Source organism: Monodon monoceros, unplaced genomic scaffold (genome assembly GCF_005190385.1).
Source record: "Monodon monoceros isolate NGI ecotype Baffin Bay Population unplaced genomic scaffold, NGI_Narwhal_1 Super_Scaffold_7, whole genome shotgun sequence".
NCBI classification, from domain to species: Eukaryota; Metazoa; Chordata; class Mammalia; order Artiodactyla; family Monodontidae; genus Monodon; species Monodon monoceros.
In genome coordinates, this window is record NW_021703784.1 from 52705249 (window position 1) to 52777059 (window position 71811).

Here is a 71811-nt window from a genome sequence, read left to right on the forward strand (position 1 = left end):
CTCAGGGGGAAAGAGCTCTTTCCCCTTTTCTTGGGTTTCCATTAGTGCCATTTGTAGGCTTAAAGCATGCTCCGGTGGGACCCTCATGTCAAGCTGTTCTGGCAAAAAAGTTACTTGAGCATTTAATTTACAAAGGATATCTTGTCCCAAAAGGGGGCTTGGACACACTGGTACATATAAGAAGCTATGTTTAAGGGTGGGGTCCCCTAATTAGCATTCTAGAGGTTGTATTTCTCCAGAAACTCCCATGACCAGGATAGACAGGTATTTTCTGTGCCACCTTGGTATTTACCACAGAATATGTGGCACCCATATCTATTAGAAAGTCAATCAGGGCTTCCCTGGTGGCGCAGTGGTTGAGAATCTGCCTGCCAATGCAGGGGACACAGGTTCGAGCCCTGGTCTGGGAAAATCCCACATGCCGCAGAGCAACTAACCCCGCGCACCACAGCTACTGAGCCTGCACGTCTGGAGCCAGTGCTCCGCAGCCAGTGCTCCGCAACAAGAGAAGGCCGCGACAGTGAGAGGCCCACGCACCGCGATGAAGAGTGGCCCCCGCTCACCGCAACTAGAGAAAGCCCTCGCACAGAAACGAAGACCCAAGACAGCCAAAAATAAATAAATAAATCCATTAAAATATATATATATCTTTAAAAAAAAAAGAAAAAAGAAAGTCAATCAATTTGTTCCCCACTGTCATAGTTACCTGGGGCTCCTGTGGGGAAATTAGAATCGGACGCCTCAAGCTCAAGGGAGTCTCCTGGCCTCTTCATTCATTAGCAGAGTGTTCCTCTCTTTCTTATATGAGAGGCTCCTGTGTTCCTTCTATTATTCTCCTTCTTATTCTTTAGTCTAGGGCAATCTTTTTCCCAAAGCCCTTCCTCCTTTCAACCCCAGTAAGCATTATATTCATAAGAGTGTGAATGTCCGCCCAAGTGGGATGGTGAGTGGCAAATATAGAGGTGAAAAGTTCAGTCAAACGGAATGGGTCCTCTCAGTAAGCAGGGTTATGGTTTTTCCAGTTAAGCAAATCCAAAGTCAAGAATGAATTGTGTATCCATAGAAACCCAGCTGGTTGGCCATCTGCATTAAGGCCTCCTACAGGATATTGGCACAAGGGAAATTGCCCTGCTGTGGAAGTGGCTCCCAGTCCAAATTGGATGCCCTGTCAGGTCTTAGATGGTGATACTAAACCAGGTCCCTGTGCCCTGGGGGTTAACATAGAAACTTCTATTCGACTCCACGGGTAGGGGAAACAGGAGGCGGTAAAAGGAATGAATATGTTGGCGACATGGGGGGATAGTTGGAACAACTGTTGGTGCAGCGTGTTCGGCCAGTTGGGGAGCTGGATAGGCCGGAGGGGGGTTTAAGTTTTGAAGTAACATGTCCACACTCTCATTTTCTCCCTCTTCCCCTTGTAGAGCAGGTTCCCCCTTGGGTTTTCTTTCAGACTGCTGCACCATAAGATGGCAGCCCTCTGACTTCTTTTCCTCCTGATGCAATAGCATAAATGCTTCTACGTATGGAATCTCACCTCTTCCTTAGTCATAGGCTCACGGCTATGTTTTGCCCATTTATCTAATATACACCCCAAAGGGCTTTCCTTCGAGATAGATGAAGTATTTCCCATTTTTATAAGTTTGATAACACCAAAACACAATAGACGCAAACAAATTCCAACACAAAAAGCGCAAACAAATTCCAACATCGATGCACACAAAACAGAAGCCAACGAACTGGTTTCCAAATCAGGCAGAGTCCAACAATTCCCCTCTCCAACAGGGTACCCCAACCGAACGCAAAAGAAATTGAAGGGGGAATTTGTTCCTGGTTGTGCACACAGGAGCAACTTACCCTACAAAGATGGAGTCTGTCGACTTGCAGAAGTTTTTCGATTCCTTGCTCCAAATGCCGAGCTCTGGGGTAGCCAGTGCCACTTCAAGGAAATTTTTGAAGGGAAGATCCTTAAAACAAATGGTCCCAGCAGCTGCTAGGGCCTTGCCCCAAAATTGCCTGATCAGGGCCGGCTAGCCATGAACAGCAAGACTCCTGGCTGGCTAAACCAAATTTGTTACTGAGTCCAAGCTCTCTCTGCTCGCCACATGACAGGCTAATAAATGGGGAGATGAGGTGTTGAAGCAAGGAATAGGGACTTTATTCAGAAAGCCGAGCATCTGAGAAGATGGCGGACTAATGTCCTAGAGTACCATTTATCAGGGTCTGGATGCTAGTTTCTTTCATAGAACAGAGAAGGGGAGGAGGTGAGGAAGTAAAATAAAAAGGCCATAAGTCTTGCAAAATATCTCCTGGTTTGGCCAGCCTCAGGGAGGGGATGTATTAATTTCTTCTTTCTTGCAGCTGTTCACAGGTGGGCAGGGTCAGAATGTTTCCCTGTGAGCTGAACAAAAGCACTTTAGTTCAACATTCAGGCAGAGGGGCAGGGTTCCCCAAGGGAGACCATTATGTATGTTGTCTAATAGCTATAGACAACATCCTTTTAGTGATTATAGTTTAAAAAAAACAACAGAAAGCAAAGGTTAAAGTAAAAGAAACATATCCAACATGGAGTCAGATTTTGTTCTTCCCTGTTACAGCACCACTAACAAAATAGACCATATGAAAGGTAATATTTGATATTCTTTGACACTAAAATTAAAATATTAGTTGCTGGCACAGTGGCTTAGTGATATAAATGAGCTAGGAATGAATGAAAACTGGTCAGTTCTCACAGACACTTGCCTCTGAGGACTCATCTTGAGTTGCTCAAGTTATAAGGCCCCAGTGAAAAAGCAGCTAAAACCACAACCTTGACAAAAATACCATATGGGGTCTCTACTTCCTTCATAAATCCTATAGAAAGTTTCAGGAAATTCCAGAGACAATAAACCAGGTTAAGGAAGGGCATACACATAGCCCTTGTGCTTGAGGGCTGGGCTTAGGAAAAGGCTGATGGGATTTAATACATAAAGTTGGGGAGGGATGAAAGGGAGTTCATTCAACATCCAGCTTAACTAAGGCATTAGAGGAGGATGACGAAAGTGTAGGTGGTAAAATCAGGTATTGTTGAATAAGAAGCATGGGCTAAAACAATTCCAGGTGGGCCCTCTGCTTTGAAAGCACTTCTTAGCCAGGCAGGTGGGTTTTAATAATAAGCTACCCAGCAGGCCAACTAGGTCCCCACGGTGAAGCTTCAGGTTATCACGTGGGGATAAGAATGAGATGTGGTTGACAGAACAGAAAGGAATAACTAGGAGCCACCTCTCATTTTACAGCCAAAGTACAGGAAGGAAATGTGAGAGCCTGTGGATACACAGCAAGTTAGAGGCAGAACTGGGACTAGAATTAGGGCTAGACCCTTAGTCAGCCCCTTTCTTTTGCATAGCAAAGATCCCTGGGAACCATCAGATCAAATTAACATCAACCTATTCATTCTTTGATTCAGTTTTTTCAATCAATCATTCTCTCAATCATCAATTCACTGATTCTACAAATGTTATTGAGGGCTCAGTGCAGGAAGCTGGGGTAAACAAAACAAACCATGTAAGACCTGATTCAGACCCATGGGTGAAACACTCATAAACATATAATTAGGCACAGGAATGGGAAATGATTATCTCAAATGCTGGCCCCAGAATCCCTCTTTGAAAAGGAGTTGACTTCGTTTGGGAAAAAACCTTGATAAGCTCTTGGGTAGAAGAAGAGGCCAAGAGCAGAAAGTGCCCTGAGATTGCTCTGCATGTGGAAGAGGTTTCTTGCTTCAGAGAGTAAGGGAAGACCAGAGAAATGGGAAGACTGGTACTACACAAGGAAAGAACAAAGGAGGGACACCATGTGGCCAAGGAGCCAAAGAGGACTGCAGAGGGCCAGACTGATTCCTAAGGACTTTAAAGGATTTCCTGTGTGACCTGCAGCTTTTCAAGAAAGTCTTCTGTATTCATAAATACTGTGTCTGAGCAGATTTGCCTGGAAACCAGGGAATAAGCAGAATTTCCCATCTGGATTACAAGGTAAGAATATAAGTCACAACTGAGGAAGTACAGGCATACTTCAAAAATATTCAGGTTCAGTTCCAGACCACCACAATAAAATGAATATTGGAATAAAGCAATCCCATGAATTATTGGTTTTCCAGTGCATATAAAAGTTATCTTGGGACCTCCCTGGTTGTCCAATAGTAAAGAATCCTCATTCCAATGCAGGGGACGTTGGGTTCGATCCCTGATTTGGGGAACTAAGATCCCACATGCCGCGGGGCAACTAAGCCCGTGTGCCACAACTACTGAGCTCATGTGCCTCAACAAGAAAGCCCACGTGCCACAAACTACAGAGCCCATGCACTCTGGAACCCGTGCACTACAACTAGAGAGAGAAAAAAAACCTGCACGCCACAACTAGAGAGAAGCCCACACTGAAGAGCCCGCGTGCCCCAACTAAGACCTGATGCAGCCAAAAAAAAAAAAAAGTTATCTTTACCCTACACTGTAGTCTATTAATTATGCAACAGTAATATGTCTAAATAAATGATGTACATGCCTTAATTTTAAAATACCTTATTGCTAAAAAATGCTAACCATCACCTGAGCCTTTAGCAGGTCATAATCTTCTTGCTGATGGAGGGTTTTACCTTGATGTTGATGGCTGCTGACTGGTCAGGGTGGTAGATGCTGAAGGTTGGGGTAGCCGTGGCAATTTTTTAAAATAAAACAATAAAATTTGTTGCATCGATTGACTCTTCCTTTCACAAACAATTTCTCTGAGGTGTGCAATGCATTTGACCCACAGTAGAACTTCTTTCAAAATGGAAGTTAATCCTCTGAAACCCTGCTGCTGCTTTATCAACTAAGTTTATGTACTACTGTATTCTAAATCCTTTGTTGTCACTTCAACAATCTTCACAGCATCATCACCAGTAGACTCCAGCTCAAGAAACCACTTTCTTTGCTCATCCATAAGAAGCAACTCCTCATCCAAGAGTCTTATGATGAGATTGCAGCAATTCAGTCATATCTTCAGGCTCCACTTTTAATTCTAGTTCTCTTGCTATTTCCACCACATCTGCAGTTACTTTCTCCCCTGAAGTCTTGAACCCCTCAAAGTCATCCATAAGGGTTGGAATCAACTTCTTCCAAACTCCTGTTAATGTTGATATTTTGACTTCTTCCCATGAATTAAGAATGTTCTTGGGACTTCCTTCGTGGTCCAGTGGCTAAGACTCCACACTCCCAGTGTGGGGGGGCCCAGGTTCCATCACTGGTCAGGGAACTGGATCCCACAAGCCACAACTAAAAGATCCTGCATGCCACAATTAAAGATCTCGCATGCCATAACTAAAAAAAAAAGATCCCGCATGCCACAATGAAGATCTTGCGTGCCGCAACCAAGACCCAGTGTAGCCAAATAAATAAATAAATAATAAAATAATCTTTAAAAAAGAATGTTATTAATGGCATCTACAATGGTGAATAGTTTCCAGGTTTTCAATTGAATTGGCCCAGATCCATCAGAGGAATCACTGTCTGTGGCAGTTATAGCCTTACAAAATGTATTTCTTAAATAAAAAGATTTGAAAGTCAAAGTTACTCCCTGATCCATGGGCTACAGAATGGATGTTGTGTTAGCAGGCATGAAAAATATTAATCTCGTTGTAGATCTCCATCAGACCTCACAGGTGACCAGGTGTGTTGTCAATGAGCAGTCATATTTTGAAAGGAATCTTTTTTTCTGAGCAGTATGACTCCACAGTGTGCTTAAAATAGTCAGTAAACCATGTTGTAAACAGATGTGCTGTCATCCAGGCTTTATTTTTCCATTTATAGAGCATGGGCAGAGTAGATTTAGCATAATTCTTAAGGGACCTAGGATTTTTGGAATGGTAAATGAGCACTGACTTCAACTTAAAGTAACCAGCTGCATTAACCCTTAGCAAGAGAGTCAGCTTGTCCTTTGAAGTTTTGAAGCCAGGCATTGACTTCTCCTCTCTAGCTATGGAACTCCTATATGGCACCTTCTTCCAATATAAGGCTGTTTTGTCTACTTTGAAAATCTGTTGTTTAGTATAGCCACCTTTATTAATTATCTCAGCTAGATCTTCTGGATAACTTGCTGCAGCTCCTACATCAGCACACGCTGTTTCACCTTGCTCTTTTATGCTATAGGGATGGCTTCTTTCCTTAAATCCCATGGACCAACCTCTGCTAACTTCACATGCTTCTTCTGCAGCTTCCTTGCCTCTCTCAGTCTTCATGGAATTGAAGAGAGTTAGGACCTTGCTCTGGATTATGCTTTGGCTTAAGGGAATGTTGTGGCTGGTTTAATTTTCTATCCAGACCACTAAAACTTTCTCCATATCAGCAATAAGGCTGTTTTGCTTTCTTATCATTCGTGTGTTCACTGGAGTAGCACTTTTAATTTCCTTCAAGAACTTTTCCTTTGCATTCACAATGTGGCTAACTGTTTGGTGCAAGAGGCCTACCTCGACATGCCCACCTCACTAAGTTTCATCATTTTTAACTTCTGATTTCAAGCGAGAGTTGTGTGACTCGTCCTTTCACTTGCACACTCAGAGACCATTGTAGTGTAATTAATTGGCCTAATTTCAATACTGTTGTGTCTCAGGGAATAGGAGAGAGACAGGGCAACGACCAGTTGGTGATGCAGTCAGAACACACAAAACATTTATCCATTAAGTTCGCCATCTTCTATGGGCGTGGCTCGTGTCACCCCAAAACAATTACAATAGTAATGTTGGAGCCCAAGGTAGGCCACCCCAAAATGTGCCTCGATGGCATATTGATTATTTTGAATTAAAGTTACTTAAGAAATAGCCAACGCAAGAGGGACACTGATTCTCCCTGCTGTCTCCCTGAAAGCAGGAAAGAAATCTCTCATGTGAAAGGTGCACCCCGGCATCTGGAGGTAGAAGGACACCCTTACTGCCAAAGATAGGAAATTTGGGACCCAGAAGCCTATATAAATAAACCTTGTTACTTCTTTAATTTACTAACCCAAGCCCAAGCTCTGTTTAGATTCTTCATTAATTGGGCACCCAAAACCTAAGTTCCCTAGTCCTGTCAATTCCTCACAAATTTATTCTTTGTCTAAAAAACATGAAAGCTTCCTGTATGGCCACTTCTTAGGTCCCATTTCTATGGGACTTCCATGTGCATGAGTCAAAATTTATTTTTCTTCTGTTATTCTGTCTTGTGTCAATTTTATTATTAGTCCAGCTGCAAAAACTCAAGAAGGGTAGAGGGGGAAATTTCCCTCTCCCCAACAGTAACATCAAAAACCATTGATCGAAGGCTGATTACTTGCCCTATGGCCTTTAGGATTGTTTGCTAGGTGTTATAAACATGAACAAATTTCTCAAATAGTTTAGAGGATTCTTACAAGGTGTGCAAGGAACAGGACCTTGTTTAAAAAAAAAATCGACAAAAAGTTTGTTTTCATATCCTAGTTCATACTGATTTGTTTAAATGATCGTATAGAATGAGGAATCGGGGCATATATTGGTTTGCGGGTATTTGGGCTGGTTGTTAACTGGAAAAGTATTAGATATGAACTAAGGAAATTTCTCAGGGGACAACTGACCTTATGGTTTCAAGAAAAGGAGAAATAGTCATGCCTGGTGATTTTTTGGTTGCTTGTTTTAAAATATGCACCCATCTCTTAAAATTTATATATTTTTGAGTTCAGGAATGTTGATTAAGTAGAACCTGAGCATAGCTCTATGTTTTACTGAGATAATGTGATTTTTTGGGGGTGGGGGGAAGGGGAGGCTTAAAACAACAGTCATTAATTTTGCTCCCAAATCTGCAATTTGGACAGATGTGGCAGGAACAGCTTATCTTTGCTCCACAAAGTGTCCATTAGAGTGGCTTGAGGGTTAGGAAAACAAACAAACAAACAAACAAAAAGAAAACCATTGATCACAGATCACCATAACAAACATAATGAAAAAGTTTGAGATATTGCAAGAATACCAAAATGCAACACAGAGACACAAAGTGAGCAAATGCAGTTGGAAAAATGGCACAATATCTCCCCAGGGTTGAAATCTACTCATTCTGGGTGGTGTACCGTGAGGGAAAAGAGCAGGGACTCAGGGGTAGGAAAGACATGGGTTGGAATCATGTTCCAGACATTCACGCCATTCAACAAATATTGAGTGCATATGTTGCACCAGCTGCTGTGCCAGTTCTGCTGCTACAATAGTGAGTAAAAACAGACAAGGTCCCTGCACTCATGGTATGAATCCCTAATGGAGAATTAGATAATCACACAAATAAATGTGTGATTGCATTCAGCTGACAGGTGCACAAAGGGAGGTCAGGGAAGGTTTCCTGGGAAAGTGGTGCTTGATCTGAGAGCTAAAGAATGGAGAGGTAACTAGCCTAGGGAGATGTTAAAAACAAGACAACAGGTCCAAAATAGAATCACTTATGCTAAGCTCCACACCACCAAACTGAGACTTGACTCAATTACAGTTTTGTCCTCCCAGAAATGGAATCTTAAACCAGAAAATCAGGAATCACCTTATCAGCATTAGCTGAGTAATGTGCCCGATAAACCCCTGGCATCCCCTATAGGGAAAGTAAACTTGCAATAACCAATCTGCTTTTTGCCTAGCATAACTTCTTTGTTCTTGCTCCCCTCTGCCTATAAAAGTCATCTTTTCCATACAGCTCTTCAGAGTTCCTCTCTGTCTGCTAGATTGGATGCTGCTTGATTCATAAAGCATTGAATAAAACCAAGAAGATCTTTAAGACTTATTCAGTTGAATTTTGTTTTTTAACAAGGAGAAGGAAGAACATTCCAAATAGAGGGAAAGAATGTATAAAGGTGCAGTGACAGGAGGGAACGTGGCATGTACCAGAAGCTGAAAACAAATCAGTTAGGCTAGAGAAGAGAATAGGGGGTGGAGAAGAGTGGATGAATGTGAGAGGATTAAGGAAGTCAGACAGACAGGACCTGGCAAAAGCAGTTAGAAATACTTGAGCTGCAAGGAGCAGACAATGACCAACAGTGGCTCAAATACGTAAGGATGATGATGATGTGTGTATGTGTTTCCTCAGATAATAAGGAGATAAGAATTCTGGAGGTGGGAGGGATTTGTTTAGCAGCGCAGTGATGTCAGGGCCAGTAGGGTGATGTACCTCCCACGCCTCATGACCAAGTCCAAGGCAGGAAGAATGAAAAAAGGGGCAAAATCCATAACAACTGCCTCTTTTACCAGGAAAGGAAACCCTTTTCTGGAACCCCCCCAGCAGACTTCTAAGTCCTACTAGACAGAGCTGTCATCAGGCCACACCTAGCTGCCAGGGAAGCTGGAAGATCAACTGTTTTAACTTTTCTAGACTCTTTAGAAGAAGTGAAAAAGGGGATTGGGAATGGGTATTGAGTTAGTAAGTTCACAGTGAGTTTGCAGGTGCGGGGCAGGGGAGGTGAACAACTGAATGGTTGGTTGGTGTCATTCTCTGAGTGGATAATACTGAAAGATCACGAGTTCAGTTTTAGATATATTGAGTTTGAGGTGTGTGGTAAACTGAATAATGGCCTCCAAAGATATTTGTGTCCTAAACACTGGAACCTGTGAATATTACCTTATATGGCAAAAGGGACATTGCAGATGTGATTAAGTTAAATACTTTGAGATGGGAGGGTCCTAGATGCATTCACAGGTGTCCTTATATGAGGGAAGCAAGGGAGATTTGATTCTAGAAAATAGATGTGGCAGTAGCAGCAAGAGGTTAGAGTGAGGCAAGGAAGGGGCCAAGGAATGCAGGCAACTTCTAAAGGCTGAAAAAGAAAATAGATTCTCCCCTCAGAGCCTCCAGAAGGCACCAACCCTTATGACATCTTGACTTTAGCCTAGTGAGACTGATTTTAGACTTCTGATACCCAGAACTGTAAGAGAATAAGTTTGTGTTGTTTTAAGTTTGGGATAATTTGTTACAGCAGCCTAGGAAACTAATGCAAGGTGCCTTTAAAACATCTAAGAGGGCTTCCCTGGTGGCGCAGTGGTTGACAGTCCGCCTGCCGGTGCAGGGGACATGGGTTCGTGCCCCGGTCCGGGAGGATCCCACATGCCGTGGAGCGGCTGGGCCTGTGAGCCATGGCCGCTGAAGCTGCGCGTCCGGAGCCTGTGCTCCGCAACAGGAGAGGCCACAACAGTGAGAGGCCCGCGTACCGCATAATAAAAAACATCTAAGAGATGGCAGGTAGGTAGTTAGATATAATGGTCTGGAGGTGAAATAAAAGGGCTGGGCTTGAGATATAAATTTTTTTAAATTAATTTATTTTTGGCTGCGTTGGGTCTTCGTTGCTGCGCGCGGGCTTTCTCTAGTTGCGGCGAGCAGGGGCAACTCTGGTTGTGGTGTGTGGGCTTCTCATTGCGGTGGCTTCTCTTGTTGCGGAGCACGGGCTCTAGTTGCACGGGCTTCAGTAGTTGTGGCACTTGGGCTGCGTAGTTGTGGCTTTCAGGCTCTAGAGCATAGACTCAGTAGTTGTGGCGCACGGGCTTAGTTGCTCTGCGGCATGTGGGATCTTCCTGGACCAGGGCTCGAACCTGTGTCCCCTGCATTGGCAGGTGGATTTTCAACCACTGCACCAGAAGGGAAGCCCCTGAGATATAAATTTGAATGTCATATTCATGTGGATGGCATTTGAAATTGCAGGAGGGCATAAACTCATCTGAGGAGAGTGACACTGTCACCTACCTGCTGTTTATCTTTCAGCAAGGTACTTAACTTCTCTGAAACATTTTTTATTGAATATTTATTCTGTCCTGGCATCGTATCAAGCAATTTACAAGTGTCCTCATTTAATCCTCACAACCACTTTATGAGGCAGACACCATTTTTAACCTCCTATTTACGTTAAAGGAAAATAGGGTTAAAAAGATTAGTCATTGGGGGGAGGGATATATTGGGAGGTTGGGACTGATATATACACACTACTATGTATACAATAGATAACTAATAAGGATCTACTGTATAGCACAGGGAACTCTACTCAATACTCTGTAATGATCTATGTGGGAAAAGAATCTAAAAGAGTGGATATATGTATAACTGATTCACTCTGCTGTACAGCAGAAACTAACACAACATTGTAAATAAACAGTATCCCGATGAATATTTTTTTAAAAAAGAAAAGAAAGATTACTCATTTGTGCAAAATCAGACAGTACAAGAGGGTGACAAGACTAGCTCCATTCCTTGTGCCTCGGCTCTTACGGCCCAGGTATCAGCAGTATCCACACCATGTAGGACTTTGTTAGACCTACTGCATGAGAATCTGAACTTTAACAAGATCCCCCAAGTGTACAGACAGGAGAAGCACTAGGCTCTAGCCTGCCTCCACAGTGGGCTCCCCTCAGGCAGGTACTTTCCCAGAGCCCAGCTCAGAGTTCTAGAAGCGCAGAATGTTTTCCCATCTGTACCTTTGCCCAGTCCATTCTCTGCCTGGAGCTAATACTCCAGGTGTCTGGATTAGGCGCCTCCAGTAGCCTCAGGTACTTTTATCTACTGTTACTCTGGGATTATAATTCTGTCTCCTCCATTAATATGTGAACGTCTCCAGGAAAAAAAGTTTTCTCTCACCAGGTACCCCAACAATAGGCAAAATCAACACCCAGAGCAGATGCCCAGCAACTATTTGAACCAAAGCATAAAGTAGCACGTGAAACTTGTCGCCGTACAAACCGCGCAGACTCGGGGTAGCCCTCCCTGGCGGAGACTGAGGCGGAGCGGAGAAAGCACCCGGAGCGGGAAGTTTAAACGGTCCATCCCTGGCTTTCCGCTGGTTGAGCAGCTGAGCGGCTGAGCGCATGCGCGCAGCTCACGGGTGCCGCCTCAGAGGGTCTTCTCCGCATGCGCGGGAGCGCGGAGGCGGGTCAAGTTGATTGACAGCGGGTGGCGCCGTAGCAATGGCGGCGCTCGGAGTTGCGACAGGTGGTGGCGATTGGTTTTCGGCTTTGGCGCTCGGGGTGACTCTTCTCAAATGCCTTCTCATCCCCACCTAGTAAGGGACCCGCACTGCCCGGGGCTGGGCGGGGAGGCCCCGCGGTCGGTCAGGGCGGGAGAGAGAAGCGTGGATGCTCCTGGGTGAGAGGAGGAAAGGGAACTTGAAGTCATGTGGTCGCTGCTACCCCTTTGCTATGCTTCCCACTCCGCCTTTTGAGTGTTATTTCACCTGTTCACTAGATCATAGCCCTGATGGCGGGGGTCAGGGCTGGCACTGTCTGACTTTAATGTTTCTGACCTTAAGGTCCTCTTCCTTAACAGGCAGATAAACAACACCCACCTCCAACATTCATTCAGCCAGTACAGTATTTATCAGCTGCCTCCTGTGCTGGGCACTGTTGTAAGTCCTGGAGAGGCATTTGAGAAAGACATTTCTGGGGAAGTTGGTGGGGCCAGATAGACAAACAGTAAAGTTTCAGATTGCGATGAGGTCTGTAAAAGAGGTAGAGAGTGGCTACCGGGCAAGGCTTTACTGTCCTCTTTTAGGAGGTGATGTTTGAGTTGAAAGCTGAAGGATGAAAAAGAATAAGCAATGTGAAAAATAGTTCAGGCATAGGAAAGAGTAAGTGTAAAGGCCCTGTGGTAGCAAAGAACTCAGAGCATTCCAGGAACAGAAAGTGAGCATTGTGGCTGAAGAGCAGTAAGGGAGGAGGAGAGTGACACAGGATGAGGTAGGCAGTAGTCAGGTCACACAGGGTTAGACTGCTGTGCGACAAATGGATGCAGACCCAAGACTGAAAGCATGGGATCCCATTAGGAAACTACCACTCAGTGGTAATGTGTATACAATGGGTACTCTGTATTTATTAATATTATTAATATTGGCTTCCACATCTGTTCATCCTTCCTATTTCCTCTCCCTTGACTTTTCCCCTCATTCCTTTGCTCCCTTCCCAGTTTAGTGTTTGGTTTATTGGTATCCTTTGGTTCAAGTTCTTGGTGACCTCTCGTTGGGTATGGAAGAGCTGTATGTGTAGGTAAATCCATACTGATGTGTATATAAGCAATGAAGTGTATATGTAGGTTCAGCAAAATGACTTACAGGGACTTGGGAAAAGAAGGCATTGGTCAGTTGAACTTTCTGCAGAACTGAAAACAAATAAGAAACATCTTTCTCTTTTAAAAGCAAATTGGAAAAATCCTTCTAAAATGTAGGAAATTCCTTTCAAATCAGAATGAAAGGGATTTTTTTTTTAATCCGTGGATATAAGGCGATGTTCCTTGCTTTAGTTACTTCAGCCTAGAAATGTGTCTTCAGGGTTGTTACTTTGAATACTGCTGTTGATCCAGGATTAAGAATGTATGTAGTTGTAGTTAATGCTCTGCTTCTCAAACAGGAAACCCCTGGGATGTGAGAGGGAAGCTACAGGATAAATGCAAAAGTATTCACCAAAATGTTTACTAACTGCTTTATTATGAACCAGGTACTGTGGCAAGCTACTAGAGGGGAAGACAAAATGGATATGATCCCTAACCCTATAAAGGGTGTAGTTTAGTGAAGATAACAGTCCCAGAAATAAGTCAACACAAATATGTAATTATATAACAATGCTGTCTTAAGTGTTATGAAAGGAAAGAATGGGATCCTATAAGGCAACTAACAAGGGGGACTTACTTTAGATTGAGTGTCGGGAAAGGTCTCTGACATATAATTGTAGGCCTGAAGATAGACCCACACAGTACATGTCTTTTCTTGAACATATGTATGTGTTTCTGTTGAGGAAGAAACTTCCTCCCTCTATTGGGGAGGAAGACATTTTTCTCTACCTTTCTAGCCAGGTTCTGGCTGGTGTAAGAATTCAATTGACGTGAGACAGATGAACAGGAGAAAATCATCAAACAAAAGTTTAATAACATGTACATGGGAGAGACTTGGGAAAATGGAGTAATTCACCAAAATGGCTGAAGCCCCTCACCTTAAATACCATCTTCAGCTAAAGACAAAAGAGGATGTTGGGGGTAGTAGTTTGGGACTTCAAAGGGGAGAAAGGCAATTCACATATATGTTTGCTGGGCCATGAAGAGATAAGAGTGGACTGTAATCTCTAGGTTCTGGTGAGTTTCCCTCACCACACGTAGCCCATATTCTATGCAGATATCAGGGGTGATAGCTCTTTTCTGGAACAAGCCCTTTATATAAATTCTTTAGGCAGCTAAGAGGGAGGTAAAAAGAAAGACTTCCTGAGTCTTCTGTTTCTTAAAAATAATCAGCTTAAATCAATCCTCATGCCAAAAAGACACATTTTGCGTTGCCATATTTTGCTCCTCTACAAGTGTATACCTAGAAATGTAATTGCTAGGTCATCAGATCAGCTGTGAATTGTGATTTTGAGAAATCTGTAGGAAATTCAGGTGACGTTGTCAGCAGGAAGTTGGAGATGTCTCTCTTCTAGAACTCAGGAAAGAGACCAAGGTTGTATACTGTGATTCGGGAGTCATCATCACACAGTTCTTAGTGGAAGCAATAAATGGGAATGAGATCGTGCAGAGCAGAGTAAACTGCATAAGAAGAAGACCAAGAACCAAACCTGAAAGAACATCAGCATTTGCTTGATGAGTACTGGAATGGGAAGCCATGAAAGAGACATGGAAGGGGTTGGCTAAGAAACTCACGAGAGAGTTGTCACAATGGAAATGTTGTGTAAAACACTAGAAAAGGTAAATCAGGTTTTGCTGTGGAACTCATTGTTGACTTTGGTGAATGGTTAATTCAACAAGAATGTATTGAGCCCATCCACATATCAGGTGCTGTGTAAGATGTGGAGGGGAAGTAAAGCAGAGTAATAAACAGAAAAATAAAGTCCTGCTAAAGAGGAGTGAAGGGCACCAGAATATGCCACCCCAAAATACGCCTCTTTGGTGTAAGGATTTTTCGGGACTTATTATCTTGAGGAACTGCAGACATAGGAGAAGCTCTGAAAACAGTAAAAGTTACTTTCGAGGGAAATTTACATTAGAAAGGAGGTCTGTACCTGGAAACTATTACCAGAGATCACTTTTTCATCTGAGAGACTTAGCTTCAAGGCAGAGCAACCTTTGCTTGCCAAACATTCTCTTCTCACCTTCCCAAGAGTTGCCTTCCCCCCTCTTTGAAGCCCCAGACCCCTACCCCTCTCCTTAGCTCTCATGATGGTAGATAAGCCTCAATCACCTGGCCACCTTTTGAGTCTCATCTTATATCTTTTGGGGCTCCTGTACATATGTATGTAATTTAAATTGTCTTTTTTTTCCTCCTGTTATTCTGTCTTAGGTCAATTTAATTCTTAGACCAGCCACAGAACCTGGAAGGGTTGAAGGGAAAATAATTTTCCTCCCCTATATACAGGGGACATACTTGGATATATTTATATATAATGAGAGGGGGACCAGTAAACAGAATTTGGAGACATGAGAAAGGCATGGCAGGGGCCTTTTCCCACCTTTTCTGTCTGATGAACTCCTGCTCATCCTTGAAGATCCAGCTTCTGTGTGAGGCCTTTGCCAGATAATGAATCTTATTAGAATTGTTTGTGAACAAGAATAAGTCACCTCTGAGCAGTAGCCTGAGGGCCTCCCTTAAGAAAATGTATGGGCTTTTGGTCAGCCCTTTAGATCGGGGTCCCGAACCCCCAGGCCACGGACAATTACCGGACGCTCCCCATCGCTGGCTCCCCTGAGCCCCGCCTCCTGTCAGATCAGCGGCAGCATTATACTCTCATAGGAACGCAAACCCTACTGTGAACTGCGCATGCGAGGGATCCAAGTTGTGTGCTCCTTATGAGAATCAAATGCCTGATAATGTGACGTGGAGCTGAGGCGGTGATGCTAGCGCTGGGGAGTGTCTGCAAATACAGATTATCATTGGCAGAGAGATTTGACTGCACAGAGACCATAATAAATCAATTGCTTGCAGAGTCATATCAAAACCCTGTCAGTGGGACTTCCCTAGTGGCGCAGTGGTTACGAATTTGCCTGCCAATGCAGGGGACACGGGTTCGAGCCCTGGCCCGGGAAGATCCCATATGCTGCGGAGCAGCTAAGCCCCTGCGTCACAACTGCTGAGCAATCCCCGCTCGCCATAACTAGAGAAAGCCCGCACACAGCAACGAAGACCCAGTGCATCCAAAAATAAATAAATAAAAATAAATTTATTAAAAAAAAAAAAAAAAACCCTGTCAGTGAGTGGCAAGTGACAATTAAGCTGCATCTTATGGAGTAGACCAGACATAAGCAACACACTTTGGCTGTCACTGTCTCCCATCACCCCCAGATGGGACCATCTAGTTGCAGGAAAACAAGCTCAGGACTCCCACTGATTCTGCATTATGGTGATTTGAATAATTATTTCATTATATATTACAATGTAATAATAATAGAAGGAAAGTGCACAATAAATGTAATGTGCTTGAATCATCCCAACACCATCCCCCCACCCTGCCCACTGTGGAAAAATTGTTTTCCACCAAACCGGTCCCTGGTGCCAAAAAGGTTGGGGACCACTGCTTTAGATGACTCAGAGACTCTTTTCACTTAGTGTTGGGTTGGCCAAAAAGTTAGTTTGGGTTTTTCCACAACATCTTACTGAATAGGTTCCCCACCTTTTCCAGAAGGAGGTCTGGCCTCCAGGTAAGTGAGGTGTTTCAGGAATATGTAAAATACCTATTTGTGTCTTTATAGGATAGTGAGCTGTGACTATGTAGGGGGTGTTGGTCCATTTAAAAGCCTAATTTTAGAAATGTGAGATTGATAAATGTTATGAAATCTCATTTTCTTCATCTGATTGTTTTGAGTAGCCATTCCACAGATTTTGAAGTGCACCGAAACTGGCTTGCTATCACCCACAGTTTGCCAATATCACAGTGGTATTATGAGGTAAGTTTTAATTTTCACCTTTTTGGGTTTTTTTTTTTAAGATGATGTGTGAAATCATGTAAGTATTATTGATATTCAAACAGTTTTCCCTGTGATCATAGGTTGAATAAACCTTTATTAAAATTATAGTCTTGGGCTTCCCTGGTGGCGCAGTGGTTGAGAGTCTGCCTGCCGATGCAGGGGACGCGGGTTCATGCCCCGGTCCGGGAAGATCCCACATGCCACGGAGCGGCTGGGCCCGTGAGCCATGGCCGCTGAGCCTGCGCGTCCGGAGCCTGTGTTCGGCAACGGGAGAGGCCACGACAGTGAGAGGCCCGCGTACCGCAAAAAAAAAAAATTATAGTCTTTACTCATGTTACCGAACCGAACTTCGGTCCCCTTGCCTGGCACGCACAAAGCAGATCTACTGATCCTGGGTTATTGTAAAGGAAAATACAGCGTTTATTGCAGGGCGCCAGGCAAAGAGAACAGGCAGCTAGTTCTCAAAAGACCTTGTTGGCTTAAAAAAATGCACAACGTCAGAGTTGTGAGTTAAGTTTTATTTGGGGCAAAATGAAGACTGCAGCCTGGGAGACAGCATTTCAGATAGCTCTGAGAAACTGCTCCGAGGTGGCAAGGGAGGAGCCAGAATATATAGGAGTTTTGCAACAAAGGGCAGGTAGTCGGGAACATCAAAAGATTACTGTTAATTAAAGAAACCAGATATGTCAAGTTAAGGAATTTAGCGCTTTTCTATGTATGGGAAGATGCAAGAGTCTGGGCTCACTGAAATCATTCCTTTGATATGCACCTCAGCCATCTGGGGCCAGTATCCTGTATGTTCACACCCTGAGTTTCCTCAGGGCTCACGGTGGGGAGTGGCTGCAGCCTGATGACTGCTAGGTGGCAGGCATTCTTTCCCTTCTGAGTTCCCTCAGGGCTCACCAGCTCACCATCAGGTGGTAGCTGCCATCGCTGATGACTGTGAACTTGCCAATGGCTTTCAGGCAAGGGTTTTTAAAGACCACAGTAGGGGTGAGGGTCTCGGGGTGCATGATCAGCTCATGGACATTTTTCTAATTGGTTGGTGGTATGGTCATAGGGTGATGTTTTGGGAATCTTTTTTTTTTTTTGGCTGCTTTGGGTCTTCTTTGCTGTGCGCAGGCTTTCTCATTGCAGTGGTTTCTCTTGTCACGGAGCACGGGCTGTAGGCGCTTGGGCTTCAGTAGTTGTGGCGTGCTGGCTCAGTAGTTGTGGCTCGCGGGCTCTAGAGCACAGGCTCAGTAGTGTGGCACACAGGCGCACAGAGATATTCCCGGACCAGGGATCAAACCTGTGTCCCCTGCATTGGCAGACGGATTCTTAACCACTGCGCCACCAGGGAAGTCCTTGTTTTGGGAATCTTAATCATCAACCTTCTGGTTCCAGTCTGGGGTCTATGTGCTTGTGGTCAGCATATAGTCACCATCCTCCACTGAGTGCAGGGGTCTTAGTTTCTTCAGAACAACTCAAAGATATGAGTCCAGTTGTTGTCTATATTCATTCAGGAGGAACTAGGAGTCCTGTGACTCTATTGTTGTAATCATTAACTACTTGAGTTTGCTCTTTGGCAGGCCAAACAAGAAGTGGGGGGCAGGAAGGGTCTTATACCTGGGTAGGCCCCGCAGGGTCTTACTCGGTTTCTGTCCCCCCTTTTCTTTGACACTCCTCAATTCCTGAGGAGAACATGGTGGGACAAGAAAGGGAATAACGTTTTGGATGGAGAGGTTAATCATAAACTCTGCAAGGGAACTTGGTTTTAGGAGGAGTCAGTTTCATTCAGTTCTGCCCTCTGGAACTATTAGGGAACCCCTTTACTTCAAAATGAGTTTCCCAAATTATACATGGGAAATTATAATATTTGCCACATGGGAAAGAGGGAAAATTGGACTCAAGACCTGGCTCTGCATCAGCACAGAAAATACATTTCATCTCTCTGAGCCTTGGTTTCTCATCTGTGGCATATGAGGATTTGGAATGAATTATTTCTAAGGTCCTGTCTCTCCCTAACATTTTGTGATTTATGAGGACAGGAATAATCAAATGTGATGTGTAGGTGTCTGGTAATATACAAACCATTCTATTCTATTATTAGAAAAACTATGTCTGTATTTTTATTTCTGGTATGAGTTACTAACTTGCATATGATACTTCATGGAAAACAGACATCAGCTCAAAAATGACTTGATCAAAAACAGCACTCTGCTGTCAGGAAGATTTTTTTAAGACAAGCTGTAAAGTTTTCTGTGAGGTTGTTGTTGCTTTTGGGGGTTTTTGGTCAGGTCAGAATAGCCCTTTGCACTGAAAAAGCTTGAGAACAATTGACCTAATTGACCAAGTTCCTTCTCACATAACAACACTACAAGTATTTCATAAGAATGCTAAGGAACTTTAAGTAGTTTCTTTAGTGTGAAGTATTTCCATTTGCATGTATGTATGCATACCAGTGAGGAAACTTTTTGTGTGGCCTAGTTGTCCAGAGGTTGGGCTGTGATTTCAGACTGCCTAGGTTTGACTTTCAGCTCTGCCACTTAATACCTATGCTGGGCAACTGTGGGCAAACTACTTGACCTCTCAAAGCCTCCGTATCCCCAGCTATTAAATGATAATAAATAATTATTAGGATGAAATGAATATCATGTATGTGGTGTGCTTAGCATAGTACTTAGAACAAATGTGCTCATTAAACATTATTAAAGGTTATTAATACTTAGCATTATTAATATAATGACCTTCATCCTGTAAATGAAAAGGCAGTCTCCTGTCTCACCATTTCCTCCCTGCTCTCTGACTATCCCTTCTTAGTCTCCTTTGCTAACTCTTCTTCATCTACACACTCTTTCAAAAGCTGGTTCCCTCTGCCTCTCTTTGTGGTCCCTTTTTCTTTTTTCTTTTTAACATCTTTATTGGAGTATAATTGCTTTACATTGTTGTGTTAGTTGCTGCCCTTTTTCTTTTAATTCTATAATTCTTTCTGGCTGTTCTCTCATTTAGTCCTATAACTTTCACTACTACCTGTTACTTAGTACTCCTAAAACTGTATTTAGGCCAGAGCTGTCTCCTGTTATTGGCTTGTTTTAGATAGAAGAGGTTTATGTAAAAGAGATTCTAGTAATGGTAAAATTCTTTGTTATTCCTGCCCTCCTCAGCAATAACAACAAAAGAAATAACAACAAAAGAAATCAACAAAAACTCAAGTGCGAGGTTCACGGTAGGATATAAGGCTGAAGAGGCACATGCCTCAGGTCTGGAAGGTCTTTCTGCCATACTAAGGAGAGTGGACATGTGAGCAGTGGATTGCTTTGTAGAGCCCTTCTTAGCTTTGACTTCTAGCCTACCTTTCTGTTCCGGCCTCAAATTAAATTGGTTGGGAAAGACATTAAAAAGACCCATACAGGGATATTAGCTCGGTGCTTTGTGACAGCCTGGAGGGGTGGGATAGGGAGAGTGGGAGGGAGGGAGACGCAAGAGGGAAGACATATGGGAACATATGTGTATGTATAACTGATTCACTTTGTTATAAAGCATAAACTAACACACCATTGTAAAGCAATTATACCCCAATAAAGATGTTTAAAAAAAAAAAAGACCCATAATAAATATTTGTGGAATGAACACAATTGTTTTGAATCTTCGTTGACCTAAAACAAGTAGACTGCCAGTTATTTCTCCAGCAAAAATGGGTTTATTCAGGTTCAGCAGAAAGTAGCAATTCAGGGTCTGCAACCATAGCGAGTCATGTGCTAGTCCCTGCGTAGTGCATAGCGAGGGAAGGAGAATTCTTTCAAAGAGGGAAAAAGGAGTTGGGAGGGCTAGAGTAAACAGAGTCCATGGCTTTTCATTGGCTGATTTGTGACAGTGAGCTCTTTGCAGGAAAGAAGAGACTTTCCTCTTGCTGTTGGGCTCTGCTGTCCTCCTAGGACCTGAGACCTCCCCCTTCTGGCCTTCTGATTCTATCTTAATTGAGGTTTCTGTTTATTAATTTTTACATCTTCATATGTAAAAATGAGGTTGGATGTTTTTGTACTTGAAGAAACAGCTCTGTTGTGGTAGCTTCCTGAGCTAATGGATTTGGAGTCAGAGACCCAGATTTGAGCCCCAGCTCTAACACATATAAGTGACAGAACTCTTCACTTGGGAGGAAATGTTAGCTAATCACTTTCCTGGCTTCCCAAAAGCTGTTTAGGTAAGATGATGGCCCCAGCTGGAAATCCCGGAGGTCAGGAGGGCCTTCTGGGCTAGGTTTGGGAAGTCTTTGTGGGGAGAAGGACCAACATAACAGAGGGTGCCTGAGTGGTGTGGGGTTGGAGATGGCAAGGGAAGGACAGGGACATTTTGTTTTGGATAAATGACCATCTCAGGCAGCACCTGTTCCTTCTCCCAACTCTTTTCATGCTTTCTGTTCCCCATTTTATCTAAAGTAATAAATATGTCAATAAAATAAAGTAGGAAAATCTTTTAGACTTCCAATAAAATAAATGGCTCTTTAAGGGTAGAGACATAGAAACTGTGGCTGGAAACCACAGATGTTAATAAAGTCTAGATTCATGTTGAATTTCTTGAAATTATATGGACCAGTAATTTCTAAACGTTTTAAAAAATATATTCCCTAGCCAGAAATCATTTTTGAGCATTCACTACCCAAGACGTCTTTATAAATTATAAAGGCAAAGCCCTATTAATATACTTTTAAAAATAGAAATTAAGAAGGATAAGAGTAAAAAATAGAATTTCTCATTTTTCTTTCCATAGTTCAGTGGCTCATCACCCCACATTGGAGATTTGGGATTAGAGAAGGAACTTTTCATAAAGGAAAATTTAATGGGTGGGTTCATAGCCTGAGTGCCCTAGACAGAGAGCCTCTGGGTTGGCCTTTGCATTTTATACCTGCAGGGGGAGTAAATAGGCTACTTCTTATTGAGACCTAAAGTTTTCATTCATCCTTATCATGAACAAAGAGCTAATAAGTAGTTTGAGTCTCTCTTGCCTCATTTTATACTACAGAGAGACCCTAAATAGTAGTCCCTGTGGGCACTTAGTTAGTACCTAGTGAACCCTTAGTGCACTTCCAGAAGGATAGGAGTTTTCCATTGAAAAGAGCAACAAATGCAGAGTAGGGAGATTATTACTGTCTCAGCTCTTCTAGGTGCAAGGTCAGGTTTAGTTTTAGGGACATGCTATGAGGATAGTAATAATGTTTTAAATGATAACAATTAATTTTTACTGATACTTAGTTTATATCTGGTTCAATACTGTGTGTATATATATATGTAAATTTTTAAAAAAATATTTATTTATATTTGGCTGCACTGGGTCTTCGTTGCTGCGCACAGGCTTTCTCCAGTTGTGGAAATAGGGGGCTACTCTTCACTGTGGTGCACGGGCTTCTCATCGCAGTGGCCTCTCCTGCTGCGGAGCACGGGCTCTAGGCGCGCGGGCTTGAGTAGTTGTGGCACTCAGACTCGGTATTCGTGGCTCACAGGCTCTAGAGCGCAGGCTCAGCAGCCGTGGCGCACGGGCTTAGTTGCTCCGCGGCATGTGCGATCCTCCCGGGCCAGGGCCCGAACCCGTGTCCCCTGCATTGGCAGGCGGCTTCCCAACCACTGCGCCACCAGGGAAGCCCTGTATGTAAAATTTAATAACCCATGAAGTAGGTACTGTCATCCTTGTATGAATGCAGAAACTGAAACAAAACAACAAAATATAGCGTCACAAAGTTTATACTTTATATTTTTATATAAAGTTTATATGTTTTTCATATGATCTATATTTTCATTTAATCATTAGTGACCATTCATTCATTTAACTAATGATTATATAATATATCAGGAACTTACTAAATGCTCAGGATACAGAAATGACAGAGTGGTTTCTGCTCTCAAGGATCTCATGACCTAGTGGAACAAAAGATAAGTAGCATCAGTGTAGCATTTTTTCGTTTATAAACGTATTTCATATGTATTAACTTATTTAGTCCTCACAATATGTCATTTTACAGATAGGGTAATTGAATCTCTGGGACAGAGCTTGAACTCAAGCTAGTAAATCATTCGTTATGCCTTAGCTCCCTTTTTATATTTAGATGAGTAGAACCATGTCATAACCAAGTTTATTATTAAAAGTTTTCAGATTAACTTCTTGTGAAGTATAGTTGACTCTAAGGAAATTGAAGACTGTATTAAATAACTTAGGAAACACGTTTTGGCGTTCTGCTCAGACTTAACAGAAAATTTTCTATTTATGGCATATTTTAAGTATAATTTCATCATGTGTTTTTTTTAAAGATGAGAGAATGAAAATTTCCAGCCTTTGCACCTTCTTTATTTATTCAGTTACTTAGGATATGTTCTATCTTCAATTTTTACCACAGGCAACTTCAGAGTGGACCTTGGATTACCCCCCCTTTTTTGCATGGTTTGAGTATGCCCTGTCACATGTTGCCAAATATTTTGATCAAGAGATGCTGAATGTCCGTAATCTGAATTACTCCAGCTCAAGGACCTTACTCTTCCAGAGATTTTCAGTCATCTTTACAGATACACTCTTTGTGTATGCTGTCCATGAGTAAGTCTGAGAATGTCATTTCCTGTGGAAGGTGTTGAGGAAATATTATAGTATTAAATAGTATTAACTTGTTCCTCATTTGGGGCAAACAAAGTTCATGTAATAGCAAATGCTAGAACTGTCCAAAATGGTTGTGTTTCAAACTTCACAATGAGTAATTACAGCAAGCAGTCTAGCTGAATCTTGTGGAAGAAAATGGGGGCTGAGGTGGGGTTACAAGTTAGAGGTAGAACAAGAGATTGTGAATGTTGTGAAAAGTAGTCCCAAGCGAGTTCCAGGACCATTTCTCCTGCCCAAAGTGGCTCTACATGCTTCTCTTTCCTTCCTTGTAGCAGACTACCAGAGGCTGCCATGACCTACCCTGTTCTTTGGGATACGCATACCTACATACAGCACAGCACACTCATGCATACGTATGCATAATGCTAACCACCAGTGGAGTTTCCATTGTAGTAAACTCAAGAAATCTTACTGAGTGCTTTCAGTTGTAGTCTCTGGACTCTTTCCTTCATGAAGACTCTTCATTAATCTTAAGTTATGTTTATATTTTATATTTTTATGTTTCGCATATTTTACTTACAAGTTACTTTTAAGTAGGTGAATACACGTACGTAGAATATTGTGCACAGTGACTTCCAAGTAGTGATTTCCCAGTTAATGTTGGTTTCTATTCTGTCCTAAGACTTAAGCCTGCTGGTGTGATTGTGACAGAGCAGTAACTGGTGTCCATTCAATGACCTTTGTCATAAATAGATCATTTCTGTTTGTGAGGCCTTCTAGACTGAACTCTTGCCCCATTCAGTAAAGAGTCCCTTGGGGATGTTTTAACCCCTGCTCATTTTCGTGGAATAACTGCTGTTTGGCACCCTGACCTTCATTCTCTTTATGACCTGGCAAGAGTTGAAAGGGAAGGTGATATGTAAATGTACTCCTTTTAACTCAAAATGTTTAAATTCACACTCTCAGGGAAAGTGTATACAGGCAGAGAGAGGGAGTAGAATTCATTTCCATCTACAATGTAGAGGGAACAGTTAAGTAAGATAAAAATCTGGAACAAGGCACTTTGTATAGATTAGTAACTTACTTAATTTTCTCAATTACCCTGTAAGGTTACTATCTCTATTTATGAGAAAACTGAGGCTCCATGGAGGAAAAGCAGGACACCTTTTGCTAACCCCTGTTTAATTGCATCTTTATTATGTCTTCTTTTGGTTTTAGATTTCTTTGGTTTTAGAATTTGTTGATATTCAAATGAAACACATTTTTAAAAAATCTTTTTATAGAATAATACATCCTTTTCATTGTCAAAATTTTGGAAAACGGAAAGCAATTATACATACACACAAAGTAAAAATGACCTATACTCCTGCACTTAACAGCTGTCACTATCAACATTTTGGTGCATATTATTTCAGCCTCTTTCCTGTATCTGAATTTAATTTTTATAAAATAAAAATGGGATCATACTGTTTTGTCACCTGGTATTGTCACTTAATTACTATATCTCTACCTTTAAATAACATACATTTTTTCATAGGAGTTTTTTAAATTATTTGGGCAATCAAGAGCTGCAGGTTTGTGGCTCTATTCTTTTTTTTTTTTTTTTTCAATTCCCTCCACCACCCTGTCCCAAACTATCACAGGTCTATTCTTTTTTTCTTTTTTTAATATATTTTTTTAAAAATTTTATTTATTTTTGGCTGCGTTGGGTCTTCGTTGCTGCACACAGACTTTCTCTAGTTGCTGCAATAGGGGACTACTCTTTGTTGCGGTGCACGGGCTTCTCATTGCAGTGACTCCTCTTGTCGCGGTGCATGGGCTCTAGGCACGCAGGCTTCAGTAATTGCAGCACGTGGGCTCTGTAGTTGTGGCACGTGGGCCCTAGAGCACATGGGCTTCAGTAGTTGTGGCGCATGGACTCAGTAGTTGTGGCACACAGCCTTAGTTGCTCCACGGCATGTGGGATCTTCCTGGACCAGGGATCGAACCTGTGTCCCCTGCATTGGCAGGCAGATTCTTAACCACTGCGCCACCCAGGAAGTCCTCACAGGTCTATTCTTAACTTGGCTGGTATCGTAATATATAATTTGGAGTGCTATATCATTCTGGTCTGCATTTTTTAGTTTTAAGGGCTAAAATAGTGTGTGCCCTCTCAATTTTCAAAATCCTTACATTTGGGTTTTTGGTGGATGGTTTTATTGTTTGTTTGTTTGCTTTATTAAATGAAGACTTTGTTTTCAAAAAAAAGAAAAAATGAAGACTTTTGTTTCAAATCAGCATAGCTGAGAAAGAGACATGGAACTGGCCCTGAGGCCTTTCTTTCTGCTACCACCTTTTTAAACAGTCAAGAATGGCATGGACACCCCAATCCCTGTGTCTAATCTAATAAACTGACAGGGAAGCAACTAAAATTTTTCCAACCCACTGGAATTTCTTGGGAGAGGTGACACCTAAGGGCACCTTAATTGGAAAATTGTCAGCATCACCAGAACTGGACTCCATCACCTTTCTTTTTCCTCCCTATTAATAATTGGCAACATTAGAGCTGTGATTTGGGTGCAGTCATATTGAAGGACTACAAGAAATTCTCTTGGAGTCCCTTTCCTCCTTTTTTAAAAAAAACCTCCCATGGTCCTTGAGAAGTAAATTTAATACTCTGAATGAAAGCATCTAGCGTGCACTGAGTACTCCATAAATACTAGCTTCATTTCCTTCATCCTTTCTCTCCTTCATTCCTCCATCTCTTTCTTCCTTTTTTTTTTTCTTCATATTTGGGTTGATATAAACCTGGGTTTTCTGACTGCTATTCAGCCTCAGTGTCACTTTTTAATCATCATTTTCAAAATAAAATAGTTCCACATTAAAAAAAAAAAAAGAATGGCATGGACACTTTATCAGGAATGGCTATCAAACGCATCAGAGTATATCAGAGTATATCTACTCTGTAGAAGTATTATGGTGTTCTTATGAAGATTAAATTTGTTTCTGATTCTTTCCTCGTGTTCCAATATAGGTGCTGTAAATGCATTGATGGGAAAAAAGCAGGCAGAGAACTTACAGAGAAGCCAAAGTTTATTCTATCAGTATTACTGCTGTGGAACTTCGGGTTGTTAATTGTAGACCGTATCCTTGACGTTTTATGTACTGTTCCCTTACTTATTTGATATATACTAAGTATAAGATTAATTCTTTCTGTAATGGTGATTCTGAAATGTGAGCTGCTTTTGAAAGTGGATGTGGGGTGGGTTAGTCAGTTCCCCAAACTGTGGTCTCTGCCCAACTTTATCAGATTCTGGTTGTTAGAGCACTTTGTCCCGGAAAAGTTAGTGGTGACCTGCAAGAACCAGTTAAACTGCCAGTAAAGCAATATACTGGGACTTGGTAACTGTCTTTAGATTAATCTAATACATATATCTTAAATACTTTATAACACATTATTCTAAATACCTTTTATAGGAAACGGCGTATCACAGTGTCCATATGGAAACAGACAGGCCTTCGTGCTTTTCTGCGATCTTGGCTTATGACATATTAATAGGCAAAGTTCTTAAATCCAAAGGGTCTGAATGGGGGACTTCCCTGGCAGTCCAGTGGTTAAGACTTCGCCTTCCAATGCAGGGGGTGCAGGTTTGATCTCTGATCGGGGAGCTGAGATCCCACATGCCTTGTGGCCATAAAACCCAAACATAAAACAGAAGCAATATTGTAACAAATTCAACAAAGACTTTAAAAATGGTCCACATCAAAAAAATCTTAAAAGAAAAACCGGGGGCAGGGGTGGTGGTGGTGGTTCCTGAATGTAACTAAAATCTGAATGATAGAAGCTGAATTTCTACAGTTTTCATAGAGGTAGCCAGGTGTGGAAGAAAACACCGAGACTTCGGTTTAAGTCTGACCTGGTCTTGAATCTCAGTTATGAAATTCAAGTAGTGTTAGGCCATGAGTGCATTAATGCTCTGAGCTCTAACTACCTCACAGGTTCACTGTATGTGTACTGTAAACAATGGAATGCTACATGCAGTGGCCTTCAGTAGCTGTTAGGTCCCTTCCTTTCTTATCCCTGATTCTAAAAAGCAAAACAAAACAAAAAACTCCTTTAGTTGCTGGCTCTTTAAGGTACGGAAAATTTGGGAAAGTTTCCTGGTTTTCTTCTTAAACATAAATTTTAATTTAAAAGTTTGTCCAGGATTTGGCTGTTTATAGAAAACACTTTTATGAAAAGTCCAAACTGGTACTAATATTTTTGTCTTTAATTTACCTATAACGGAAGCATTTGAAATTTTTATACTTAGTCTGCTGGCACAGTTCATTGTGAAATTGGCATCCTCTGTTTTCTTTCCTTGACCTAAGTCCAGATATTCATTTCCAGTACAATGGTTTTTTATCTGGATTAATGCTACTCTCTATTGCACGATTATTTCAGGTAAACACGAAATAGGCTAATTATATTAGTTTGGTTTTTAGCTTGTAAAGGTGATAGGTAAGTTTATTTGACCAACTGTTTTTAGTTGCCAAGTGCTATAGACACTTTTATTGAGTATTTCTCACAAATTCCATCTTCTCTTTTAATAATACTTTTCTCCATTTTACAGATGAGAAAATTATACTCTAAAAACTTGTTAGAGTGTGGCAGGCCTAAAATAAACTTGAGTTTCTATATTTGGTTGGGATCATTTATCCAGGAATGAAATCGTCAGCAGTTTATACTATGTAGTAACATCAGCAGCATGTAGCATAGTGTAATGGAAAGTATGGAATTTGGAACCAGAAGACCTGAGTTGAAATCCTGAATAACCCTAATAAGCTGTGTGACTCAGACAGGGGTTATTCAAAAGCACTGGCTGCTTCAGATTGGGTACGTTATATATAATATATTATTGTGTAAACCTTGTAACTATTCTGTGAAGTTGTTAAAAGTTTCCTCCTTTCATAGAGGCGGATATTTCAGATTTCTGGGACACTCCTCTGTACACTGAATCAGAATCTCTGGGATTGGGTTTTAGGAATCTCCAGGGAATTTTGATACACCATCAGGTTTGGGAACCATTAACCCAAGGCAACCATCAACCCTCTCAGCCTCAGTTTTCTCATCCATAAAATAAAATTTACCCTTGATACATTCTGTTTATAAGATGGGGCCACCTACTTCACAGGGACTTTGGAAAGATCAAATTCAATAATCTATTTTAAAGTTCTTTGACAACTATAAATGTCTGGATAAGTTTTTTTCTTTTAACCGTAAAAAGCCACATTATACGTGGATCATAATTGGTGTTCAATGAATGAATGTTGGATGGTTGTTGAACAAATGAACTAAACTTTAGCTATAGAACCAGCTAGACTTTCTCTGAATCTTAAATAAATAATAAAACCAGTGGAGAGATTTGGAAGCATCCCATTGTTTTTGCCTTATCATTCCTAACGCATCTATTCTAGACCACACCTGATGAGACAGTGAAAGGAGGAACTTGGCCTTTCATGTTCCCTTTGGCAGTTTCTCATTTAATCCTTCCAAACCCCAGGACCCCAGGACCATTATCTCATTTGATCCTTCCAGAATTCCTGTGAGGTAGGTAGAATGCAGACTTCTTTAGTTATAGTCAACTCAGTTTGGAGGTGTTTTTTTTTTTTCCCTAAATCAGAATGCCTTTAATTCTCCTAGGAAGTTTGTTAGATCTAGTACTATTGGCACAACACTTGGTGCCTTCAGCCTGATTGTAGTTTATGTTACCTAATATGTAAGATAAGATTTAAGTGATTCTTTGTTAGCATAGCTTTATGTGTAATCATTGGTACTCTCATTCCCAGATCCTCTCTGGAAATCAACTCCAGCTATTGTATAACTATTAGAGGGTGAAGGTAATTAACTTCCCTAGGTTCCTTAAGGAGAATTTGTAGTGTGTTGTTATGATGATGTATCTTGTACTTCAGCATCAAACTTAGTACTTAATAAATATTTGTTGAAATAATGAATTTATAAACCGACTAGGCTCAGTATAAAAGCTGGCTGGAATCACTTGCCTCTGTTCTCCTTATATTACATTTAAACCTTTTTATTATAGAAAATTTAAATCATATACAAAAATGGAGAAAATAGTACAGTGATCTAAACACACACACACAGAGGATTATTTTGAAACACATCCCAGACATCATATTTCATTTGTTAAGTATTTCCAAATACAGGCAGACCTCAGAAATATTGTGGGTTCAGTTCCAGACCACCACGATAAAGCAAATGTTGCAATAAAACTAGTCATGTGAATGTTTTGGTTTCCCAGTGTATATAAAAGTTATGTTTACACTATACTGTAGTCTGTTAAGTGTGCAATAGCATTGTCTAAAAAAATGTACATACCTTAATTTAAAAATACTTTATTACTAAAAAATGCTAACCATCATCTGAGCCTTCAGTGAGTTGTAGTAGTAACCTCAAAGATCACTGATCACAGATCACCATAACAAGCATAGTGATAATGAAAAAGTTTGAAATATTGCAAGAATTACCAAAATATAGCACGGAAACAGGAAGTGAGCAAATGCTGTTGGAAAAGTGGCGCCAATAGACTTGCTCAATGCAGGGCTGCCACAAACCTTCAATTTGTAAAACACACAGTATCTGTGAAGCGCAATGAAGCAAATCGTAATAAAACGACATATGCCTGTATATCTTCAAAACCATGTTTTTTTTCCAATATGGTAAAATACATATAAGATAAAACTTAACATCTTAAACCATTTTTCTTCCAGTTTTATCAAGATATAGTTGACATACAGCACTGACATACAGTTTAAGGTGTACAGCATAATGATTTACTTACATACATCATGAAATGATTATCACAATAAGTTTAGTGAACATCTGTCATCTCATAAAGATACGAAATTAAAGAAATAGAAAAAAAATTTGATGAAAACTCTTAGGATTTGCTCTGTTAACAACTTTCATATGTAACATACAGTAGTGTTATTTATATTTATCATGTTATATATTACATCCCTAGTACTTATTTATCTTATAGCTGGAAGTTTGTACCTTTTGACTGCCTTCATTCAGTTCTCCCTCCCCCATTCCCCACCTTTGGTACCTACAAATCTGATCTCATTTTCTTAGAGTTTGTTTGTTTTTGCTAGTTGTTACACAACATAGTGATTCAATATTTCTATCCATTTCAAAATGATCACCACATAAGTCTAGTTACAATCTGTCACCATACTAAGATATGACAATATAGTTATTGAATTTCCCACCCTGTACATTTCATACCCATGACTCACTTATTTTGCAACTGGAAGTTTGTACTTAATCTCTTAGTCTCCCTCACCTATTTCTTTCCTCCCCTCACCCATTTATCTTAAGCATTTTAAAATGTACAGTTCAGTAATGGTCAGTACATTCACAGTGATGTGCAACCAGTCTCCAGTGTTTTTATTTTTTAATAAACTTTATTTTTTAAAATAATTTTAGCTTTACAGGAAAGTTGCAAAGATAATAGAGTTCCTGTACCCCCTCACTCATTTTCCCCTAATGTTACCATCTTATGGTACATTCATCAAGACTAAGAAACCAACCTTGGTACACTCAGATTTCACCAGTTTTTCCACTAACATCCTTTTTCTGTTCCAGAATCCAATCCAGGATACTACATTATTGTGTTTAGTCTACCCTGAATTTTGAATTATTTACCTTTTAAATCTCCTAGAAAAGGCATATGGAAGGAGCATTTCTCTTTGCTGTTCTCCTACATTTCAAGCACATCTACCTCTATGTAGCACCAGCTTACGGTGTATATTTACTGCGATCTTACTGTTTCACTGCAAATAAACCAGGCAAGTTTTAGTGATCATTTTATCTTATTTTTGCTTTATTTTATTTTACCTTGACTTGGTGGCTTGCTTTGTGAGAGAGTTTTATGAGGCACAACGGGTATCTCTCAGCTATTGATCCTATAAACCCTTTACCCATTCTGATTTTTCTCTGCTCTTGCCACATCATAAAGATTGGTGTACTATCATGGGATACTTCTAGTTTTGGCATATTGTATAAGTTACGGCTTTCCATGCTCCTGGTTAACGATAATGTTCCTTTTCTGTAGATGGGTCCATCCGATGGAACAGCTTCAGTTTTCTCCGTCTTATTTCCCTGGGACTAATTGTTTTCCTAGTTTCTGCTCTTTCGCTGGGTCCTTTTCTAGCTTTGGTAAGTCTTTTATCTGTTATAAAGAATACATGTTTGCTGTTATTTAGAAAAAAATAATAAAGCCAGGAATATATAAAATAAGGAAATATATAAATATATAAAATATATATAAATATATAAAATAAGGAAAACTACTCCTTTTTTACTCCTTCCCACTATGATTCCCCAAAGATAGGATGTTATTCTTTCAGACATTTCTGTGCTTATGCAAATATGTATGTGCATATATTTGTACGTTTAACTATATGCCTCACACAGACACACACACCCACACAGAGTTGCTAATAATTAGTCACAGATTTCCATATTTGCTAATTTGCTTGTTTGCTGTACTTTATTTGTAACCTCAAAATCAGTACTCACAGTGCTTTCGCAGTCATTCATTGACAGCAAACATTCTAAAGTGCCTAGAATGTTACAGATGTTCAACAGGTGTTTTTCTTTTTTCACTTCTTCCCTCATGCCGAATTCAACTAATTAGTTTTAATTTCTGCTAAAATTGGGAAACACTGCATCTCTCATCAAGCCTTCCCTGCCGTCCCCTTCTCTTCAGTAAACTTGGTAAAGCTGCAGTCTGTGTTCTCCTTTGCCCCTTATAAATTCTTCCATTATTATAGTATTGGACTGGTATTCAAAGAACTCTGATGTATCTTGTCCCGCTTAGCAGATGAGAAGGTTGGACAAAAAAGAGGTTCTGTGAACTGCTCAGGATCACACAACTACTTCCTTGTATAAAAACCGGAACTCAGACCTCATAACTTTCTACACGCTATGCCATAGACAGTACCCTAGTTCTCTTTTTGAATTTAGAAAATATTGATCACTGTTTAATCTCTTTTCAACAGAACCAACTGCCTCAAGTCTTTTCCCGACTCTTCCCTTTCAAGAGGGGCCTCTGCCACGCATATTGGGCCCCAAACTTCTGGGCTTTGTACAGTGCTTTGGACAAAGTGCTGTCCATCATCGGTATGGTAGCAAGCCTTCTTACTTTTTTTTTTCTTTGGCCGTGCTGTGCGGCTTGTGGGATCTTTCTTCCCCAACCAGGGATCGAACCTGGCCCCGGCAGTGAAAGCACCGAGTCCTAACCACTGCACCGCCGTGGAATTCCCTAAGCCTTCTTACTTAGACTATGAATATTGAAAGGACTAGTCACATTGACAAATAGAAAAACCTGTTTTGTGTTTTGAATGTGGCTGAGCTGTTTGTTCTCCAGCCCTGCGTTTCAGCTTTCAGAATGAACGGCAGAGTGGTTCTAGGGGCTGAGACTTCAGTGCAGGAAACAGACTGCACTCCTTATAAAAGCTCTTTGTGGCAGTGAGGTTGTTGCTCCTGTCCTTGGGAAAAAAATAAACTTTTTAGACATTTTTAAAAGGTAATTTTGGGACTTCTCTGGTGGCGCAGGGGTTGAGAGTCCGCCTGCCGATGCAGGGGACACGGGTTCGTGCCCTGGTCCGGGAGGATCCCACATGCCGCGGAGCGGCTGGGCCCGTGAGCCATGGCCACTGAGCCTGCGCGTCCGGAGCCTGTGCTCCGCGACGGGAAAAGGCCACAACAGTGAGAGGCCCGCGTACCGCAAAAAAAAAAAAAGGTAATTTTACCTTAAGCAAAACGTTATTCAGTAGTTATAGCCTTAGTTTTAAACTTAAAAATGTGAAGAAGCAGGAAAGAAGAATGTGTAAGTTGTGACTCTGGGTGTTGAACCAATAAGGAAAATGATGGCCATGCATTTTAACATGAGATGAGAAGAAAGGGAAAACTTAGGCTATGCTTTTAAGTTTCAGGTGTGATGCAAAAGAATTTATAACCTTTAGATGGTTCTGAAAATAATGGTGTGGAACAACTCACAGCCTCTCACTTGTGAACACAGCCTAGCTTGATGGAAAATGGCAGGATCAAGAGAAGGATAGGTAAACTTTTCTGTAATGGGACAGACAGTAAGTATTTTAGGCCACATAAGATTTTGTTTACAACCTTTAAAAACGTAAAAACCTGTGTGAGAAACAAATGCAACAATAAAGAAGTGCTAGGCTGTCAGTAGCAGGGGCTTTGGAACCAGACAGGACTGGGTTCGATTCTTCCACCTATTAGTTGTGTGACTTAGGCACATTACTCATCTCTCTGTGCCTCAGGGGGGCAAAAAGTAATGGCTACAAAGCCCTTGGCACATGGTAGATGCTTAATGCGTGGTGGCTGCTATTACCGTTTTGGCTGCGTACTTACAGGAAATCATAATTTGGTATTATTGCTCACCCACTGAGTCCAGCCTTGATGTACATGGTGTCTTATAAAGTAAGTTCTTAACATTTCTAAAAGCTTTAAACAACCAGCATGATATGAGGTACAAGGGTCGCTTGCCTTATCTGAGTCAGGAAACTGTTGTACCTCACCTTGTATATCTGTCTCCTCAAGGAGGTCGTGAATGGAAAGTCAGTGGCAGGTTAGGCAACTCTGTTTCAGGCAGATAGTATCAGCTTTAAGAGAGAATCAGCAGGCTGAAGGAAAAAGGGACAAGGTGAATGAATAGAAAATATTTTGGTAGTCTACACCTTTCCCACATTTCACTAATTTTCAATGGCATTAGACAGGGCCATTCAGGTGCTCAGACTGTCCCTGACTGTTCTGTTAGCTTTTTTTGGGCTGGGACTTGCATCATTATCCTCAGACTTGGTTCATTTCGTAAGTATTTCTTGAACTCCTATGTGCTGGGGATAGAAATAAATTAATTGTCATTCCTGCCTTTAAGGAACCGAGTATAGTAGAGGAAATGAACATACATACAGATACAGTGCAGTGTGGTGAACACAGAGACATGTATAACAGACCTTAGCCCACAAGAAAATCAGCTCTACTTCCTGAGTTAGGAGCTTTCTCAGATAAGTGAATTAGGAGTTAACTTTGCAAAGTGAGCAGGCCATTCTGAGCAAAGGCAGTAGTCTGTGCAAAAGGACACAGGTGTCAGTGGTATGTCCGCTCATTGTGGCCAAGCTGTATTTAACAAGGTGGAGTAGATGAGGCTGGAGAGGTGGGAGGGGGCTAGATCATGGAAGACACTATGTGCTATGCTTAGGAATGTGGACTTTATCCCATAGGCAAGGAAGGATTCAAAGCTGGCCTGTGACATGGTAGACCTGTACTTTAGAAAGCTTGCTTCATTTTAGAGGTGAGAGCATATTGCTGTTCATGCTGCCCGCCAGCAAGGTTTCCTGTTCCAATACAGACAGCTGCAGTCTAAACTAGAGGCATTTTAGGTAGAACGGTGCAGGACCGAGTTAATGAAATCTTGACCTTGAAACAGTCTTAAGATTTAGTAGATTTATTTTTTTTCCTCAAGGAATTGATTGGTAAAATATGGTGTGCCATTAATCAAAACAAAACAAAATAAAATGTCTTTCTACTCTGTAGGTTTAGAACTGAAATTTCTTGACCCCAGCAAGATTCCGAAGGCCTCAATGACAAGTGGTTTAGTTCAGCAGTTCCAACACACAGTCCTTCCCTCAGTGACACCCTTGGCCACCCTTATCTGCACTCTGATTGCCATATTGGTAAGAATTCACACGTGGTCCTCATTTCTTGAGTTTTCTCTGCTTTTCTTTTGTGTGGCTGGTTGAATTTTAACTTTCAAGTTTTCCCAGCTGTAGGATAAATTCCGTGGCTGTAATCCTGCTGCAGATTGAGGCATTTCCTATTCTTAGGGTAACTTTGAACACTGTAAGGAAGGATTACTAGTGAAGCCTCTATGAGAGAGGTTCTCACCAGAAGCTAATAGACCATCTGTTCACCGTCAGATGAGGAAGAAAGAAAAGCCCAGGGGAGGGAACTTGGACCACACCGTGGAGAAAGAGGACAATGTAGTAGGGACATCAGGTTTTTGTTTTCATACATGGCTAACTGATAAAAACTCTAAATTTGTCTGTACTGCATGGATATTTTGTGACGATGATAATGAATTGAGAGAGTCAATGAATTGAGGCTGTCTGAGCATCAGATAAGAATCTTATATGAATCAGATGCTATTATAGGCATCATTCATAGCTGTTTTTATTTGTTAGTGATCATGATGCCCTCAATTTCATGATACAATTTTAGTAAAATTCAGGATAAATAACTTAATCATATCTAATTACACTCAGTTTTAATTTTGGTTTCTAAACAATCAAATCGACTCACAAGACACCTGACCCCACTTAACTACGTGGCAGTACTGGTAGGTAGTTAAGCTCTGTTGGCCTACTTATCCACATGTTCTGAATTTAAAACTTTTTTCCTAAAACTTCAGCCTTGTAAGCTGCATATGGAAGGCCATGGTTTTGTTGTAAATTACACTCCAGCCCACAAAGTTAGGTGTTTGTTTATTAATATGCTAAGATCTAATTTATTATTAGCTCCACAATATCGATGAACTTTTGTAGTTTGACCTAATATGTTCAGTGACTATTAATTAACTAATTATGAAGGTGTAGTTAGGAGTTATACTGGATATCCTAGAACTTAATTATCATTTCATATTAATTTTGATGAATAGAATTAATTTTAATGTGTTAAATATATATTTCCAAATGCCTTTTTTTTTCCTGAGCAGTTGTTTTTATGTTAACTTTTGGTGGACTGTTCACAAAGCGAATTATCCCAGTTTGATGGAGAATAGTCTTAAGAGCTACTGTTTTTCAGAGATGATGTAAATTATATTCACCTGAACAATGTTTCAGTAAAGCCTATTTTAAATGATACTGAAGTTTTATCTTTGCCTATTGTTTCTAGCCCTCTATTTTCTGTCTTTGGTTTAAACCTCAAGGGCCCAGAGGCTTTCTCCGATGTCTAATTCTTTGTGCCTTGAGCTCCTTCATGTTTGGGTGGCACGTCCACGAAAAAGCCATACTCCTTGCAGTTCTCCCAATGAGGTAAGCAGATAGCTCAGTCAGTCAACATTTCTGGCATATTTCACAGTGATCCGATTGTTTTCCATTTGATCTGTCGCTTCTTGACATGTTCAGTGGGATGGGCAAAGGCAAAGACACGTGGGAACAGATTTATACCAGGACAGAATGGGGATGTTTAACTTGGGATCCTGGTACCTGTGAGGGTTCTAAGGTATGCAAAACTGCCTGTATTGTTCCTGCATTTTTTGGTAAGGGGTACTGTAGTGATCAAGCGCCATGCATGGACTTTGGTGTCATCACACCTGTGAGAATAAGGTCCCACAGTTCCTTGTTAAGTGTTGTTAGTCAAAGTAAGGATTGAGTCCATTATGGAATAATACCTAACACGTACAGCACTTCAGATTTTTCAGAACTGCTGTTAGTTGGTTTTTTGGGGGCGGGGGTTGTTGTTTTGTTTTGTTTTGCATTCTTTCTTTTGAGCCTCACAACAACCTTTAAGATAATTAGTATAAGTGGATATCATCCCCTGTCTTCACATCTGCAGAAACTAGGGCTCAGAGTTTAAGTGACTTATCCAAAGTCACACAGCTAGCAAATAGCAGGGCTAGGACTTAAACCTGAATCTTATCATGCTGAATCTTAAGATCTTTTCACTGTGTCATGCTAAAAAAGAAAAAAAAAGGCATTTTAAATGCAGTTGTGTCCATTTTATATACAACTGAAACCCAATTAGATAGATGGTAATAGAATTAGCCTTTTTCTTAAGATTTTTCTTAAATCCTGAGAGAAATCATTTAAGCTCTGAAAGGACATTAATCAAATTTGTCAGATGACTATATGGCTTGTCTGGGTTCATTTAGCAACTTGGAGTTTCCAAATTAAAAAATAGAGAAAAACTTCTAATGTCTTTAGTTAGAATTCTTATTAAACACCAGCAGGTATGGGGCATTGTCCAAGAGAAGGACTATAGGGTTGGAAATAAAACTCCAAGTCCTGTTTCTCTAGCTGCCACCACTAGGCAGCTCCCAATCCCACAATATTCCTTTCTTTGAGGAGGCAGTTACTCAGAGAGGCAAGATTCTTTTTTGAATGTTCCATGACTCAGTGTGATGCATTCTTCTTTGTATTGCTTAAAGTTTCCCACTAAAAAAATTAATATTCTCAACTGAATTGGACTTGTAGCAAAGATCAGTATGTTATTTTATGCATAAGCCAGTTCTAGAAATAATATTAGATGCAGGTTATTCCAGCTATCTGCAAGTATAAGCTTCATTTGATGTTTTAAGGAATTATTATAAGAATTTTTATTTTTAGCCTCTTGTCTGTGGGAAAAGCAGGAGATGCTTCAATTTTTCTGATTCTGACCACAACAGGACATTATTCCCTCTTCCCTCTGCTCTTCACTGCACCAGGTAAATAGCTTCTTTTAAGAGAGATCTATTTAATTGCCATGCCTTTTCATCAGAGCCTACTGTCTGATCAATACTATCTGATTTAAACAACCTTAAAATCTCTTAGAAAGAGAGAGCTCATCCATTCTTTTAAATAAAACTTCCAACATGTCCCTAATTCTCAGTATCTTTACATGTCACAAAAATGTACTGTTAAGCTCCGAAAGCGTTCCTAGCACTATATAGCTGTGTCATTGTGATTATATTCCCTTAAGTACCATAAACCTTTCTCTTACCAACTTAATTATCATATGTACTTTTTTATTCTTTTAACAGAACTTCCCATTAAAATCTTACTCATGTTACTGTTTACCATCTATAGTGTTTCCTCACTGAAGACTCTATTCAGGTAATCTGAAAAAAGTGCATTTAAAATTATATTTACTCTTGTGAAATGTTTACTCCTAAATGATTGATAAGCCTTTTAAATTTTATTTTTTAAGTTTAAATAGTAACATCACAACATTACAAAATATCAGCAGATAGCAGAAGAAATTACCCATATTCCATCACTCTCACATGGCAACATAGGTCATGGCTTTAGTTTGGGGGAATATTTGAGGAGGGACTACCCAGCTTAAATTAAAACTTTATATGAAAACTAAAAAATGGAATGTAAAATATGCATTATGAGTAAAACCACATAAATACAGATGCTTAAAACCAAAAGATATGTAAAAAATTCTTACATATCTTAGAATTATGGGTGGAATTTTTTTTCTTTTCTAAACTTAATGTTACCTATATAATTTTTTAAAGCTTGCTTATAGATTATATCTGATTGTGTTTATGAAACCTCAAATGCTTAATTATATGAAAACTCGATTATAACCATATGACTCAGCAATTCCACTCTTAGGTATATACCCAAAAGAACTGAAAATAGGGACTCAAACAGATACTTGTACCTCAGTGTTCATTGCAGTTTTATTCACAATAGCCAAAAGGTAGAAATAGCCCAAATGTCCATCAACAAATGAATGGATAAACAAAATAGTATATATACATATAATGGAATATTAGTCATCCAGAAAGAGGAATGAGGCTCTGATATTTACTACAACATGGATGAACCTTGAAAACTTAGGCTAAGTGTAATAAGCCAGACACAAAAAGGACGAATACTGTATGATTTCATTTATATGAAATATCTAGACTAGGCAAATTCATAGAGACAGAAGGTAAATTAGTAGGTATGGGGACCGGCGAGAGCAATGGTGGTGCTGGATAGGGAGTTATTATTGCTTAATGTTTCCAGAGATTCTTTTTGGGGTGTTGAAATGTTTTGAAAGTGGATATTGACACACCATTGTCTATATACTTAATACTACTTAATTATATACTTAAAAGTGGTTAAAATACCAAATTTTATATTATTTTACCAAAACAAAAAATTATGCATTGTTTACCATATTCTTATTCCAATATCACACTCTCCAGCCCCCTTTCCTCTTCCAAATGCATAGCTAACTCTCTCTCAGCAACGTCCGCTAAGTGACAACATAGATGGTGGTTGGGTAAATTTGGATTGTTGAGTTAACGTAATGATATATCTTTATCATTTTTTTTAAATGTGAAATTTTATTCATTCGTTTGACTCTAGCTTTATCTGTACTTCACATCACGACAGTGCAGGTGAGAAGCTTTAGCTGAGAAATGTTTGCAAAAGCAGAATGACTCATCTAAAATCAGACTCCTCTCGTTTTTTCTTCAGAAAAGAAAAACCTCTTTTTAATTGGATGGAAACTTTCTACCTCCTTGGCCTGGGGCCTCTGGAAGTCTTCTGTGAATTTGTATTCCCTTTCACCTCTTGGAAGCTGAAGTACCCCTTTATCCCTTTGTTACTGACCTCAGTGTATTGTGCAGTGGGCATCACATATGCTTGGTTCAAACTGTATGTTTCAGTATTGACTGACCCTCCTGTTGGCAAGACAAAGAAGCAATGAATAAAGGAACTGCTTGGATGTATTCCAAGCAATTATTTCATGGGAAATTAATCAGAACTTGAAGAAAGTTGCTGGTGGCATGAGCCATTCATTTCAGTAAATCTGTTTGAGGACCATTCTTCTAAACTTGGCCTTGCCCAGCTTAGCAACCTGATTGTCACCATGGTGAGAAGCCACTTGTCCTCCATAAGCAGTGAAACACATCTGAAACAAATCTCGCCTTCCCCTATTAAAATTGTCTGAGATCATTGAGACTGCTTTGCTTGCTCTAGGCAAGGGGGGAGTCTGATCAACAGCATGATTATCTGTAGCCTGTGATAACCATTGTCAGGGTATAAAGCATAATTAGAATTATATGCTAAGGGAAATATAAATAAAATACCATTTTGTATTTCTGCACAAAAAATTTTTGGATCATTTCCAGCTCCTACATTTTCCTGTTGGCATGCATACAAGCAAGTGGTGTGCACTGTCCCCATTCTGTACACCTTGTTCCAGGAGATTTTTTTTTCATTGAAATTATACATTGACAATACTCACAAAGCCAGGGAGAATATTTAATGAACTGTTTGGCCTGTCAGCAGAGACTAGAAACCACATCTACTCTTACATTAGTTAAGGACATCTTGTACAGTTCATTTATTCTAAAAGCAAGTACTGCAATTTTGATAAGGCTACTCCTTCTCAAACTTTCCTCATGTGAAAAGACTTAAGGGTGTTTTGCAGCCCAGTCTTGTTCTCCCCCCACCTTGAGAGTACTTCATACACTTTATCCAAGACCCCCGTTCGCCTAATACCTGCTGCACATTCAAATTCAACCAACATTTATCTAGCTGACACTAGGAACTTTCACACATTTTCTTTACCCATTGTCCCCTAAGAAGATCAGAGAGAGACCAAGGTCAATAGAATCCTGGGATGCTAATCCAGCTATCCCATCTCTTAAATTCACTCTATTTTCCCAGACTTCTTTTGAGTCTCATTCAAAGATAAAGATGGGGATTTTTGCCAAAGGGGGAGGGAAGTACGGCCCCTCTAGCCTGTTTTCCTCACCACAGTCCCCCTTGCACCCTATACTCCCGCTGTCCCAACAACTTAGATTTCCCAGTGTGCCATGCTATTTCGTACTTCTGCTTCCTTTCATTTTTGCCACTTCCTTTCTTTCCTCTCTCTACTGACTTTTCTACCCTATCATCTGATTGTCTGAACTTCTTCAAGATTCAACTTCACTGCTACCGTATCTATAAATATAAATGTAATACAGTGTAATGATTAAGAGTAGGGGCCTTGGGACTTCCCTGGTGGTTCAGTGGTTAAGACTCTGTGCTCCCAGTGCAGGGGACCTGGGTTTGATCCCTGGTCAGGGAACTAGATCCCACATGCCACAACTAAGAGTTTGCCTGCTGCAACTAAGATTCCACATGCTGCAACTAAAGATCCCGCATGCCACAAGGAAGATCCCATGTGCCGCAACAAAGACCTAATGCAGCCAAATAAATAAATAAAATAAATATTAAAAAAAAAAAAAAAGAGTAGGGGCCCTGCGGGAATTCCCTGGCACAAAAAAAAAAAAAAAAAGAGTAGGGGCCCTGAAATCACACAGCCTGATTTTAGATCTTGCCTCCATGATTTTTTTTATCTGTAGTCAAGTTATTTAACCATCCGTTGCCTCAATGTCCTCATTTCTAAAATCACAAAAAATTTAGAACCCTGCTTAGCACAAATTACGTGTTCAATAAATATCATTTAAGGGAATTCCCTGGCGGCCCTGTGGTTATGACTCTGCACTTTCACTGCTGAGGGCCCAGGTTCAATCCCTGGTCGGGGATCTAAGATCCCACAAGCTGCGCAGTGCGGCCAATAAATAAATATCTGATATTTTTACGAGTCCTTTCCCTCTACCTTCTCTCCCCCTCCCCCAGAATTGAGTACCCCACCATGTGCTCCCAGGCCAGGGGTCTACTTCTACTATTAACGGCTGTTATAATTGTTTATCTGTTTTCCTCAGGAGACTTTAACAGTTTGACAGCAGAGACCACACTTGTCTTGATAGTCCCAGTTTTTGGCACAGTTGAATGAATGAAGCACACCACACAGGCCATGATTAAAATCTAAATGTTTAGTAGCACCAGCAGTAACACAAGGCACCCAATGTAGTTCCTCATATCTTTGCCAATTGGTATGCAAACAAACAAAAAAAGATGAATTTGGATGCCTCTCAACAAGGCCAAATTTAATTATGCTTTGAAGGTTGTTACTGTCAAAGTGATGTGATGTCAGAGCTGGAAGAGCTCATCTGGTGGCGGAGGTTTCCAAAATGTTCTGCAGAGCCTTGGAGGTTCTTGAGAGCTGCCTCAGAGGCTCTGGGCCTTGAAGCATCTTCAACCAAAGCAAATATGCTTTGATCTATTATATATTAGGCATCATGTAAGTTTTTGTTTGACTTAAGGGTTCAAACTCTAAATATAGTCTTTAAAGCAATTCAACCCCTTATATTACCAGGAGGGCAATGGCTCCAGAGACCGAGGAAAAGCTTGTTGATGCCAACACAGACTTCCTCCCTAGTATTCATGTATTTAAACTTTGCAAAAACATGAGTGGTTTTCAACAGTAAATTCCTAGGTTTCAGCAGTTAACTAAATAAATGAAAGTGCCATTTCAAAATGTTTTGAAATCTAGAATTAAGTCAAGAACAAGCAAAGGTTACTATCAAAATTTAAACAAGATGTATAAGAAACCCATTTTTTAACCTGCTTTTAATTTATTTGCAATGTACCCAAATTTAACAAGACGAAGGAAAAGAAAAGTGGGAGGAACTTGGTATTCTTGGTCACCGTACCTTTCCCTGGGTTGAGGGGATAGAGCCAGAACTGGGAGGGAACTATGGAAGATGCACTCTTTCCAGCCCAACACTGTCATAGTTTTCCTTGTTAATGATTTCCACCTAGAAACTATTCTTTGTGGAGGAAGCACTTCAGTGTCAGAGAGAATTGCCCCCTATGTATAGTCCATGCAGCTTGTTTGCAGTTAATGGGAGAAAAAAAATTCTATTAAAATATAACCTTTGAAAAATATGTTTTACTCTTAAGTAGTTTGATGAAATTGCTCTTCCAGTATGATCATGGTAAAAAAAAAAATTATTTTGACCCATCTACCCCTTTTTTCGTGCTTCAAAGAAATGGGCTACTGGGACTTCCCTGGTGGTCCAGTGGTAAAGAATCCACCTTCCAGTGCAGGGTACGCAGGTTCAATCCCTGGTCGGGGAACTAAGATCCCACATGCCGTGGGGCAACTAAGCCCACATGCCACAACTATTGAGCTCATGCGCCTCAACTACCAAGCTCGTGCACCTCAACAAGAGAGCCAGCATGCCGCAAACTACAGAGCCCGTGCACCTGGTGCACCACAACTAGAGAGAAGCCCGTGTGCTGCAACGAAGAGCCCATGTACTGCAACTAAGACCTGATGCAGCCAAAAAGAAAGAAATGGGCTACTGTGCTAATGGCAACTGAACTTAGAACAATTTTATAAACCTCAAAAACCTGAATCAATATAGCCGTTAGTTTCTCACAATAAAGTCCCATATTCAGCATCCCCACTTTATAGAAATGTCAATAAATGTACTAAAAAAATTTTTTTCAGTCTCAGGAGAGTTGACTGCAAGAAAAACACACAACATAGGAGTTGTTTTAGTTTTATTCAAGGACCTTACCAAGGACTATAGCCTAGGAAACGGCTTCTCAGTAACTCTGAGAGAACAGCTCTGAAGAGGTAGGGGGAGATTCAAGTCTATATGTGACTTTTGGGCTAGGAAATACATACAGTCAAGTATACATCTTAGTAAAAGATTACTGCAAGTCACAAAGAACAGAGATCTCAGCTTAATGATTTTAGTGCTTTTCTATCTAAAGGAAGATGCAAGAATCAGGGTTCATTAAAATTCTTCCGATTGGAACCAAGATGGCGGAGTAGAAGGACGTGCTCTCACTCCCTCTCGCGAGAACACCAGGATCACAACTAGCTGCTGGACAACCATTGACAGGAGGACACTGGAACTCACCAAAACAGATACCCCACGTCCAAGGACAAAGGAGAAGCCACAGTGAGATGGTACAAGGGGCGCAATCACAGTAAAATCAAGTCCCGTAACTGCTGGGTGGGTGACTCACAGACTGGAGAACACTTATAACACAGAAGTTCACCCACTGGAGTGAAGGTTCTAAGCCCCACGTCAGGCTTCGCAACCTGGAAGTCTGGCAACGGGAGGAGGAATTCCTAGAGAATCAGACTTTGAAGGCTACTGGGATTTGATTGCAGGACTTCAACAGAACTGGGGGAAACGGAGACTCCACTTTTGGAGGGCACACACAAAGTAGTGTGTGCATCGGGACCCAGGGGAAGGAGCAGTGACCCAGGGGGAGACTGAACCAGACCTACCTGCTAGCATTGGAGGGTCTCCTGGGGTGAACGCGGGGTGGCTGTGCTTCATCGTGGGGACAAGGACACTGGCAGCAGAAGTTCTGGGAAGTACTCCTTGGCGTGAGCCCTCCCAGAGTCCGCCTTTAGCCCCACCAAAGAGCCCAGGTAGGCTCCAGTATTGGGTTGCCTCAGGCCAAACAACCAACAGGGAGGGAACCAAGCCCCACCCATCAGCAGTCAAGCAGATTAAAGTTTTACTGAGCTCCGCCCACCAGAGCAACAGTCAGCTCCACCCACCACCAGTCCCTCCTATCAGGAAACTTGCACAAGCCTCTTAGACAGCCTCATCCACCAGAGGGCAGACAGCAGAAGCAAGAAGAACTACAATCCTGCAGCCTGTGGAACAAAAACCACATTCACAGAAAGATAGACAAGATGAAAAGGCAGAGGGCTATGTACCAGATGAAGGAACAAGATAAAACCCCAGAAAAACAACTAAATGGAGTGGAGATAGGCAACCTTCCAGGAAAAGAAATCAGAATAATGATAGTGAAGATGATCCAGGATCTCGGAAAAAGAATGGAGGCAAAGATCGAGAAGATGCAAGAAATGTTTAACAAAGACCTAGAAGAATTAAAGAACAAACAAACAGAGATGAACAATACAGTAACTGAAATGAAAAATATACTAGAAAGGGCTTCCCTGGTGGTGCAGTGGTTGAGAGTCCGCCTGCCGATGCAGGGGACACGGGTTCGTGCCCCGGTCCGGGAAGATCCCACATGCTGCGGAGCGGTTGGGCCCGTGAGCCATGGCCGCTGAGCCTGCGCGTCCGGAGCCTGTGCTCCGCAACGGGAGAGGCCACAACAGTGAGAGGCCTGCGTACCGCAAAAAAAAAAAAAAAAAGCCTAGAGATAAACCCACACACATATGGTCAACTAATCTATGAGAAAGGAGGCAAGGATATACAATGGAGAAAAGACAGTCTCTTCAATAAGTGGTGCTGGGAAAACTGGACAGCTACATGTAAAAGAACGAAATTAGAACACTCACTAACACCATACACAAAAATAAACTCAAAATGGATTAGAGACCTGAATGTAAGACTAGACACTATAAAACACTTAGAGGAAAACATAGGAAGAACACTCTTTGACATATATCACAGCAAGATCTTTTTTGATCCACCTCCTAGAGTAATGGAAATAAAAACAAAAATAAATGGGACCAAATGAAGCTTCAAAGCTTTTGCACAGCAAAGGAAACCATAAACAAGATGAAAAGACAACCCTCAGAATGGGAGAAAATATTTGCAAACGAATCAACAGACAAAGGATTAATCTCCAAAATATATAAACAGCTCATGCAGCTCAATATTAAAAAAACAAACAACCCAATCCAAAAATGGCAGAAGACCTAAATAGACATTTCTCCAAAGAAGACATACAGATGGCCAAGAAGCACATGAAAAGCTGCTCAACATCACTAATTATTAGAGAAATGCAGATCAAAGCTACAGTGAGGTGTCACCTCACACCAGTTAGAATGGGCATCATCAGAAAATCCACAAACAACAAATGCTGGAGAGGGTGTGGAGAAAAGGGAACCCTCTTGCACTTTTGGTGGGAATGTAAATTGATACAGCCACTATGGATAAAAGTATGGAGGTTCCTTAAAGAACTAAAAATAGAATTACCATATGACTCAGCAATCCCACTACTGGGCACATACCCAGAGAAAACCATAATTCAAAAAGGCACATGCACCCCGATGTTCATTGCAGCACTATTTATAATAGCCAGGTCATGGAAACAACCTAAATGCCCATTGACAAACGAATGGATAAAGAAGATGTGGCACATATATACAATGGAATATCACTCAGCCATAAAAAGGAACGAAATTGGGTTATTTGTTTGACGTGGACGGATCTAGAGACTGTCATACAGAGTGAAGTAAGTCAGAAAGAGAAAAACAAATATTGTATATTAACGCATATATATGGAACCTAGAAAAATGGTACAGATGAACCAGTCTGCAGAGCAGAAATTGAGACACAGATGTAGAGAACAAACGTATGGACACCAAGGGGGTAAAGTAGCTGGGGGGTGGGAGTGGTGGTGTGATGAATTGATTGGGATTGAAATGTATACAGTGATGTGTATAAAATTGATGGCTAATAAGAACCTGCTGTATAAAATATATATATATGTATATATATATAATTCAAGCCATCCAAAAAAAAAATTCTTCCTAAGATATACATCTAACTATAAGGGAACTGTTTGTCCAAAGCACAGAGCATCCTGTTGTCTTAATTTCCTCTGTCTGAAGCAGAGAGTGTACTGTCCATCAGTGACTGCAGCAGGTTAGTCCTTACAGAACTGGTCAATGAGCAACACTCCCTATGCTTCTTTGTTTAAAGGAGTCAGAAATAAAAACAGTATAGTATATATAGAAACAACTGTGAAAAGGACAGTACCCATAATATACCTAGGTACAACATCATGGAATCCTAGAGACTCTCAGAAGAGCGTTCGAGGAGGATTTATTTTTTACAGTTTTCCTGAATGAATAGGTAGCTGATTAGGCAGTGTTGAGGTGTTCACCATCTCATAAAGCAGCCTCTCCTACATGTGCAGCTGTTTCTTAGGGCATTTAATGCTGAATTAATACTTTTCTTCCTCTTACTTTTACCAGTTGGTCTCTGGAACAATACATAATGAGGTTCTATTCCCGTTTGTGACAGCCCTTCAAGTGATACACAAAGGGGAAGTCCCACATTGTGGTCCTTTTTGTTGAGAGCCTACTATATGTCAGGTACTATGCTAGGCATTATCTCTCTTTTTTTTTTTCTTTTTTTCGGTACGCGGGCCTCTCACTGTTGTGGCCTCTCCCGTTGCGGAGCACAGGCTCGGGACGCGCAGGCTCAGGAGCCATGGCTCACGGGCCCAGCCGCTCCGCAGCATGTGGGATCTTCCCGGACCGGGGCACGAACCCGTGTCCCCTGCATCGGCAGGTGGACTCTCAACCACTGCGCCACCAGGAAAGCCCCTTTGTTGTAATTTTAAAAGGAACACTGTGGTTAAAAAAAAAAAAAGACTGTGCATATGTCATACTAGTATTTACATAAGACAGATTCTCATACGTAATTACTGGGTCAAAGACTGTGAACCTCTGAAACATTTGCTGCCTTCCAGGAAACTGTTCCAATATACGTTCCTTTGGAAAATCCTAACTTGAAATGTTACGGATCTGATATTGCTTTTTGTAGGCATAAAAGCCTCATCCTTTATTAACTGAAACTTAATTCTTCCACCTTGGAGATCAATACCTGATGCATATAGCTTCGCATTAACCTCTAGTTTAATCAGCATTCCTCTAGATAAAATGTTGAAGACATTTTAGCTCCTTATCAGGAAGGGCTGTCTAAACAGAGAGCTGTTCGAAGATCGGAGCTCCTCATTCCTGGAGGCAGGGGAGCAGAGACTGGGCAATTTCTTGGCAGAATGTTATAGATTCTTTTTTTTCAGTCCTCAAATCTTTGGGAAACACCTCGTCCCTCAGCGACGTGCAAGGACCTGAAGACCCAGGCTGAATTTCGAGAGTTTAGCTAAGTGATCCAGTCCTGGGATTCTCCAAATTCTTTATGGCTGGCTGCACCTTAATTTTAGGCTTTGTGGAGGGTGTGCCTGTGCGAATGAATGACAGGAAACGCAGGAAATGAAAACTAGCTTTTATTTTATTTCAATTAATTACGTTTCTTAAAACTATCCATCAAGCCCACTTGTGGGTTTTGGATACAAAGATAAATTCTTGCTGAAAGAACATTCTGGGGCGGGAAGAGGAGAGGCAATTGTGGGTGGGGGAGGTTGGGCAAAAAAAATCAATATCTCCTAGTCTTCTCGCAGTATGGCTCGTTTCCCGTACTCCTCGACCCCCGCTACCAAGCCCTGACATCCCTTCCGTGAAGTTAGCGCCGGCCAGCAAGCGAGCAACGCCGGACACTTAGTAGCCCGGAACCTCGCGTGCGCGTTTCCGGCAGCAGCGTGCAAGGGGAAGTGTTTGGGCGCCGCACCGCCTCGCGCCATGCCCTTCAGCACCGCGCTCGGAGGTGAAAGCTCGTGGCTTAGGTCCCGGCCGTAGGCTTGGTGATTTTCTTTGTAGTTGGAGGTCAGAGGCCAGGCCTCAAGTGGGAACGGCCTCACCATGATGAAGGGCCGGCCGGGCCGAGTGCCCTTACAGTTGCTGCCGAATGAGGCCCGGAGCCTGCCGCCGCCCAAGCTAACCGACCCGCGGCTCTTCTACGTCGGCTTCTTGGGTTACTGCTCCGGCCTGATTGATAACGCGATCCGGCGGCGGCCGGTGGCGTCGGCCGGTGAGGGCTGCGCGGCCGGGATGGTCTGGGAGGAGAGGGACCCCTAGGGCTGAGGGCCGGCTCTGCCTTAGGCTGCCTGAGGTGCCTCCGCTTTTCCGGGCCTTTTCGCGTTAACAGGCCCCGCCTCGCCTCCCTCATGTATCCGCGCCCCGTGAGCTTCTCAGAATCGGGCCGGCCAGAGTGTCATTTCAGGAAACTGAGATGCAGTGCAACCCACGACCTCGCAGTGAGTCTGTGAAGGACCCCGGACTGAACTGCCTGCTCCCCTCTTAGTTCGCACTGTGGGGTGTGCAAAAATGAGCGATCAGTCGATGCAATGCACTACTGACCCTGCGTGCATTATAGCATTTAGTCTTCAGACACCTTGGGTGGTGAGGTGGGGGAGAGGTATTATCCATAATGGGGAAACAGAGCCTTAGATTAAAGCAGCTTGCCCAAGGTCCTAAGTAGCACAGTCTGTTTTTAAACTAAAGAGTTTAAAGAGAGTGCTGTTCAGAACCAGCACTTCTCAGATTTAATGTGCATACTAATAACTTGGGGATCTTGTTAAAATGCAGGTGGTGGTTCATTAGATCTGGAGAGAGGCCTGATGGTCCCAATCTCCCAGACGCTGCTGGTCTGGGGACTTCACATTGAGTAGGAGGCTCTAAACCACTGGGCTGTATTTCCTAGTAGATCAGTGTTCACCTGTCTGAGACCAGCAGTGATAGTAAGTGACACAGTTAACTGTGCTAAAGTCTATGGCTTTCCAAAGGGAAGAGAGGGAAACTTTGTAAAAGGTGTGTTTGAATTTAGCTTTGATATGTCAGACGGATACTTGGAGAGAGCCTTCCAGGCCCGTGGGAGGCTAGTGGGAGTGAATGGGGGGCAAGAGCACCTGAATCGGGGGCAGTTGATGAGTGAGTGCCGAGTAGGGCGATAAGGCAACAAAGATTTAGGTGGATGGTGGCAATTTATTCTCTAGGCAGACGGGAACCTTACATGCTTTTGAAAGCTATCAGAGGAAGTTCAGTGATTGGACCTGTGTTTTAAAAGGTCAACTTTGTTAGAAACTGATTGGAGCCAGGGAGCCCAGCTAGGAAGAAGGCTAATACAATGGTCCAGGCAAGCAGGAACCACCTCACTTGTGCCTCTTTTGCCTTCTTCCAGCTGTATGTATGCCTGGAGGTTGACTCCCAACCCACCAAATTTTGGCATTTCTAGTGCTCAAATAGACTTGAGATCCTGTGTGCTTTGGGCATGCCCCCACTCCACAGAAAGGAGTGATCTTTTGTCCATTTCTGCCACTAGGAACTATGGGGTGTCCTCCCTTCTTATCACCACTCCACACTTGCCCACGCCTGTCACTTGGTGTAATGGAAGGAGCTCCATTTTGGAATTAAATGGCCTTGCTCCGCTGCTTCCCAGCCATGTCACCTTGGGCAAGTTACTTGGTCAGAGCTCAAGTTTCCTCATCTATAAAGTGAGAATAATTCATCTTTGCATATTTTTTTTTGAGAATTAAGTGAGGTTCTATAGGCAGATGCCTGGCACACGGAAGGTGCCTAACAGGTTTCCCTTTCCTTAGCTCTTGTTATGCAAACAGTTTACCATATATTTGTTCAACCTTAACTGAGCTCTTTCTCTGTGCCAGGCAGTGTTAGACATTGGGTGTATGGGGGGAGGAATACTGACCTGCCCTTGAGGAACTCCTAATTGTGTCAGGGAGACAAACAGATCTGGGTCTAGGTGTGACAGACAGGTATTTTGATAGAGGTGGGTGAGCAGAGAGTGCTTTGGGAGCATAAAGGAGGTTCAGATCAGAGGGATCCTGTTCCAGAGGAAGAAACGGTTGGCTGAGATTTGAAGTATGTATCACTTAATCTCACCTCATTGTTGTCAAAGAATGTTTTGTGCCTTTTCTGGGAGACAGAAGAGCACAGTAGTTAAGAGCACAAGCTTTTGGATTTGACACCACCTCCTCCCTACTAGCCATTTGATTCTGGAGAAGTTACTTATCTCTGTGAGCTTTAGTTTCCTCATCTATGAAATAGGGATGGTGTCTACCTCTTTGTGTGACTGTGAGAACTACGTGAGATAATGGATGTAAAGCACTTAGCCCAGGCCTAGGGGTCAGAGTTCCTGAGTTCCCTGGGTTTCCCCTTAGTTGCTTTGGAAAATTCAGGTCTTGAGGACTTTATTGAAATAGTTTTCCTCAGCAGCATTTATTGAATGCATACTGTGTTTATCTAGTTCAATGTCTGGCATATAGTAATGTTCAATGAGTATTTATTGAATGAATGTGTAGATTACAAGGAAATATAAAACATTGTCCCAACCATCCAAAGATTTACAAACCATATGGGCATATCTATTAAAAAGATGAATTGTGGTACAACTTTATGCACATAGGAGGAGTGGGGAAGAGAAATATATGGTGGATTTTCCAACTATGGCCATGGAGAGTACCTGGCATTCTGTAGGTAGTTGGAATATTCTGTCAAGGAAATCAAGTTGTGCAGATCTTTTTCAAGTTAGCAGAAAATATTAAATACAATTTTTTCTTAAGCTTTTCTCCCATCACCTGTTTTTAAACCCTTGTTTCTGGTTACCACTTACCTGCCCTAAATTTAGAGTTAGTTGGTATCTAAGTGTAATCCACAAAATTAAATGTTTATTGATTTCTAGTTTAATATATCAGTAGTTTATGGCATTCTGCAAAGAGCACCATGGCTTTCAAGTTTAGGTTCACTGAGTAAAGGAAAGAAGGGGAAAATAATTGTGGGAGGGTTGTGTATGTGGTGAAAGGGAGACCACTGCTGAAAGAGAAGAGGCTAGGGAAATGAGGACTTGAGAAGAGGCCAAGCCATGCCTTTAGGGCTAGGACACTGATATCATCTAAATCTTCTGTGAGGGATATGAGTAAGCACAGAGAGTCTGAGTCTTTGTATCTGTGTAGTCCAGCGGCACACGGGAGAACCCAGCACATTTTGGTTTGCTGTATTACAGGTGGCCCATTAGGGGAAGCAGTGGCTCTTTGGGCTAAGGGAGAATGCAGAAGAGTCTGGTCCCTGTCCAGTCCCAGGTCATAGTGATACTTTGTATTTTTATTGTTTTACAATTTTTCCAAAACACTATAATAACTACTGTGAAAAAGACAGGTTAGGTATTATCTTTGTTTTAGAGGTAGTAAATTGATTTGCCCAAGGCCATTCATCCATTTATTATATATTTATTAAGTGCTGTCTGTGTGCTGGTATACAAAGATGAATCAAACATTGACTTTGCCTGGTAGTAGAGAGAGAAATAATTACTATAGCAATTTACATATTAATAGAGATGAGTTCATCCTTTTAACTCTAGGAAAGTTATAGGAAGGTTTCTTAGCAGAAGTGATGTCTGAGTTGAATCTTGAAGGCTCAGGAAGTTGCTGGACAGAGAAGTAATCAGTGCATGGTATATAGAAGCATGAAGGAGCCTAGTTTATGTGAGGAATTAAAAGTAGTTCAGTATTGCTGGGCACAATGTGCATATCAGGGAGTGTCAGAAGATGAAGGTGGAAGAGGCAGCTCATGAAAGGCCTGGGAGATCATATGCACGAGTTTAGGGTCCTGTTGACCATAATTGAAGAAGGGACTGACAGACTAGTTTGTGTTTTAGTAGAAATTCCTCTAATGACAGGGTAAAAGCTGGGATCATTGTGGAGTAGAAAATGAGGTGAAAGGGAGACCAGTTAGTGTAAATGAGCACAAGTTCCCTGAAGTGAGGAAAGGAAATATTTATAAGGTAGAATTGACAGTGACTGGATGTAGGGGAAGAGGGTAGAAAAAAAAGATAATTACTGTGTTTATTACCCAGGACATGGATTCCTGGGTAAATGGTCTTATTCTCTGAAATAAGAAAAAGAGGTATGAATAGGAAGGAACTGAGTTTGTTTGGGGGTATTCAGGTAAATGTATCTGTCAAATATTTGGCTATATTTGTTGTTCAGCATGGGTGCCTGAGTTGGACGTTACTTATAGATGATAATAGATAAAACTATAGGAATAAAAAGTTCTCCAAAGGAACATCTATGGGATAAGAAGAGGGCTGGGAATAGAATTCTGAGGCATAGCTAGAAAACCTGCCCTTAGCCTTTTGCAAAAAAATATTTTTGTATATAAAGTTTATACTTTGCATCTCCCCTTCACATTTAAAATTTTGGCTTTCCTAGATCATGTGATCCTCTCCAGTCTTATTATAATAGGATGATTTTTTTAGTAGGATGATTTTATTTATTTATTTATTATTTATTTATTTGCTGCTCCGCGTGGCATGCGGGATCTTAGTTCCCCAACCAGGGATCGAACCCATACCCCCTGCAGTGGATGCGTAGAGTCTTAACCACTGGACCGCCAGGGAAGTCCCAGTAGGATGATTTTTTAAACATAGTTTTTGAATATGCAAAATTACAAAATTTAGAAGGTACAAAAGAGAATTGAGATATATTTGTTGTACAGTGTACTGTTTTAGTAACCACTAGATATGCAAAAATAAATTGGTATATGGAGACAAACCAGATTGCTTTTAGACCATCTGTAGAGGACTTTACCTCTACTCGTCATCTTCTGAACATGTCCTGGAATACAAGCTAGTGTAGGTCTAAAGTTAACTTACTGAAAAAGAAAAACTTTTTTTTCTGTTTCAGTCTGCCATTCAAGTTTTTGTACTTATCCACCTTTTTCCTTGAAGAAACTTATAAAACCTGAATTTTAAAAATCTTGGGTTCTGTTGATAGTTACATTTGTATACTTAATGTTGCTTTTCATAGTTGCCAGATATCCTTAGGAAGATGTCCCAAAGAATACCCATGTACAAAAGCCTTTTTTCTTAAAAGAATGTTGAAAGAAATAAATTATATATCTGAAACATGAAAAATGTGATTTTTAATACACGTGACTGATTTTTGCTTTCTTTGGGATTTGTTTCAATTTCAGGTTTGCATCGCCAGCTTCTATATGTTACTTCCTTTATTTTTGTCGGATATTATCTTTTAAAACGTCAAGACTGTACGTGTGCTCTGAGGGACCATGATATGTTTGCATATGTAAAGTCACATCCAGAGGATTTTCCTGAAAAAGGTATTTCAAGTTAATTGTAGAAAACTTCTTTCTTATTCTGTATCATTTTCCCTGGTTAATCTTATTTATGCCTATGGCTTCAGTGCCTTCTGTATTCTGTTGACTTCCACCAGAATTCTCTTGAATTCATATATCCAGTTTCTGGCTGAGTACCTCTGTGTCCCTCAGACAGCAGACAACTCATGTCCCCTCTGCTTGCCCAGACCTCCTGTTCTTCTGTGTCCTGCTTCAGTGAATGGCACACTGTCCACCTAGGCTCTCCAGCCAGAAGCCTGGGAATCATCTTCAAGTCTGTGTCTTTGACTTCCCATTAGTCATCAAGTCTAACCGTTCTAATCCCTAAATAATTCTCAGCTCTGAACTCTCCTCTCTACCCTTGCCACTACCCTGGTTCAGGCCCTGGTAATCTCTTGTGTGGCTCTTGCACTTGCCTCCAGCTTGCCTCTGCCTTTAGTCTTACCAAAAATCACATCTGTGTGGATAAATATGGATGTGCTTAAAATAGCTATCCATTACCTTTTGGATAAAATCAAGACTCCCTAGGATGGCTTGTTTTCCCAGGCTGAGCTAATTACCTGGTAGAAACACTTAACTCATACCTCTTATCCACCCCTTATCACCCACAGGCTGTGTTGTGTCCCTCACTGGACCGTAGCTTCATCTTTGTTTCTCCAGCCTCCAGCACAGAGCCTACACATAGTAGGCACTTAATAAATAATGGCTGGCCTGAACTACATAGAGCCCTGCCTCATCTCCTGCCTCATGAAGTGCTGTCCTGAACCTGCCCTATATCGCTTTGTACATGCTATACCTCCTTAGTCCTCCTCTTGCCCCATTTCCACTCTGCGCACCCAACAAATTCCTGCTCACGATTCATCATCTCAATGAAGCCTTCATCCAGCTATAGACAGGAATTTCCTTAGCATACTCTACTTATCTTTGTGCAGCTGTGAATATAACTGTAATACAGCTGTTTTCTTGTTCAGATTTTATACAGATACACAATATAGATGTGTACATATGTGAATGAATGAGTGTAGGAAATTTTTGAAATTTTGTAAATATATAGATTTTTAGATTTTCCCATTTATGTAAAAGTATAATATTAAGCATTTAAATTTCATCAGACTGAATGATGATGTGTAGGGTCCTATTTAGCTCTGAAATTGTATTACTCTAACATTTCCCTAGCCTTCAGTCACATATGTGATGTTTATGGTGGATCAGAAAGGCAACTTTTTTTTGCCAATGAAGAGCTCAAAGACTAATACAAAGCCATGAATAGTAGGTGTATCAGGGATGGGAAATACTCAGAACTGCTGGATGTTAGATCTGAAAAAGGAATCTTGGGAATATTGATTTCTAAGAGGGAGACCCAGTATTGGTTAGTCCTCAGTCCCAGACCTCTGGCTCTTTGCCTCCACATTTCCACTAGCTCCCTCTGGCAGTGAGTGTAGAGGGAGCTCATTCTCTCTGAGCAGCAGATTACTGGCAGGTGTGCCAAGAGCCTTCTGCACGGACAGCGCAGTCATGGAGAGCTTGAACGCCTCAGCTCCTGGCCCCTCCCTATTCATTCCTTCTTTTACCCCTTCAGCTAGGATCCCCCTGGCAGCCCTTTGCCCCTCCAGATAACCATCTGGATGTCACCACAGATTCTTCCAAAGTTATTCTTCATTCAGTGGAACAAAATGCCTCAGTGATTGCCAAGCCATGGTTGAGGACTAGAAAATAAGGCAGTTCTTAAAAGAATATTAAGTGTTAATTTTTCTTCAGGAAATATGATTTTTTAAACACAATTTAAAAATCTTCTGTGATCTTTCTTTTTATAGATAAGAAAACTTACGGTAAAATTCTTGAAGAATTCCATCCAGTGCGTTGAAGTCTCCAAAATGCTTGCTCCGGTTTCACTGATACCGGTTTTTTCTGAATTTTGTGGAACTGTTTCTGTGACATCTGAAGTTTATGTTAATCTATACATTAACACCTTGTGATTAAAATGATCATCATAAGCACTCTGACTCCTTTTTGTCATAAGAAAAATAGTTCATTAGAGAATGGTCAGTTTCCATTTACCTAGTTTTAAGAAGCCATCTGGCAGATTTAAAAATGGGGTTCTAGTTCAGAGTTGGCAAACTATAGCCTGTGGGCCAAATCTGGCTCACTGCCAATACGATTTTACTGGACACAGCCAAGCTCATTTGTTTATCTGTTTATGGCTGCTTCCATGCTACTGCAGCAGAGTTGAGTGGTTGTGACAGAGACCTAATGGTCTGCAAAGCCTAAAATATTTAATATATGGCCCTTTACAGAAGAGTTTTGCCTGCTCCAGTTCTAATGCCAAGTGAGACCAAGCAAGCCAGATTATGGAAGGTTTTGTGAGTCGTGCAGAATAATTTTGACTTGATTCTGTAGGTAGTGGAAAGTCACTAAATGATTTTAAATAGGAATAACATGGTCATGTTTGTATTACTGAGCTCTCTGCAACAACATAGAGGGTGGTTGAGAAGGAGGAAACTCAAGACCAGGAGAACAGCTGACATGGCAAAGGGGTCTCAGCTCTTAGATGGGTCATCCTGGAGAAAGTGGGGTCAGTAGCTAATTCTGTCCACAGTGGAGCTTGGTGCAATTAGAAGTAAGAGATCCCACCTAACTAGAATGAGGTTACTCTTTATGGCTTATCAAGTCCAAATGCTTGTCCAAAAAGTTTTTGTTTCCAAGGTCAGATTTTATAATCAGATTAGGTTTTGGAGATTAATAAAAGTGTTTGTTTATATGTGATTTCAAATTAGGTGGCAGTCTGAATATAAGCAGATGGGCAAATCAGATGGTTCCATCTCACTTCTTTTGAGTCCTACTTGTTAAAAATGAAATTGTGTCTGAGAAAGTACTTTAGAGGTTAATAAAGATATGTACAAATACAAGGTATTTTTTATTGCTACTGCAATAAATATAGTTCACCTGTGCTCAGCAGGTGTAAGAGTGTGAACCACTCAGAGTTGGTTTCTTTTTTTTTTTTTTTTTTTTTGCGGTACGCGGGCCTCTCACTGTTGTGGCCTCTCCCGTTGGGGAGCACAGGCTCTGGACACGCAGGCTCAGCGGCCATGGCTCACGGCCCCAGCCGCTCCGCAGCATGTGGAATCTTCCCGGACCGGGGCACAAACGTATCTATGTGGAACCTAGAAAAATGGTACAGATGAACCGGTTTGCAGGGCAGAAATAGAGACACAGATGTAGAGAACAAACATATGGACACCAAGGGGGGAAAGTGGCAGGGGGGTGGGGGTGGGGGTGGGATGAATTGGGAGATTGGGATTGACATATATACACCAATATGTATAAAGTAGATAACTAATAAGAACCTGCTGTATAAAAAAGTAAATTAAATTTAATTTTTTTTGAAAAAAAGAGAAGTTATATAAGGTAACAGGATCCATATCCTTATCTGTAAGTTTGAGGTGTTAGGAGACAAAGCATAGTCCCCAGATATATTATCTGTGCAGATGCTAGATGAATGCTGAGGTCCCCTCTCAACTCTAGTCAGTAATTCCATGAGTTATAATGCTTCCTCTTTACCATTGACCTAGTCTTCCGACCAACAGTCTTGGAAGATAATAATCCCTTGCATTGCCACATTATCACAGTTGAGAAACTGCGTTTGCTATATTTATTAATAACTAGGAAAACGAGGCCCAATGAGAGGCTCATAGTTGCACAAGTTAGTAGCAGAGTCAAGTGAACAAGACCTTCCGAGTTCTAGTTCAGTTACCTGCTTGTAACACCACCTTGAGGGAAAAGATTTACTAGGTACCTGGCGGAGAGAGGAGGAGAGCATCAGAGGGGATCTTCTCTCACCTAGGCCACCCTCACTCCCACTCCAGAGCAGAAGCCCCTTCTGCACCCTCCTGACTGATGATCATCCGCCAGACCACTTCCTTCCTCTCCTATGGCCAGAGCTATGAGAAAGTTCACCTTTATGTTGAACTGGATTCTAACTCCTCATGGCCCCTCCCCATTACATGGAAATACTCACCCCACCCTAAAGTCATGGGCCTTAACTCTGCTTATATTAGCACAACAGGGTAGTGTGAAAACCCATCTCCCAGCTTTAACTTGCTCAGTCGCACAACAGCCCTATGAGGCAAAAAAACATTAGTGTCGCCCTTTTCAGATGAGGACACGGAGATGCAGGCAAGGGGAGGTACTTGCCCAAGGTCTCAGACATGACAGGAGGAGACTCAGCCCAGCTCCCCAGACCTCAGAAGAAAGTGACAGTTTTCCCTCTCTCCAAGTCCCCTTCATGGGCTGGCCAGGCACACAGCTGCAGGTGACCTGGGGTCATCCTGCATTGGACAGCTGGCCTTGCCTCTCCAAGGTACAGAGGGCAGCCAAGTCCAGCCATGGACCTGCTGTGAGGGCAAAGCTTCCCCTTTTAACCCTTTCTGTACTGCAGGTCGCAGAGTGGAACAGAGAACATGGCCAGCTCTTCCCTCTGGCTGTGTGGCCCTGGGCTAGTCCTGCTCCTTCCTGAGCTTCACCTTCCTCCTATGTTGTAATAATGATAAGAGCAAACATCGATTGAGGGCTTGCTATTCTAAACTAAGTTAATATACGCAAAGTGCTTAGAGCAGAACTCAATCCTTCCAATAATCCTATGGGGTAGATGGTCCTCGTTCACAGAGGAGGAAACTGAAGCCTAGGAAGGTCAAGAAATTAACCTTAAAACACACACTGTTAGTTCTTAGGCAAGGAGGAGTTGGAACAAGTGCTAAATCCTACCCACCAGTAGTTATGAGGATTAGAGATGGTGTTTGTGAAATATCTGGAATATTGCAAGACCTCAATAAACACGCACTGCTTCCTGGCCACTCCCCTTTCCTATGCTATGCTCCCAATTCCTCCTTTATTCTTCCATTCTAGGACTTGCTACACACAGTTCAGTTCCTTTTGTACCTGTCCTGGCTCCCAGGACTGCAAATGCTCAGTAGATGCTGGCTGAATGATGACCGTTAGATTCACTTTTTGATACACTCTAGGGTCTTTGGTTATAATGTCCAGTCACCTTGAAAAATAGGGTCCCTGACTTGGCAGGAGGAAGTAGTGAGGACTTTGACACTTTGGCAAGGGACCCCAGGTGGCTGCAGCCACACATGGCCAAGGCATAGCAGGTGCTCAAAGCCAGCTCATGGGCCTGACTCTAAGGTGAAGCTCTTTTCTAGAATTCCAGAAGGAGAGGTGTGCCATACTCTGTCCTGACAGTCTTCATCATGCATGGTGCTTTCCTCAATATGTTACTGCAGACAAACTGTTAGCAAGGTGCATTAGCCCAATATTACCTCCCCACCAGTCAGCTGGGAGAAGAATTTTCATAAAATTGTATCCTAAACTATGAGTGGAAAAGAGCAGGTTTTCTAAAATAATAGATTAAGTGAAAACATTTAATTTTAATAGATTACTTAAGTAAACATTTGATTAATTCATTTCCAGCCCTAAAACATTTTTTGTTTTTGACTTTTACTAGGGAAAACACCACGCTGTGCACCTTGCGGGATCTTAGTTCCCCATCCAGGGATTGAACCTGCGCCCTTGGCGCAAACTTGGTTCAAACTCCACATGCACATGGAGTCCCAACCACTGGACTGCCAGGGAAGGGAAAACGTTCTTAAAATGTTTTCTCCTCAGGAAAATGGGACTTCCTGTGTATTTAAATACCCAGGATGGCTGGGCAGTGGGTTTAGCCAGAGACCAGTAGGCTGGACATTGTGGTTTAGGTTCTGGGGCTGCTTCCAGGTCCACCTGTGACCAGGCTTCCAGGGCTCCAGCATCCACGAGTATAAAGTGAAGGGTTTGGAAATCTCTGAGGGAAGGCCTTTCCAGCCCTAGTTGTATAACTCCTTCTGAATCCATGTTTGGGTCACTAAGGATATTATTATCCTGCTCTACTTCTCTCATTTTTAACCCAGCTCCAGAGTCACTGACTCAGAACTGGAAAACATGATGTCCTGCTTGCAGACAGGGCTGGGAGAGCTGACCCGGCGTGGTGGGCAGGTCAGGAGTGCCCCATCAGCAGCCTCCTGGGCCTATCTTTACCTTTGAATAGATAGAATTTATCCAACAAGGGGGCTGATCTTTGTTAAGTCCTCCTCAGCTCAGACTTTGGGGGACTCCAGCTGAGCACAGGGCCCCTGTGTCCTGCTGTGTCAGTCTGCTTCTGTGTGTGCATCGTAATCCCATCTCAGGCCAGTCCTTCCCAGAAATGCTCCTGGCCCTGGCCCCGGCCCCAGGGATTGAGGGGGCGCTGTACGTGTGAGTGCGCCAATTGGTAATTGGGGGAATGAATGAGCGACGTGAGTAAACAAGTGCAGAACAGACGGAGTAGCCCTGCGAAGGAGGGACAGGAAGGTCTGTGTGGCCAGGGTCATGCAGCCAGCAGGCTACAGACTGAGACTGCCTCCAGGCCCACCTGGCGTATGAAAGATAAAATGTTGCTGACTCAGCAGCTGCCAGCTGGCTCCAGTTATCAGGGATCTAAGGGCACAGGCTGCGCTCAGACAAGTTCTAGGAGTGGGGAGAGGAGGCAGGCAGGAAAGAAAGGACAAGGACGTGAGGTCTTCTCAGGGGGTGCAATGAGGCAGGAGACGTGGCCCTTGGTTCAGAAGGGCCCACTGAACTCAGGTGTCCCTGCTCTCAAGTTGCCACGTCTCAGGGTTGGGAGGTTATCTTGTCCAGCTGGGCCACTGCAGGTGGAAGTAGCAATGGATAAGAGCGAAGTAGCAGAAGCTGGGCTAGACTTCAAGCACCATTCAGTTTCCCCAGACTTCCCTCCCACCCTCAGGTGGGGAAACTGACACCGAGTGAGGTACTTTACTGGAATGGCCTCTGCGGAGCTGCCTGTGACCTCACCCTCAGGGTATCTGAATGCCTCAAGTTGGAAAAACTGAACTGGTCCCAGATGGACTGGGGTCAAGGCCCCCAAGAGCCAGGCCAGGAACACCATGTGACCGTGGTGCCAGGGGTAAGCTGATCAAGTGCCCTGGGAAAGCCAGACTCCAAGTAACCCTGGCTGAGCTTAAGCCCAGGCAGCTACAGAATGGACTCAGACCTAGGTTGTGACAAGTTTTCTAGTTTTAAAAATGATTTATATACACACACTCATGTCACCTGATGCCCATGGACCTCAGGCTGTTTGTCACTCGAGTCCTGACCTACTGGAGAACATAGGGGGTCAAGAGTCACTGAGCCCCTGCTGTGTACTTTGACCCCCTGCTGTGCCATGAGGAGTCAAGAGAAAACTGGACAAAGTCCCTGCTCTCCAGAACCAGACTCCCTCTGTCACTGGGGGGACTTCATGTACTGAGAGCCTGCAGTGTGTCTGTGCTGTGCTGGGCCTGGGGATGTTACAGGGCACGAGGGGGTCAAGGTGCCCCACTCAGACAGTTTATATCTAGTGAGAAGAAAGCTATGATGAACACATGCACAGATAAATATGATAATATCACATCATGACATGTACTAGGAAGAAAAAGTAAATTAATAAGCTAGAGCCTTGCTACTACAAGTGTCGTCGTCTACAGACCAGAAGCATCCAATAACCAGAGAGCTCATCAGAAATGCAGATTCTCAGGCCCTGCCCAGGGCCTCCTGAATCTCTATTTCAACAAGATCCTCAGGGGATGCCTCTGACCAGCGGGTCAGGAATTCACTCCAAGCATGGTAATTGCCCCAGGGAAAAAAGAAACATTTGAGATGTAAATGTTCTCAGCTTCTGGAAGCTCTGTCTTGCAGGCAGAGGGAACAGCCAGTGCTACCAATCATAAAATATTCTCCTTAAAGGCACAACAAACTCTCTAGGGAACCTTAAGCAAGTCATCTTACCTCTTTAGGCCTCAGTTTCCAACCGGGTAAATCGAGGAGTTGAACTCAATAGAGGCTCTTTCAAACTAAAAAACTACAATCCTCTGACTGGAGGATTCTGAGGCATCAAGAGTCAAATGATCTGGGGCTTTCCTAGTGGCGCAGTGGTTGAGAGTCCGCCTGACGATGCAGGGGACGCAGGTTCTTGCGGGTCCGGGAGGATCCCACGTCCCGCGGAGCGGCTGGGCCCGTGAGCCATGGCCGCTGAGCCTGCGCGTCCGGAGCCTGTGCTCCGCAACGGGAGGGGCCACAACGGTGAGAGGCCCAAGTACCTCAAAAAAAAAAAAAAAAAGAATACGTCTGCCGATGCAGGGAACAAGGGTTCGAGCCCTGGTCTGGGAAGATCTCACATGCCACAGAGCAACTAAGCCCGTGCTCCACAACTGAGCCTGAGCTCTAGAGCCCGCGAGCCACAACTACTGAAGCCCTCACGCCTAGAGCCCGTGTTCCGCAAGAAGAGAAGCCCGCGCACCGCAACAAAGAGTAGCCCCCACTCACCACAACTAGAGAAAGCCCGCGTGCAGCAACGAAGACCCAATAAAAAAACAAATAAAAAAAAATTAAAAGAGTCAAATGACCAGCTAAGAAAGAGCTATTTGAGGGAGCAGCAGGGCCCTGGAGTCCTCAGGTTACCCTAAGAGGCCCAGGCCTTTCCTGTCCTTTGGGAATAGAAGTATCTCTGCTTGGGGAATCCACTGCAAACTCCACTGTTACAAAGGCTCCTTGTGAGTGGCTGACTGGCGTCAACCCAGGAAGCTGGCAGGTCTTCCTGACCAGCCTCCACTCTGGTCTTCCTCCCTATCATACCCCTCCCCCCGTTCTGGGAAGACCCAGCCCTCTTCCAGCTGATACAACTGGCTCCCGGGGCAGCCTACAGGCTTCTGAGCTTGCTGAGTAGTAAAGAGGGGGGTTGATAGGACAACAAAGTGCTCCCTAGTCAGTCAGTCACAAAGGTCTGGATTATCAGAGCTGGATATACTCTAGCACTACTGCAACTCAACCTCTACCTTATTGATGAGGAACCTGGGACTCCAAATTATATTTTCAACCATGTTTTGTTCACTCCCCTGGAAGGACTTCACCTGCCATATATATCATTTACTATAAAGCTATTATATTTTAAAATTCTGTGACCAGACAAAAGTAGTCACTCATATGGAAAACATGTCTGTCTCTCCTCTACCTGGGGTCCTTGAGGGCAAGAGACAGGTCTACCTCTTCCCTATGACCCCAGGAGCTCAGGAAATTTTCCTTGGTTTGTTGACTGAAAGGATGAATGAATGAAAATTGTGGGGACCTGTCTATCCTTGGTGTGCTTCCCAGATATTTCTTCACTCCTTCCTCTGTTGTTTTCATTCAGTACACTTTTACTGGGCTCCCCCTAGGGAGCCTTAGGAGAGAGATCCAAAAACAATATTGCTATGATATATAGCAAAGAGTGATTTGCCTATGTTTTCTTCTGGGAGTTTTATGGTTTTAGGTCTGACATTTAGGTCTTTAATCCACTTTGAGTTTATTTTTGTATATGGTGTTATAGAATGTTCTAAGTTCATTCTTTTACATGTAGCTGTCCAGTTTCCCCAGCACCACTTATTGAAGAGACTGTCTTTTCTCCATTGCATATTCTTGCCTCCTTTGTCATAGATTAATTGACCATATTGTGTGGTTTTATTTCTGGGGTCTCTATTTTGTTCCATTGATCTATGTGTCTGTTTTTGTGCCAGCACCATACTGTTTTGATTATTGTAGCTTTAGGGTATAGTCTCAAGTCAGGGCACATGATAACTTCAGGACTGTTCTTCTTTCTCAATATTGCTTTGGCTATTCAGAATCTGTATCAGGATCGTTTTTCCAACATCAGTTGCTCACTTCACGTCTTTGTGTCAAGTTTTGGTAATTCTTGCAGTATTTCAAATTTTTTTCTTTTTTTTTTGGCTGCACAGCGTGGCATGTGGGATCTTAGTTCCCCGATGAGGGATCAAACCTGTGCCCCCAACAGTGGAAGTGTGGAGTCTTAACCACTGGACCACCAGGGAAGTCACTCATTATTACTATATTTGTTGTGGTTATCTGTGGTCAGTGATCTTTCATGTTACTATTGCAATTTGTTTGGGGTATGACAAACTGTGCCCATATAGGATGGCAAACTTAATAGATAAATGTTGCATGTGTTCTGACTGCTCTACCAAGCAGCCATTGCCCCATCTCTCTCCCTCTCTTCAGGCCATGCAGCAATATCGAAATCAGGCCAATTAATAACCCTATAGTGGCCTCTATGTGTTCAAGTGAAAGGAGGAGTTACACATTTCTCACTTTAAGTCAAAAGCTAGAAATGATTAAGCTTACTGAGGAAGGCATGTCGAAAGCTGGGATAGGCCAAAAGTTAAGCATCTTGTACCAGTTAGCCATGTTGTGACTGCAAAGGAAAAGTCCTTGAAAGAAATTAGAGGTACTACTCCAGTGAACACACGAATGATAAGAATGCAAAACAGCCTTATTGCTAATATGGAGAAAGTTTTAGTGGTCTAGATAGAAGACTAAACCAGCTACAACATTCCTTTAAGTCAAAGGCCCTAACTCTCTTCAACTCTATGAAGACTGAAAGAGGTGAGGAAGCTGCAGAAGAATAGTTTGAAGCTAGCAGAGGTTGGTTCATGAGGTTTAAGGAAAGAAGTCATCTCCATAACATAGAAGGTGAAACAGCAAGTGCTGATATAGAAGCTGCAGCAAGTTACCCAGAAGATCTTGCTAAGACATTTAAGGAAGGAAAACAACAGATTTTCAATATAGATGAAGCAGCCTAATATTGGAAAGAAATGCCATCTAGGACTTTCATAGTTAGAGAGAAGTCAATGCCTGGCTTCAAAACTTTAAAGGACAGGCTGACTCTCTTGCTAGGGGCTAACGCAGCTGGTTACTTTAAGCTGAAGTCAATGCTCATTTAGCATTCCCAAAATCCTAGGGTCCTTAAGAAGTATGCTAAATCTACTCTGCCTGTGCTCTAATGTGGATGACAGCACATCTGTTGACAACATGGTTAACTGACTAATTTAAACACACTGTTGAGACCTACTGCTCAGAAAAAGAGTTTCCTTTCAAAATATGACTGCTCATTGACAACGCACCTGGTCACCTGTGAGCTCTGATGGAGATCTACAACAAGATTGTTTTCATGCTTGCTAACGTGACATTCATTCTGTAGCCCATGATTCGGGGAATAATTTTGACTTTAAAGTCTTATTATTTAAGAACCACAGTTCCTAAGGTTACAGCTGCCACAAGTAGTGATGCCTCTGATGGATCTGGGCCAATTCAATTGAAAACCTTCTCAAAAGGATTCACCATTCTAGATGCCATTAAGAACATTCTTGGACTTCCCTGGTGGCACAGTAGTTCAGAATCTGCCTGTCAATGCAGGGGATATGGGTTTGAGCCCTGGTCCGGGAAGATCTCACATGCCGCGGAGCAACTAAGCCCGTGCGCCACAACTACTAAGCCTGTGCTCTAGAGCCCGCGAGCCACAACTACTGAAGCCCATGTGCCTAGAGCCTGTGCTCCGCAGAAAGAGAAGCCACCTCAATGAGAAGCTCGTGCACCACAACAAAGAGTAGCCCCCACTTGCTGCAACTAGAGAAAGCCCACGCGCAGCAACAAAGACCCAATGCAGCCATAAATAAATAAATAGATAAATAAATTTATTTAAAAAAAGAACGAACATTCTTGATTCCTGGGAAGAGGTCAAAATATCAACATTAACAGGAGTTTGGAAGAAGTTGACTCCAGCTCTCATGGATGACTTGGAGGGGTTCAAGACTTCGGTCGAGGAAGTAACTGCAGATGTGGAAACAGCAAGAGAACTAGAATTAGAAGTGGGGCCTGATGGGAGGGACTGAATTGCTGCAATCTCATGACAAAACTTTAATGAATGAGGAGTTGCTTGTTATGGATGAGCAAAGAAAGTGGTTTCTTGAAATGGAATCTACTCCTGGTGAAGATGCTGTAAAGATTGTTGAAATAACAACAAAGGATAAACTCAGTTGATAAAACAGCAGCAGGGTTTGAGAGTACTGAAAGAAGTTCTACTGTGGGTAAAATGCTATCAAACAGCATTTCACGCTGCAGAGAAATCGTTTGTGAGAGGAAGAGTCAATCGATGCCGCAAGTTTCATTGTCTTATTTTAAGAAATTGTCACAGCCACCCCAACCTTCAGCAACCACCAACCTGATCAGTCAGCAGCCATCAACATCAAGGCAAGACCCCGTACCAGCAAAAAGATTGCAACTCGCTGAAGGCTCAGGTGATGGTTAGCATTTTTTAGCAATAAAGTATTTTAAAATTAAGGTATGTACATTTTTTTGTACATAATGCTGTTGCACACTTAGAATACAGTATAGTGTAAACATACCTTTTATAGGCACTGGGAAAGCAAAAAATTTGTGTGACTTGCTTTTTTGTGATATTCACTTTATTGCAATATTCGCTTTATTGCAGCGGTCTGGAACAAAACACACAATGTCTCCAAGGTGTGCCTGTACCATAAATCTAGTGGCTTAAAGCAACACAAATTTACTATATCTCACAATCCCAGAGGTCAGAAATCCAAAATGGATCTCATGAACCTAAAATCAAGGGGTCATCAGCGCTGTGTTCCTTTCTGCAGGCTCTGGGGGAGAATCCATTCCCTTGCCTTTTCCAGATTCTAGAGGCTGCCTGCATTTCTTGGTTCGTGGGCCCTTCCTTCATCTTCAAAGCTAGCAAGGCCTTTTCATCTAGCCATCTCTCTGGTTCTCCTTTTTGCAGTTACAAGGATTTTGTCATTATGTTAGGCCCCCTCCTGGATTATAACCCAGGATAATCTTCCCATCTCAAGGTCATCTGATTAGCAATCAATTCCATCCTTAATCCTCCTTTGCCACATAACCTAACATATTCACAGGTGCCAGGGATTAGGACACTGACATCTTTGGGAGCCATTATTGAGCCCAGCACACTCCTCACCCCTTTCAATTTTGTTTTTACATGCCATGATATATTTTAAAAAATTTTTATTGGAGTATAGTTGATTTACAAGGTTGTGTTACTTTCTGCTGTACAGCAAAGTGAATAAGTTATACTTATACATATATCCACTCTTTTTTAGATTCTTTTCCCATATAGGTCATTACAGAGTATTGAGTAGGGTTCCCTGTGCTATACAGTAGGCCCTTATTAGTTACCTGTTTTATATATAGTAGTGTGTATATGTCAATCCCAATCTCCCAATTTATCCCTCTCCCCCTTTCCCCCCGGTAACCATAAGATTGTTTTCTACATCTGTAACTCTATTTCTGTTTTGCTAATAAGTTCATTTGTACCATTTAAAAAGATTCCACATATAAGTTATATCATACAATATTTGTCCATCTCTGTCTGACTTACTTCACTCAGTATGACAATCTCTAGGTCCATCCATGTTGCTGCAAATGGCATTATTTCATTCTTTTTTAAGGCTGAGTAATATTCCATTGTATATATGTACTACATCTTCTTTATCCATTCCTCTGTCAATGGACATTTTGGTTGCTTCCATGTCCTGGCTATTGTAAATAGTGCTGCAATGAACATTGGGGTGCATGTATATTTTCAAATTATGGTTTTCTCCAGGTATATGCCCAGGAGTGGGATTTCTGGGTCATATGGTAGCTCTATTTTTAGTTTTTTAAGGAACCTCCATATTGTTCTCCCTAGTGGCTGTACCAACTTACATTCCCACCAATAGTGCAAGAGGGTTCCGTTTTCTCCACACCCTCTCCAGAATTTATTGTTTGTAGAATTTTTTGATGATGGCCATTCTGACCATGGAGAAGTGATACTTCATTATAGTTTTGATTTGCATTTCTCTAATAGTTAGTGATGTTGAGCATCTTTTCATGTGCTTTTTGGCCATCTGTATGTCTTCTTTGGAGATATGTCTATTTAGGCCTTCTGCCCATTGTTGGATTGGGTTGTTTGTTTTTTTGATATTGAGCTGCATGAGCTGTTTGTATATTTTGCAGATTAATCCCTTGTCGGTTGCTTGGCTTGCAAATATGTTCCCCTATGGGTTGTCTTTTCATTTTATGGTTTCCTTTACTGTGCAAAAACTTTTAAGTTTCATTAGGTCCCATTTGTTCACTTTTGTTTTTATTTTCATTACTCTAGGAGGTGGGTCAAAAAACATCTTGCTGCGATTTATATCAGATAGTGTTCTGCCTACGTTTTCATCTAAGAGTTTTATAGTTTATAGTTTTATAGTTTTATATCTGGCCTTACGTTTAGGTTTTAATCCATTTTGTGTATGGTGTATTTTTACCCATGGGTGTAAATACACCCATGGGTGTATTTTATTTTAATCCATTTTGAGTTTATTTTTGTGTATGGTGTTAGGGAGTGTTCTAATTTCACTCTTTAACATGTACCATATATCTTTAAGTGAAATTTTGCACCGAAGCCCAATGAATGAGACAGATTGAGAAGAAATTGATTTGACTAATAGGATGAGGGTGGGCTATAGCTGCATCCTTTGACCACTTTTCTTTAGCCCTGAAGTCACCTCCAGAGAACTCAAGAGACTCCACAGGGCCCAGATGAAAAACCACCATCCAAGATGAGGTCCAAAGTCTTATCCTGGTGTTCAAGCCTTTCTGGCCTTATTCTCGCTTTCAGGCCCCACCTGTGGGCCAGACTCTGGGCTGAGCAGGAGAGACACCCGACCTGGATGCACAGTTCTGGCCCCCAGGAAGCTTGAGAGCCTGATGGGGGAGGACAGACAAGCAAGCAGGCCACTTCAACCTAGCTGGGTAACTATCACAAGAGCACAGGGAGCAGAGATGAGAGGGGCTTGGCAAAGTTTCCAGAAGGAGTAACAACTATGCGAAGTTAGTAGGGCAGAAAGATGTGGGAATAATCTTAAATGCAGGATGGTGAGAAGAAAAATGTGTGTGTCTCTCTCTTTATATACATATTGGGTTGGCCAAAAATGTCGTTCGGGTTTGTCTGTAAGAGGGTACGAAAACCCGAACAAACTTTTTGGCCAAACCAGTATATTCTCTATAACACAGTACATACACTATATATGTAAATATACTATACAGTACTATAACACATATACTATATTTTTTAAGAGATTTTTTCGCTTTTTAAAATTAATTTTATTTTCAGCTGCGTTGGGTCTTCGTTGCTGCACGCGGGCTTTCTCTAGCTGTGGCGAGCAGGGGCTACTCTTCATTGCGGTGCGCAGGCTTCTCATTGCTGTGGCTTCTCTTGTTGCGGAGCATGCGCTCTAGGCGGGCGGGCACAGTAGTTGTGGCTCACTGGCTCTAGAGCGCAGGCTCAGTAGTTTTGGTGCCCGGGCTTAGTTTCTCTGCGGTGTGTAGGATCTTCCCAGATCAGGGATTGAACCCATATTCCCTGCATTAGCAGGTGGATTCTTAACTTCTGCGCCACCGGGGAAGCCCCATACATATACTAAATTAAAGTATACACATACAGTATACATTCTATATCTATATTCTAAATATAATAAATTACAATTTTCCTGATTTCATGCATCTATATATTATTTATGGTTACATATACAGTAAATAAAAACTTACATGGGAATGAAAACATCAACTTAAGGAGCCAGCTCTGGGAAGAAGGAGGGTGAAAGGGAGGAGTACATGGGTACTTTCTATTTGTTAGGTCTTATTTCTCGAGCTGAGTGATGGGTGCATGGATATTTATATATTCATTCTCTCATATTTGTGAATACATTAAGTAATTAGAACCAAAAAAAAAAAAAAAGGAAAAGGAAAGTGGGAAATGTTTTCCAGGTAGAGGTACCAGCTTGAGCAAATGCCCAGAGACACTAAGTAGCAGGAATACCGGTGACTCCTCAGCATGCTGCACTCTCCCAAACGCCGCTACCCCCACTTCCCACCTCAGCCCTTTTGCCCAGCCTCACCCTCCGCGGCTGACCTTTCTGACCATATCAGCCCCCTCCCCTATCGGATAGGCTCTCATCCCAGTGGCAAGTGTACACCTCTCGTTTGACGGTTCAATTCCCGAATGCCTGTCTCGCCTCAAAGCCTGCAGACTCCAGGAAGGAAGGGCGGCTTCCAGCCCCAAAGCTGGGTCGCAAGGCGGGGGGGCCGGCCGCTGCAGCTTCGGTCAGCAGGGGGCGCTGCAGGTCAGGCCAGGACCGGTGCTCCGCCCGCGCCGCCGCCGCCGCCCGAGCCAGCTAGTGCGTCCCTGAGCCCCCGCCAGCGCGACGAGACACGTCGCCCCCGGAAACACACGAGTTTCCAAGCGGTAATTGTCCGTCTCGCTTTGATAAAAAGGGTTGGCCGATGCGGGAGACAGTGGGAGGAAAATCCTCTCATCGTTTTAAGACCGCATTCACCAGATAGGCGTCATTAAGGTTTCGTAGCTGTTTATTAAAGAAAGGGGTTTGACTCAGCAGCTGGAAAGCACGGAGCCGATTTCTTTCTTTCCTACCACTGCCCTTTCGAACCGATTCTGCGGACTCATGCTTTACTTTTCCCGGATGAAATCTCGGCATGTCCCCTAGCTTTCCGAGAGCCTCCCGTTTATTGTCAGGCACTCTACGTGCAGGCCAGTGTTAAAGCAAAACTGCCCCTGTTCTGGCCACCTCTGGCTGGGACACCTGCTGGCTGGGGAGGGGCCTGGGCAGCCTCTCTCGCCTCGCTTTTCTGCTCCTCCTGCCCCTGCCCCGGCTGCCTCTGGCACTCCAGAGCTGGGGGGAGGGGGTGGGGTAGTCTCACCCAGGAAGGTCTACCTACGATAGAGCCCTCTGGTCTTGGCAGGTTCCAGATACTGACATTTTCTCTCAGGAACACTTCTGATAGGCTCCTGGGAGACCTACCACACCATTCAGCTACAGTACCCCTAAAAAAAGGGGGTGCTTCCTCTTTGGGGCTGTTTACAGCCCCTTGGCTTCTGCATCCCTCCTCACACTTCCAGCCTCGTTCTGCGGGAGTCCCCTCTCCCCTGAGCGGAAGCCCTCTTCCACGGGGTGCTTTCCAAGGTCTCATTCTTCTCCTTACTGTGGGATCTACAGGTGCCCTAAGAGAAACACACAGCTGGAAGTACAGCCCCCTGACTAGGAGCGCCCCCCACTCCGGCACTCACCAGCTTTCACCAGACTCCAGACCTCACAGCCCCCCCTCCAAGGCTCCCCAAATAGTTCTCCCAAAGCCTCTCTCCCCTGGTTCGAGGTGACGGGGGAGAGCTCCTTCCCCTCCCTGGTAAGGTGTGGTTGGGGGACAGGCAGAGTGAATGCGCTGACAACTCTCTCGGAAGAGTCTTCTCTCCGTTGGTTCCTGGGGGATGTTGACTTTCTCTCCGTGGCAGTCAGGTTAGCTGAGCAATGGCTTTTAGTCCTGCCCTCTCTCCTCCTCCAGAGTTCTGCATGGGTGGTTCAGCCTCTCACTTTAAGTTTAGCAGGTCTGGCCTTTGGGGCCTCAGCTGAAATTCCGAGGTGAATGGGAAAGTCTTTGTTTACATCTTATTAGTTTCCAGACTTTGCCTGAGAGCAATGTCTCTAACCTCAACCCAGAAAAGACCTCGCCAGAGGATCCACCCAAAATACAAATCTGTCACTCCCCTGGTAAAACTTTTCACTCTCCAGCTACTCCCAGCAGGCAAGCTGCATTTCAGCTCCTGAGCTTTACAGACGCTTCCAGAACCTGACGCTTTCTCTCGCAACTTTGCCTTTCCTTCCACCAGAGGAGTTCTAGCTCCAGTTCTCCACTTGGCTGATTCCTTGAGGTCTTTGAAGACCAGAGTCAAAATGTCACCTCCTCCAGAAAGCCTTCCACTACCTCCACTGTGCTTCCACAGCCCTTGCCACAAACAGTGTTTTGTTATGATTACCTGGATCTGTATCTGTCTCCCCACTCGATCCTGAGCTCTTTGAGAACAAGGATGGTATTTGTTTTGCTGAGTGTGTTTAAATTTTTTATATGAAAAACACCAAAAAGAAAGTAAAAATCACCTATAAACCCAGCACTTTTTAAAACTGAAGTAGAGTTGATTTACAATGTTGTGTTAGT

At 42.2% G+C, this 71811-nt stretch overlaps 2 protein-coding genes across 2 annotated transcripts; both read left to right on the forward strand.

The window, feature by feature from the left end:
* Positions 1–11865: 11865 nt before the first annotated feature.
* Positions 11866–40339, forward strand: ALG8 (ALG8 alpha-1,3-glucosyltransferase). Its single transcript, XM_029209288.1, has 13 exons — positions 11866–12024; positions 16799–16877; positions 23266–23459; positions 26473–26582; positions 27815–27882; positions 31163–31289; positions 31556–31659; positions 32505–32625; positions 35062–35201; positions 36418–36557; positions 37851–37948; positions 38264–38336; positions 39702–40339. The coding sequence occupies exons 1-13, from the start codon at positions 11930–11932 to the stop codon at positions 39931–39933; spliced, it is 1581 nt and encodes a 526-aa protein (XP_029065121.1). The 5' UTR covers positions 11866–11929; the 3' UTR covers positions 39934–40339.
* An 8073-nt stretch (positions 40340–48412) lies between these two features.
* On the forward strand, positions 48413–55838 carry LOC114886402 (NADH dehydrogenase [ubiquinone] 1 subunit C2-like). Its single transcript, XM_029206854.1, has 3 exons — positions 48413–48727; positions 53683–53826; positions 55656–55838. The coding sequence occupies exons 1-3, from the start codon at positions 48559–48561 to the stop codon at positions 55703–55705; spliced, it is 363 nt and encodes a 120-aa protein (XP_029062687.1). The 5' UTR covers positions 48413–48558; the 3' UTR covers positions 55706–55838.
* Positions 55839–71811: the final 15973 nt, after the last annotated feature.

Bases quoted from the DNA above. Each gene is read 5' to 3' on its own strand.
- ALG8 (XM_029209288.1), top strand. From the start codon at position 11,930: ATGGCGGCGCTCGGAGTTGCGACAGGTGGTGGCGATTGGTTTTCGGCT. The intron at 23,460-26,472 runs GTAAGTCTGAGA...GTTCCAATATAG, and splicing joins TTTGTGTATGCTGTCCATGA to GTGCTGTAAATGCATTGATG. The intron at 32,626-35,061 runs GTATGGTAGCAA...TCTACTCTGTAG, and splicing joins CAAAGTGCTGTCCATCATCG to GTTTAGAACTGAAATTTCTT.
- LOC114886402 (XM_029206854.1), top strand. From the start codon at position 48,559: ATGATGAAGGGCCGGCCGGGCCGAGTGCCCTTACAGTTGCTGCCGAAT. The intron at 48,728-53,682 runs GTGAGGGCTGCG...TTTCAATTTCAG, and splicing joins GCGGCCGGTGGCGTCGGCCG to GTTTGCATCGCCAGCTTCTA. The intron at 53,827-55,655 runs GTATTTCAAGTT...TTCTTTTTATAG, and splicing joins AGAGGATTTTCCTGAAAAAG to ATAAGAAAACTTACGGTAAA.